This window comes from Haemaphysalis longicornis, unplaced genomic scaffold (assembly GCF_048455015.1).
Source record: "Haemaphysalis longicornis isolate Haplotype H1 unplaced genomic scaffold, Haemaphysalis longicornis Haplotype H1 scaffold_10, whole genome shotgun sequence".
Taxonomy (NCBI): domain Eukaryota; kingdom Metazoa; phylum Arthropoda; class Arachnida; order Ixodida; family Ixodidae; genus Haemaphysalis; species Haemaphysalis longicornis.
In genome coordinates, this window is record NW_027526204.1 from 101,397,858 (window position 1) to 101,469,608 (window position 71,751).

The 71,751-nt window shown below is 45.8% G+C and overlaps 3 protein-coding genes and 1 long non-coding RNA gene across 5 annotated transcripts; 2 read left to right on the top strand and 2 right to left on the bottom strand.

Annotated features, from left to right (window-relative positions):
• Positions 1-795: 795 nt before the first annotated feature.
• LOC144158975 (TNF receptor-associated factor 3-like) lies at positions 796-10,337 on the top strand. Its single transcript, XM_077690193.1, has 2 exons — positions 796-1,180; positions 6,807-10,337. The coding sequence occupies exons 1-2, from the start codon at positions 902-904 to the stop codon at positions 8,010-8,012; spliced, it is 1,485 nt and encodes a 494-aa protein (XP_077546319.1). The 5' UTR covers positions 796-901; the 3' UTR covers positions 8,013-10,337.
• Positions 10,338-19,467: 9,130 nt separating this feature from the next.
• LOC144158976 (uncharacterized) lies at positions 19,468-28,281 on the bottom strand. The gene is made up of 2 exons (XM_077690194.1): positions 27,858-28,281; positions 19,468-20,718 (listed from the first exon to the last, which is right to left on the bottom strand). The coding sequence occupies exons 1-2, from the start codon at positions 28,137-28,139 to the stop codon at positions 19,639-19,641; spliced, it is 1,362 nt and encodes a 453-aa protein (XP_077546320.1). The 5' UTR covers positions 28,140-28,281; the 3' UTR covers positions 19,468-19,638.
• An 8,292-nt stretch (positions 28,282-36,573) lies between these two features.
• LOC144158977 (uncharacterized) lies at positions 36,574-49,453 on the top strand. Of its 2 annotated transcripts, XM_077690195.1 has the most exons (3): positions 36,574-36,731; positions 36,789-36,895; positions 44,728-49,453. In XM_077690195.1, exon 3 carries the CDS (start codon positions 44,728-44,730, stop codon positions 46,882-46,884), a length of 2,157 nt encoding a protein of 718 aa, XP_077546321.1. In that variant the 5' UTR covers positions 36,574-36,731; positions 36,789-36,895; the 3' UTR covers positions 46,885-49,453. The 2 variants fall into 2 exon arrangements, with proteins under 2 accessions (XP_077546321.1, XP_077546322.1); XM_077690196.1 differs by lacking the exon at positions 36,574-36,731 and having other exon boundaries at positions 36,738-36,895.
• A 6,442-nt stretch (positions 49,454-55,895) lies between these two features.
• Positions 55,896-57,980, bottom strand: LOC144157874 (uncharacterized). The gene is made up of 2 exons (XR_013319896.1): positions 57,674-57,980; positions 55,896-56,142 (listed from the first exon to the last, which is right to left on the bottom strand). It is a non-coding gene; the product is annotated as an uncharacterized LOC144157874 (long non-coding RNA).
• Positions 57,981-71,751: the final 13,771 nt, after the last annotated feature.

Below are 71,751 nucleotides of genomic sequence, written 5' to 3' on the forward strand. Positions count from 1 at the left end.
TTAAATGTGCGATCACTAAAACTTCTCAATCCAAGCCAATGATGAAACTAAGGCGAGTGCAATGTATAATGGCGGTCCAAGACGACACAGACGGCCTTGATGTGAGCCGCATAGACGCTAGCGCCAGATTCATCTCTAGTGTATATTGTATTCGATAATAACGTGCGCTGCATATTTGGACGGGGAACTGCGCACCATCGTATGGTCTGTCTTTTTCACTGTCCGTGTTCGCCGTCCAAATATGCAGCGCACGTTATTATCGAATTCAAGACTGTACCAACTTGCCCCTAAACATGCCTTTATTAACTTGTATATTGTAAGAAACTCTATGGCAACCTACGTTTGAGACCGCCCAAGGAGGGGCGCCCCCGCCAGCGTCAGAAAACTCAAGCTCGCGGCGGAGCACGTTTTGCCAAAGTTGCCGCTTTCCACCACGCGTCATCTTGGGATGAACCGGTTACGTGACTAAAGCACTAGGAAGGCTAGAGATCGGGGGACAGTGGCCGGAGTAGAAGGAGAGGGCCTGGTTGGCCGGTCCGGGCTGATGCGTTTGGCAGTGTGAAAATACAGGAGGCGATGGTCAAACAGTCTACGTTCTCTTGTTCATTTTTCAGAGGAGTAATGCAGCGAGCGTACACCGCCTTCTATCTCAAAACGTATCTGGTCTTACGAAGAAAAATACGCACAAAAAAAGGCAGGAAGGAGGCGGCTGCCTTATCCTTATCTCGCGAAGCCAGCGGCATCCCCTCTCCCCAAGCGTAATAGAGCGGGTGTTCCTGCGTGCCCATGCGGGGGGGTTGAGATAATTCTGCTGCTTGCGCAGACGGCAAGGGAGTCACACCACCAGTCGGAATACGCGTGGCCTTTCTTGCTTTTGCGCGCACGACACACTATAGCGGTTATGTCGGACAGCGGTTCATACACGGTGTTCGGTTTCGGCTGCGCTCTCGACTGGAAGCCAACAGTTTTCGTTAATGGAGTCCCGCCAACAAGAGTATGCGCCGCCTGCGGACTTGTGCCATCGTCTACGGCCACGCTTCCCTGCCGACACGCACTGTGCCGAACGTGCTACGACAGAAGCGCGGATAAGCACAAGCGCTGCCCTCTGGACAAGGAGCCTTTCCTGAAAGAAGACGTCGTCTGGTCAAGCTTCACACTCGAGAGTCTCTTGCAACGAAAGGTACACTAAATAGCGCTCAACGTGTGATGCCCCATTGTGGGCTACTTCTGGCTTCGTTCGGTGCGATTTGGTTACGGGTTGGGAACAAAGATCTAAGATTACCGGTGTCTACGAGGACTTGCGTACGTTCACAATTAAGGGAAATCTAAATGATCTCGATGCTCTTCAACACAGCAGCCCTTCAAACCAAAATGTTTTCTTATACTAAGCTTCAATTACACCTTTTGGAAATGAGTTGAGCAATAAAGCAGCATTCTGGAAGTAAATGCATTGACCTTGACATAAAAAGATATCATTCATGACGCTTATCATACCCCACTCAAGGCTTCTCGGATTTCATCCATACAAGATAGCATTTTTCAGTTGTAACAATAGTTGTGAGGCAAAACGCATAGGGGACGATATTCTGCAATTTTATTAACTAAAATCAAGGCAATGTAAATTATATTCCGAGAGTTAATGATTCGCACGCCATGTTCTTTACAATTTATTAACATGTCAAAGTAGGTGTTGTTGTTTAGCGTAATTATATCAGCATTGTTTTGACAGGACCTCCAAAACAACGTTATATCCATCAAATTGGGTGCAGTGGTGCTGAAAATCGTAGTAAGACAGGAAATTTCAAAATGCTTTTTTCGAGTGACAAGTACCGCAGTTTACGATCGTCGTTCAAAAGTTTTCTGCACCTTAACAAGTACAAACAGCGCTGCAGTTATGAAGAGAAAGCTTCAGCTTATTATTTGCGGTGGGCTCGGGAGGGTGTAAAACTCTCAAGTCATATTAGGCCACTGCCACCGACAGATGGGGCATGGGTTTTCACATCACGGCTCGAAATAATATGGCTTATGGTGACATTGTATTAGACTTGACTGTGTTAAGAACCTTATAGGTCATGTGTATAGGCTCTGTTAAGGCTTGTCAGCGCTGTGTTATGCCTACACCGCATGGGATGGCCTATACTTGGCATTTCATTTAGGCAGCCCTATGCACTTTGGATACTTGATTTCAAGGTGGTCAGGCCATTAATATGCATTAAGACTGTGTTTCTTCACTTTCATAACTTCATATTGGATGTCGTCTTCTGGGACAATAACGAAGGCGTCAGCCTCCGCTGTTATCATGCATATTTTGATATCTCCGCTTTTCAAAAGGGGCCACGAGGATTTGTTAATCACAGGCATTTGTAGGGATGGCTAGATACATTCACAACTGCCCCCACGTAGCCAATATATTCCGCATGCGAGATAACGCAACGCAAGTATTTTGTACTGCACAAACACTGCAGAGTTCGTGTAGCATGCCGTCGTATTCTTTTAAAAGAAATCAGGGCTGATTTTCATTTACCAGCAATCAGCCGGAGCACAGTGTGATATGGGATAAAATTATCTTTAAAAGCTAGATTGAGAAGCCCGACTGATAAAACGATTGTAGATACAATATTGCAAGTTTGTTCACTTTTAGCTCCCGCCACGACGCAGTAGAGGTTCCGAACTTTCCGCCGGACGAATGGAGCAACAGACGCAGGGACACATCTTGCTAGAGCGGGGCATGCATTTCATTCTGCGATTTATTTATTTATTTATTTATTTATTTATTTATTTATTTATTTATTTATTTATTTATTTATTTATTTATTGTTTCATTCATTCATTTAGTCATTCATTTTGTGCGTAATGCAGACCACACTCGGTCCACGCAGAAAGGGCATAAGGTAGATTGTTCAAGTAAAACAACTCGAGTGCAGCAACAAAGGCAATAACTCAAAGTAATGCGTGCAAAATAGGATTCACTTAATGCGTTCCACTCAGACACTGTCCGAGTGAAAGAAGAATAAATAAACGTATCAGCTCTGCCAAAAAAGGGAGTAAGTAAATCAGAATGAAAGCGCCGAATTGGTCTGATTGGAAGAAAAGGTAATTACGGGGATGGGTTATCGAGAGCTTGCGGTTCTGCAATAAAAAGAAAATCAGGTCGCAAACCACACCCGCCTGATTCTAGCGTCTCGATGCCTTGTATCAGACATTAGCTGGAATGGGCAGTTGGTGGGCGAATATTTGGAGCATATAAATGGACTTGCCTTCCTTTGTATTCTTTTAAGTTTATTAATGTTTGCTTTTGTGTGCGGGTCCCATACGAAACAGGCGTATTCCAGTGTAGGCTTTAATATGGTAAATAATACACTAGTTTTACATATGAAGGATGACTGCGCAGTTTATGCCTTAGGAAAACAAATTGTCAAGGCCGGCTGAGTACATGTTTTTTATGTGCAGGTTAGAAGACAGGGTATAGCGGAAGAACGACGCAAGGCAGACCTGGACCATGGCTGCCCTTAGCGGGGACGACAGCTTTACTCGCACGGTCTACACGATGATGGTGATTGAGCGGTACATACCCATCGGGACATTCAACACAGGGTATTAGTAGTCGTTACCCCTAAGTAATGCTAGGTAGTTAGCTCTCCCTAAAAAACAGTTTCTGGTTTATATGCTTGTTTTAATGGATGTTCCTTACGGGTAAGCTAAATATAGATGCATTTTTATCGGTGTTTAGAGTCATTTCCCCCTACTACACCATTGAGAAATTCTTGCAAGGTTATTGTCAAGTTCGGTTTGATCACCAGGACTGTTAATTTCCCGAAATAGAACGCAGTCGTCAGCAAACAGCCTAATCTGCACATCACAAATTATAACATTGACGATGTTATTGATGTACACAAGGAACAGTATTGTACTGAAAACACTTCCTTTGGGCCCGCCGGATGTACCATAAAAAGGTCCTGATTGATGATCACTTATGGCAACATATTGTTCCCGGTTACTCAAATAATCTGCGATACAATTTACCGAAAGTGGTGAAAGGCCAATTCGTTGAATTTTTAATATTACTTTATTATGTAGAGCCCTATATTGCTGAAGCCTAAAAGTATTGCATCAATTTGACAGCTGCTCTCAAAGTTTAAGGCGAAAGTGTGAATGACCATAACTAATTGCGCAAGTGTAGAATATTCATTTCTAATGCCCTGTTGTTTATCCGGAAGAATTGAGTATTCACTTAAAAGTTGAACAGTTGGTTCGCTACTACGTGTTCGATTAACTTTCAGCACGATGTTATAGAATGGGACAATAACTAAAAATGATCAGCAGCCCCGTTTTTTAAATACGGGAGGAGCGCGGGCGGCCTTCCAGTTCAGTGGTTGTTTGGAGGACGACAAAGAGGAGCGCAAATCGATCACAAGAACTTTCGCAATATCATCAGCGTATCGTTGGAGAAACACGCCAGGTATGCCATCGAGACCACGATACGCTTTCGTTTTGAGATTTAACAGCATGGACAACACATAAGGATAAGATATAAAAATTGTGTCACGTGGATTCATCTGGTGGCAAGAACCAGCACAGATAAAAGCGGTTGGAATGTACAAATTGAAATTGGGTGCAATAATTGCTCGGTCTATCACAATGGAACTGTCAATAGTGACAGGTTTCCTTTTTTAGGGGAGAACCTTCTAAAATTTGTTTGGGTCAGTTTTTACAAATTCAGGCAGAACGTCTTTAAAATAAGGACCTTGTTACGAACGCCCTGCGCTAGCCTGGCTTTGTCGTCGTTCATACTACCAGAATGTGCATGCTTTTTCCGTAATGCGCATACTTCTTCCGCTGGTTTCATTTTTCGCTTCTGCAAGATCATACACGATTAGGTTTGACCACCTGCTTTGGTTTCCAAGGTGGTCTATCTTTTTTTTCAAAGTCGGCGATTAATTTATTCATGCAGCAAAGGCGGCCTTGGCAGGTGGTCACTCTACCATCAAGGGCGGATAACGCATATGATTTCTTGTCGATGTCTGATAGTCGCTTCTCCTTGATCTTTTTTATATCTGTAGCAATAGCACAAACCTGCTTGCATATTTTCTGCAAGTCAGGACCGGGGCTGGTTTCAGTGTCACTGTCAATAAAAATCAAGTGAATAAGAATCACGAGCTCCGAGAAAACATGGCGAATCAAGGGCACTCTTCTGGTAATCACCTGACCACTTGTTCTGTTCATTATAGCTGGGGATTGAGATAAACGGTATCAATACGAGAACCACACATAAAATGGAGTGAGTTTTTATAAACCGCTTTATGCGTGAAAAGCTGAAATAAGATCGTCAGAATGCATAATTTCATATGGTGTATCTTTGGAGAGAAACGTCCAGCAAATGGCGTTCTTAACAGTTTTAAACTCTGTTACCGGGAAAAGCTTACTTGTGCTTTGTAAGGCGCCATTTAAGACAGCCAGTTGGAATAGTAGAGAATTTCTGGGCATAATTTGTTCAGGCCTATTGTTGAAAGCTCAGAGAATGACTCAGGGAAATTCTTGAGTACATGATTGGAAAGGCCCGTATGTTTGCGCGTGATGCCTGGGGTGTCGTTTGTGCGCTTTTACTGAGTCAGGATGTCTTTATATGTATAATTCGTTTTTGACTGTATGAACGCACAAGTTGGGAATATAAAATCAGGCTATGTGGACACACCAGCTGTACTACCACACTAATAAACGCGTGACAGAGGAAGGTGAACGGTCAGTGAGTAAAACGTCCTCGGCGCACGCGAAAAATCTCAGTTTTATAATATACGTCCGTAAAAGGACAAGACGATAGCGATTAACGCTCACGAGGGAAAAATAAAATTTAACACAGAATGGGACGGAACAGATATTGCAATCAGAATGATGGCGAAGGTGACCATCGCATTCAAAAGAAAGATGTCTATCTGGAGATGAAATACACAGTACTCATGTGTTGGAAACAATGTCTGGGAGTATTCTACGAGTTGGGTTAGCGGGGAGCCAGTGCGGCGAACCGGAGCGGTTTCCAGAACGAGTATGCTTGCCTCAGGAATGCAAGTAAACGTCAGAACCCTGCGTTTAGTACGACACCTTGTGCAGTTGCTCTTGTGGCGTTCCAGATGACCACAATGGAAGAATCAGTGGAACAGATTAGGGTCGAAATACCGGTTTGCGCCTGTTTCAAAGTGCCCCTTTGGGGTTAACCATAATTGGCTCGATGCGAATGTTACAGAATACAGGCAAGCCGGGGCTTGGCTTTTGGCACATATCCAGAATGCACCCGTAAGAATTGTAAGCCAGATGTACATAACCTAAATCACCTTTCTGTCTGAGACATTATGCAGACAATAGCTCAAAGCACGCAGCGAGACGTGAGGCACGAGACTTTGTTTCTCTGACTGCCCATATTAGTATCGAAAAGAAATAAGGGTCATAGCACTCACGTTGTACTTCCAGCGATATTTCCGAGACCGCTTCTTTGGTTTTTTCGCACTGTGTGCTGCATGCGCATCCACTGGATGTCTTCACACACCTACGTATTCCTTGGCACTTCGTCATATTAATCAGCGCCAGAGATAACTTCACACAGGCGACCAATATTTTAGCACCTTTTCAAATAGCTACAATCTCGGAAGTTTACTATCTAGAAAATAAATATAAATTACATCACCGATGCAACGTTTTTCTTAAAAAATGTGGGGGCCTTGATTGTTCGGCATTTCTTGTGCCATTGAGCGTGAAGATTGCTAAATGCTGTGTTGCTTCCTAACTTGGGTTTATGTTTTTATTTTCCTGTTCAGATCCAGTGCTGGAACGCCTCGAAAGGCTGCGATGCAGTTGGACGTGCTTCTGACATTCTAGAGCACTTTGGCAATGAATGCCTGTACCAAGCTGCAACTTGCCTGCGCTGTAAGGCAAGCCTGATTCACAAAGACGTCGTTGATCATCTTGAATCTTCGGCCTGCCGTCCATCCGTTGTCCACAGACACGGGGACCACGGGAACGACTCTGAGCGGCCCAATATCAGGGAAGCACTCAGGCATATTGAGGCAACATTGTCTTCCCTTAAGACCTCTGTTGAATGTGTGAAAAGCGCCACCACTGACAGCGGACATTTCAGAGACATCTCGATGCTGGAAGTTCCTCTAGTAGAGTCGATTCAATCCTTAGACAACACACTTAAGGAAAACACTCAAACATGCGCGGCAGCATCAAATCAAATCACGGAGACACGTGCCTTAGTGCAGTGCAGCGTAGGCGCGATCAAAGCATCCATTGATGATTTGAGAAGAACGATCAGCGAGCTGAAAAAAACGCAAGATAGGTTTGTCGCTGGAGACACTTCATCAACTCACCGTGCAGCGTGTGGTGTGTCGGTTTCTTCTCAGGAAGAACTACGCGGTGTGCGTGACGAGCTGAGGGCACTCAGAGAAGCAACCAGCAATACCACGAAATCAGCGTTACAAGGCTCCAAGGTTGTGCCAAGCCTAAGAAACGATGTCACGGACAAGCTTTGTCTTCTTGTGACGGCCTCGAAGGCTATTTTGCACAACACTCTTGCGATCTCTAAGCCCGTGAAGCTGACCGTCACCGACTGGTCGAAACTCGTGGAAAAAGCGAGCAGCGAAGGCCAAGCGCAAGTATTTGCTAACACGCCCAAGTACTTTCACGGGTACTCCTTACTTCCAGGAATAGATGTGAAAACTCGGGGGCGCGTTCATTTACTTAGCTTGGCTTTCCGCATATGTAAAGGGGAGTACGATCAGCTACTGTGCTGGCCTCTCGAGAAGAATATTGAGCTAACTATTGTTCACCCGACCAACGCGTCCGTGATGGCGTCCGTGAGCTTCGATACTAGGGTTTGCGCAGACGGTGTGTGCGCCATGCCAACTTATGACATGGGGAACATCGTGCGGTCAGAGCAAAACGTCGACGTCAGCTACATCGAGAGTTTTGGATACGTCAAAAATGACAAGTTATCTGTCAGGTTTGAGGTAACGGACTAAAACATTTTGTGTGTGTGCTTTGTGCACGGAATCGCCGGAATTAGTGTCGGCATTACTTTTTTCACTGTGGCCAGTAGTAGCAACAGCGTGCCCACCAAACGATCACGCGCGGGAGACAGAGGTGGTTCTGTAGAACAAATAGCTTGCTTTATCAGCTAGCAGCACAGAAGGAGCGCGCAGAGAACGAAGAACATTTCCCTCTCCATCAGAGTAGCTCCGGCTGCTTGGTGTCCAAATAGGGGGCGGGCAGCCCATCGAATAATAATTACTGCACCTAATATGGTAACGCCAAGGATAGATGGCACAACTCTCCAAATAGCATGTATGCCTTCTTATTGATCAATGTCATCATCTTCCTTCGCAAATAATCACCAGCAGCCACCCCTAGACAAATCTGAGGCTGAGACTGCGACATAGCTGTGCCGACCGACTCCACCGACTTCGCCTGCACTGCCTCGCTATCAATTAACCACCTGCAATTTTGGGTACCACATGTAGTTTGAAGTATTTGAGCCGGTTTTGGAACCTAGGAAGGTTTCGCAGCGTAATTTAGTGTTACTCTTATAAAATTATATTTGTTTGGTCATGCAGCAAATTTTTGGGGGTTATCCGGATTCGTAAGATTCTCGACAACCTACCAAACGCTGCAAATATGGAGGAAGGTATAATCAAAATAACTTATATTAATTATAACATTGTTTTGAATCAAACAATCGTTATTGTTATAGAGCACCTCGCTAATGAAAATTGAATGTTCTGCAATCGTAATTGGCGCGTGAAAACATGCAAACAAAAACAACTGACGGTGCCCGAGCGTTACCAATGCGAAACTCCTAGAGGCAGTGGATAAAAAGTTCAGGCGATGGAGGCACTGTCCAACATACTTTCAGACGCATCTTATTAATTTCTGAAAATAGTTGCGAGCTAGAATATTGAGCGGACATTTACAACGTCTTTTACCTGTTGAAGAACATGAACTGTACCCACAACCGCCTCTGTAGGAATAAAGTACGGCGAATAATAGACTAAAGTTTGCCAGCAATGACGACATAAACGTACAATGAATATCGGCGATATGCTTAACACTCACCCGCCCCCATCTCCCCCCCCCCAGTTACATAGTTCCCAGCCTAGCTTGAATTAACTGAGCGAAAACGTTTATACGGTATCTAATTGGCTATACCAATCAATCTTCCATTAAAAATAGAGTACTAGGGAGAGACATCTCATATATTGTGTAACGTGAACTGCAGCAAATCGACGTGGTGTATACTAGACTATTCCAAATTAAAAACTTTGGTTTTGTTTTTTAACATCAAGGCGCAATGGTGCTCAATAAATGTATATGTAATGTGCGAAATTGGTGTTGGGAATGTGAAAAAAAGGCCTCGTATTCACTTTACTGGGGTTCGCTTCAGGCTTTTTACACGCATGTACAGAAAACTGAAAAGTGTCACTGGACGCTATAAGCCGGTTCCTGAAAATAACTTTTGTCTGGAAAGATGAACACTTTGTCTTTAGTTTACTTCAGGCTTCTTTGGCAGCCTCAGTTCCGTGGAAGTGCGGCTGTATTTTTTGTTTATAGTTCTTGATATTTGGTACAGTAAGGGTTATCTAGAAAATAAAGCGCAGCTCTTCGGCAGCATTGTGAACGTCGTATGCGTAAAGTCTCCTTTTGTTGCGTGCTGTGCAAAGCGCGCAGTTTCTTCGGCAAGTTTTTAATCCCTTTGCTTTTCATTAGGGGTTTCCGCTTCACGAAGACAATATTGACGATATTGAGTAGCATTTTTATGTACTTCGAGAGATAAACAGCGCTGTCCTCTCAGAATCGGCAGGTCCTATTACCAGAAGCAGCAACGCTATTTGCATTTTTATGAAAAAAAAAACTTTGAAGTAAAACAGCTTTCAGTAGCATATTGGTTAGCTTCGCAGTCCGAATGAATTGTGGTGTAAACTGAGGTAGCGGACACCTTCATCCAGTTAGCCCCCAAGGCCAACCCACAAACAGAATAGAGTAAGCAGCTTACAAGCGAAAATTATGGGTGGCTGTGCCATAAAAATCCACTTGAGACCGCCATCCAAAGGTTACAGTTTGCCTAGGCTCGAAAAAGAGTGCCAAAAGAATGCCCCGCGTATCTGCTCCTATCTTTGCAAATTTCCACGAAAGACGATAGTCTTTTTCGACATTTGCCAAGTATATGTCTCCCTTTGCTTTCCCGCTTACATTTCATGCTGTTTTTCTTCCGTCGCGCTCCTCCCAAAGTAAACACACTAAATGTTTGCTCAAGTCAGTTTAAATTGACCGCGTTCCACTGCTCCAGGCCGGGAGGGCGGGGGGGGGGGGGGGGGGGGAGGAGGCGATGCGAGCGGTACCGTACGGCGGAGACACGCGTGAATTAAGTTGCCTTGCTACAACGTTTATAGAACCACGTTGCCCTGCCCCACGTGCGTACCAAGCGGAAGGTAAAACCAATCTAGTGGAACGTTTCATTGCTGTTGCCGTTTGATTTCTTAAATACCGCCACTAGCTATAGAAGCGCTGGAAATAGGAGGCGACGATTTTCTCGAATTGATGTAGTATTTCATTTACTATCGCAAAAAGCAAGCATTCATGAAATTTTAAATAAAGGAACACTGCGAATACCACTTATTTATTAATTTTCCGCCTCATAATTGCGTAATGCCTTCTTCTTCTTCAACAATGTTGACAAGTGTGAACATTGACACCGGTCTTAGACGTATAGATTTGGCTGTGAGTATGCAAGACTATTGAGCAGATTTTGTTTCACTTTTGTCCGGTGGCTAAATCGAGTCACAGACAAAGAGGCAGACCCAAGTTTCTGGGTTTAAGTGGCCCAAGAAAGACTATCGTCTCTAAAATTCACTCGCAGCACAGGAGCCAGCACCGCTTTCTGACGTACCCTGGTACAAAGCGTCTATAGGCGTAACGGGCCCCATTAGGAACATTCCCGCGTTTAAAACAAATTACGTGCAACAAATGTCAAGACTAAATTGCGGAGATGTTAAACTTTTGCATAAATTGAATAATGGATTTGAATACTGTGAATAAAAGCGATTCACAGGTGTTTATTTGCAGCGGTGACGAAAGCTAACCATGGCTGTTCTCTATTTCTGTTTGTTTGTATTAAGTGCAATCGATGGTTTGCTCCTTTTTGCCATCTCACTGGCAAAACTGTTTTTCTGTGTAACAAGCGTTTTTAGTGTTGCAAATGTTGTTTTCTTTATTTTTCAACGGTGCGCTGGTCTAGCGTCAACGCTGCGTTGCCGTGCAAAAAATGTTTTTGCTTGTTTATGTTTAGCTCTATTTTAGAACTGTTCGTGACAACCCTACGTTCCGGTGTAAAACGGAGAAGAGTTTTCTGAATGTGTTTTTTGTAGGTTCTTTCCTTTTTTGCTTTGCTGTTTTACTAGCCCGCTAGTTATTCCAATTTTAAAGAAAACGTTTGTGAATGTCGTGGTCGGTTTTTATTTTCCTTTGCTGTTCTGTTTCTTTTTTTCGAACTTCTGTAAATACAGCGCAATTGATTTTTGTTGCTGCTTTTTTGCACTTGGTGCTGGGCTGTGTGCCTCTTGAATAATTTATGTATTATTCGAGGAGGAGGGAGCACCGTCAAGCTTACCAAATTAGCTTTTTTTCTCTTTCTTGCTACGTCCTTGTGGATGAAAAATAAAGGCAATATTATTATTGTATTAAACCTGAATCGGCGGAGTCTCGATTTGCAATCGTATGGTGGACCAATTCTTCACATGTCTGGGAACTGCGTGTGGCATCTACACCACTTCCCGCTTGATGATAAAATTTCCCCTTACTGTCTTTGCATGATAGGCTTACCCTACATTGGAAGTGTCAGATGACAGCTGACCGCTTAAATTAAGCAAATTAGAGTTCCTCCCAGCAGACAGAGGGATTAGTATTCTTCTGATGCGTTTGCCACCCTCAAGCCGACGGATGAATGGGAAAATACATCACGATTCTGAAATATTCAATACTGCTAGCTCCTAGAAGAAAAGCATCACACAGACCACCGTTACGGACTAGGAGGGTATTTATTGGGCCACACTCCTCCTTGGAACTGGCCTATCCCCGGCTGTGTTGATTCATGGCCGCAACATTGGGGCATCGATCGTTTCCTTCAGTATGCGCATTGCATGTGTTCTTGTAAAGGGGCCATGCAGACAAAATAAAAGTTTGATTATTCGAAATATACTGTGTTTTTTAGTGCCCTCAGCGCTTGTACGACAGCAAACGATGCTTTATTAACTCTGAAATTAAACATTCTAAGCGAAAATTTTTATTCTCCCGCTAAATCGTTCGTTTTGTGACATCGACAATGACGTACCCAGAGCAGGGCTTCAAAACTTACTCCGCTGACCAAGGCTGCTACCATTTCCAAGGAAGAAGTTTGGTTATGTTGTTGATTGCGACTGTCATGGATGGCGCTACAATCCCGCTGAATTGCCAGTGTTCGCACTTTGCCTCTTGCCGGTCCTCTATAGAGCTGCTACGCTACAGCTTCGGCGACATGCAGCACCCCCTCCTGCTCGACGAATCTGGGAAGGGCAAAAGCAGACGACGCGCGCCGCCCTCCATGAGTTTTCAATTACAAGACAGAGGGAAACTTGGTTGTACTACTTAAAGTATTTGCAGAGGCTGAACAAAATAATATCCGTTAGCACGAGCGATTTCTCCGCTTGTTTTGAGCAAGCTGCCGCGATCGTCACGACTTGCGTGAATATCGTCACATCGGGTGGTCTAACATACTGACGATAAGCATCGTTCTTTCTTATTGCGCACGGTGGACAAAGGAGCAGTTCGCAAGTAGCATAGAACACAGAACGTCGCACTCCTATAGCCTGATGTAACTGAAAAAGGCTGCTTCAGCGGGAGCATGCAAACGGACACGAGAAGCGCTTCTAGCTCAGCTGACACCACCGATCCGGCACCGCATTGAAAACAAGTGGAACTTTTGTGTTTTATTTTTTAACAAACTAAATGATTTGTCACGCAGCTTTTTACGCTGCACGATCTGCAAACGGCGAGGTACATGTATACTAGCGAGTAGGTGGGGCAACAGCGTCACATAAACAATTTAGGCGCCATTTAAGGACTCAAAACAAGCACCAAATCGCACGTACGCTTCCTGCTTACATGTGTACTTCTATATTCACAGAACATAAGACTGCCGCATAAATGATGCGCGCCTAAATATTTATATACGATCGTCACTGATCGTGTCCGTTTTCTTCTAGTGCAGGGGCCGGAAACTTACGGCCTGCGTTCGGCATGCAGCCGCGGGGCAGTGCTATGCGGCTTCCAACACGTCGTCAGAACAGCCACCCCACTTCCCTGTTACTAGCAGTGTCAACGCGGACACACCAGCTTTGACCTCAAATGGGGTTACACGGCGAGACAGGAATAGAGAATGATCGCTTCAAGTTGCATTGTCCCTCATCTTCACACTCAGCCAGATTATTGTCAAATATTATCGGCGATTTCCTGATTTTTTTCTTTGCCTTCAAAGAACCCGTCCCTCTCCCACTCGGTTTGCCGTCCAGCCCTCCGCCGTGTCTGCTCCATGCAAGTCGGCCCTCCTTCTCGAAACGTTGCCTACCCCTGTTCTAAACTATTAAGTGCGAAGTGGGAGTAGATGAGGAAAGAGCATTGTTAAATAAAATGAGAGCTAACAAGCAAACAGAACGGCCTCCAAGGTCGCCCTACCGCTTTGTTTTACGGCCGCTACTTTTGAAATCACAGAACAGATTTCGTGCTTCTGACGCTTTCTGCATTTTACCCATAAGCCATGATACAATAAAAATACAAGATAGCGCTGCACCACGTGTTCGTAACGGTGACTTAGACCAGCAGGGGTTAATGAAAGGGCCCGCATAAGTGCGCTGGTGGGCAAAATCTCGCACCGCAGCAGACGAGCCTGCGGTCCGCGCTGACTTTTACGCACGACCGTCGCCGATAACGTTACTCTTTTTTTATGGGCTGCTGTTGAAAAGGTAATGTCACCAAGTGTATAAGTTTAAAGAAGAAACTCTCACTTCATTTTTTTTTTTCACACGGCCATCGATCGGTGAAAATGCGAGCGACCGAGCGCCGTCACCGTCCAAGCACTTTCCTGGAAGCAAAGCTTTTAAATGCATAGCATTTCTTTAACTCACATGTAGCGTCCGCCGTCCGTCTGCAACAGCTCAGCGCGCAGGGGCTCCCTCTCCCCCACTCCTCCTCTTCCGCATCACGCTACCCTCCTCGCTCTCAACAACAGGTCCGCACCCCTCCCCCTACACTATATAAAAAAAATAATAGTTATCGGCGCCTGGTTTCGCTCCCACGACCCTGCGGGCGGAACGCGAGGTACATGGTGCTCTTCCCACTGCGCCACAAAAGCGACACAGAATCAAAGGGTACGAACGCGCCTTATATCCTTGACCCATTCAAACTACGTCAAGAAGCTGCAGATACACGGCAGCAGTTGCATCAATCTCGTCTTCACCAGTTGCTGCAACGCACGACCACTGCTTAAAGACCCCTTAACAGTGCACTTTAGCGACCACGAAGCCGTCGTTCTCAGCGTCCAATACAACGACAACAGCAACAAATAAATATATAACGACTTACAACAACCTACTCCTTGCCTTCACTTCTTGCGTCACAAAAAAAAAAGAAAAACCCATCTCTCCACGAGGGGGGACTCGAGTCGCAAAATCACGAAAGTAATAATTAATATATGAAAGAAATAATAATAATTAATAGTAATAAGCAATGACAGTTAACACATTCACTACCACCCCACCACCACCCCCCAAACACTAACGTTAACGCAATACACCCACCCCCTACGCGACGCATTTACTCCAGTCCCCCCTCGTGAGTAGATGGGCCCAATTTTTTTTCTCTCGTTTGTGCCAAGTTGATCGCCCGAAGAGACCGTACGCACCGGTGACGGGCTGGGCACGATGTCGCCAAACAATCGCTAGTAACGAGCGCATTTTTCTTCTGTTAACACAAGAATCTACGGGACCCCTGCAGCTTTGTACTACCCGGAAGTTCTACCCGGAAGTCGGTTTGGGCTACTGCCGTGCAGCGCCGCCTAGGCAGTGAAGGAGCCCTATAGCTGACATTTTTTATTAGGGTTATACTAATCGTTTCCTTAAAGTTAAGCTGTTACTCGACAAACGTGTTCATATAAGTAAGTAACCGTGCCGATTTTGCCAGTTGGCCAGTGCTGTGTCAGAGAAATCCAACGCGTCCGACGGCTGTGTCGGCCATTGTAAACCGGAAAATTGTCGCACTCACTGCTTCAATATTTACGTGTTTCTTCGTAACTTTCATTGTTCACCTCACCATTCCCACCGCTATAAAAAAATGTACCCCAAATGTAAGCATGAAGAGCTCGTCCTGCAAACTCATAGCCCCTGTTCGATTTGCGTTTTGCCGGCCTCAGGCAATCGCGCAATTGTACATATGACGTCATACGGTTCTAGTGCGAAAACGAGCCAGGCGGTCGCATGGCCATTCTCTGTTTTACTAATTATGCGGCGAATTTGAATGAAAGAAACTTACATTTAGCTTGCATGCCCCTCTTAAGGGTGTTGGATCGACGTACTGCTGTGCCATAACATCAGACGGCCTTCTGAGTCCCGGCCCTCAATTGATGGCGACAGTGCTTGATTGTATATAGTTCATGCTCGCGATTTTAAGGTGTAGGTGTTCAGGCCATGACTCCGCGTTTCCGGACCGACCACATGACAGAAATGAATTGATTGATTGTTGGGTTTAACGCGCCGACGCTACACAGGCGATGAGGCGCGCCGTGGTGGAGGGCTCCGGACTAATTTTTGGCACCTGGGGATCTTTAACGTGTGCCAAAATCTCGAACACGCGGGCGTTTTCGCTTTTCGCCTCTATCAGAAAAGCGACCGCAGCTGTCGGAAATCGAACCCGCGTCCTTGGACTCAGCAGCACAGCGACATTAAGAAAAGCTATATTTTTGTTGCTAAAAAGGGCGTATGTGGGGATAGTGTTGAGCACCGCTAGGCGCCCCTTCGTGAATTCAATTCAAGCTTAATTAACCACTAAATGCTTTGCGCAGTGCCCGCGCATATATGTTTAGATAAGCGGGGGAAGTGCCGTAGATAAAGAAAATCGTTTTTTTTGTTATTTCTGCATTTTGAAGACGCCTTGTAATGCTTATTATGGAAGGCGTCTTAATGTGCCTCAGCGGATTCAGCAACGACTTGGCGTAAAAAACACGATAACGTAGCAAGTCGCCATTCTTGTGAATGCCCAAGTCATCGGCCTGCTTTGCAAGCACTGGTGAAGCCGTCCCACCACAGCATCCAACTTGAGTGCGATTTTAACGTATTGTACACGCTTGTATTATGAGACTGGAAATTAATGTTTTTTTTTTTCAGCGGCTGCCAGGTCATACAGGTATCCAGGAGGACATCATTCCTGATGCAGCTGTGAAAGACGCGTCGACTCTGCGTGTGTTTATTGGAATTCCGTATCACGCTACACTTCACAAGGGCGATCTTATTTGGGGTTGAGAATAACGCGGTCTCCTTGGCAATCCCTACGATGAGACCCTTGACCCTACATAAGGTCGACTCCAAGTGTAATTTTCGGTTTCCGCAAGGCGTACCAAAACTACCTGACCTGCAGTGCCACTGCAGCGTATGCTACACAATGCGAAACTGCAAATAGAACACTTGTGCGACTGCTTAGGCCTGGATCCCTTCCTTAAAACGTGGTGTTATCACGCTTCGCTTGACGTCATGCAGGACGATGACAAACTTTCAATCATATGCTGATTGACGGAACTGAAAATCTTGTCATAACATAGAACTTCGCAAAATCACGCTTCGCTTTACGTGATGCAGGACGATGACAAACTTTCAATGTAGGCTGATTGACACAACTGAAAAGTTTGCCATAATATAGAACTTTGCAGATTGTGCTTACAAAAACCGCAACAAGAAAGAAGTTGAACGTTGCCACATCACCCTATAGTACGGAACAAGAGGTCACTGACTGAAAGAACTCATGGCTGCTGCTGGAACTAAATTCCACCGCATGTGCTGTAGTTCTGACCAGTGCTCACGAAACACCGCATTTGCAGCGAACTTGGGCCATTCTACGTATTATTTTCACCGGCGAATATTTTGGATTATGCTTTGAGTTGAGGACGGATTGTGCGTAGCAGAAGGCTTGACTACAAAACACCTGCAATATGCATGATGTAAGGGGTGTGATTGGTCATACACCGTTTAAATCGATATAGTCAACGTTCCCGTGCACCATTGCACAGGGTAATTTACCGGCCCAGCAAACTGGCATTTGCATGCTGTAGTTGACTCATAAACTTGTCGTTTGTCTATTCCATTTTCGCACTGCCAAAGCTCACGCCTTCAAGTAAAAACCTGCAAGATAGTCGCCGCAATATTTTAAAAGCAAAACATCCGGTTTTGAAGAGCACGAAAGCTGCTGGGACAACGGAGTAAGCCGACAATATTTGAGAAGTCGCAAGAAACTACTACGAGCGACTACGATTTCTGAAGGATACCGTCATGGGGGTGCTGTCAGCTTATGAAATTTAGATTGCGCTAGTACAAATAGTTTATACACTTCAGTGGCAGGCAATTAACTACGCTCAATATAGCGTTGCTTTATAACCGTATTACCCATAAAGAATGACCCCAACAGTAAAATAATGGAAATGTCCGGAAGCCTTTGGACAAAGAATTTATTTTTTGGGTTGTTATGTTGCGTGAAGAAGCATACAAAATATTGTTCTTCTAATAAGTAGGGTTCCCAAAAACACAACACTGAGCAAGTACAGCCTACACATGGACTCAAATGAATAGAACTATTGAAGAGTACGAAATTGAGTTTTTTTAAGAATGTCAGAAAAACTAGAGATTGGGAGGATCACATGTTACACGATTCAGGCAGAATATTGTTCAGAAATGTGTGCTTCACAAAAAATACCGAGAATATTGCTTACATTAGCGGAAACGGGTATTAGCACTAATGTTTAGCTTAATTTTCTATTGAAACACAGTTTAATTTATCTTTGGGCATGTAGGCCTTTTACGTATATTGTGAGCATTGCGTTAATCTTCTCCCTTTTTAATTAGGCGACAATGTTGAAACCTCTGCCAGTGTCAGTGGGAGAGGCGCTTTGGTGCTACTGCCGAAGTTGAATGCCCGTCATGTGACATGTCTGCCGAGCATGCTACCGCATACGGGGAGTAGAACAAAGTTCGCTGTTCACGCGCGGCACCTGCTTGAAATGACGTAACCATTCTTTCGTCTCCGCCGTGGTACCATCGCTCGCATTTGCACACTCCAGTTTCCGTTGCTACGTATTCTAGATTCAGTCGAGCGTTCGCATCTCGCTGCCTCAGTCGTATATTCCCACTGGCGGAGACCACACACTTCCGTGGATGCTTGCTGCCGAGGTCTAGCACACACGCAAAAATCGTAAAATGATGCTAAAGACGCCATTGCGTCAAATAAAACGCTGCGATAAGCACCAGCCGAACGCGTCCGTATATTCATCTCAAGGAACAAAGGGGCTCGTAAAGTGCCACTTAACTGAGTTACGCAGTTCAGAAATTTTAGCAACATAATAGCCATGGCCGCCACTATTCAGCATCACTTGGCAGCCATCTCCTCCTTAGGTAAGTGCAAAACATGTTTTTCTTGCCTTCTTGCATAATAAAGTCATCTTTCTGACGCCGTGCTTAGTTTTTTTCATATTCGTTTTCAGCCGGCATTGATTAATTGCTGCCACTACGTTGTTTATTTCCTCCCTTTCTGGCGCCGTCCCCCTGATGTCGGTCCGCTGTACCAAATTCGCAAAGAAATGTTTGAAATTTTCGTTGTGCATGTTGCGAAAATTTCGTCTGGAATTTGTGCCTCGATTAATGACGTTCGATAGCTGTCGCTGCGCATTGAACGTAAAATTAGTCTATCAAGACTCCCGCGGTTCGCCTTGGCCTTAATTGTTTGGCGAGAAGCTAAGCTTTTCTTCGAGGAACTTGCCCGAGGAAGGTACATTATTGCGTAGCACTCTTGTGACACCGTGGATGACAGCTCGTACGTGCACCAGGAGGTGACTTTCAGAGTTTAGAATCGCGGCTAATTGCATGCCGCAAACGTTTTCAAATGTGCTGTACGTGGGTTTATTGCAGACTTCTTTCTCACCGATCATAAGCATTGTAAGACGAACAGAATGCTAGTTTTCCGCAAACTGAAGTGATGAGTGGGCATTTTGAACACGTATTTATTTTTCTAAAAAGTTTGCCTTCGCAATACGTCACATCTTGTTGACTGTCATTAACATACATTCTGTACTACAGCTCATCCCAACAAAGCCCCGCGCTGTCGTGCGTACAGCACCTTCCTCAAAAACCCCCAGAATAAACATAGCTGCATTTTATTTCACAGAACAATAACCTTCACAACTAAAACATTTTGAGGTCACATTGTCATATGGTACACAAACAACAGTACAGACTGTTTTTTGGCTAGCAAAAATGAACATCCACCAACATACAAGACAGACTTACACAAACATGCAACAAAACGTTATCAATTTACTTGAAACCTAACGAGAACTTTCTCGTCTTTAACGCAGCCATTTTCTTCTATTTCGGCGAGTTCAATTTTTTCATGAGCTATGACATAAAAACGGCGCCACGTTTCAGGCCTCCTGAACGCCTTGAGATCAGACGAACTTGTATCTGCTCGGATATATTTTTCAAAGCAGTCTCCAGTTGCCTTCACTATCTTCAAAGAAAATGATTCCCTCATTGGCCAAGACAACAGGTGGTCATAGGCGCCCTTGTGTAGCCAGAATATCAGACGAAACCACTGAACGCCGTCAATAGTTTCTATTCTCACACCCGGACGGATACAATAACCGTGAAAGTAGGCTTCGTTTTCTGCGACATTATCCGCCGTTCTGTCCAGCCGAGCGTCTTTTTTCAGTAAAGACCAGCATCTAATAGTCCACTCCAGTGGCATTGATTCTCGACGAAAGTCTAGAAAGATTGCCTTAGACACAGTCTCAAGGTTGTTCAGCTTCTCGTTAAAATGTTCCTGAATGTCCACCAGTGCTTGTCCGCTCGTTGTTCCTATAGTTTTACATTCCCCAATCAACGCCTCTATCTTCTGCAGCCTGTTGCCTACGTTGCCAGTTCCTGTGGCAAGCTCGCCTGCGAGGGCATCGATCTTGGCTTCAATGCTGACTAATACCGCGGACATTTCTCTCTTTTCCTGAGAGATCCGGGCCTGTGTTTCCTGCAGTTCAAGTAACTTGGTTTTGATGGCACCCGTATTGGAATCTTCAGCCACTCGCACTTCACTCATGCTTGGTAAGACTTCCCTGTCTATGTCTGAATTCTCCTTTACCGTGGTATCAAAGGAATGTACAGATTCTAGGGCTGCGGTGCTGTCGCTGCCGTGTCGATCTTGAGCTTTTCTGCTCTGCTCAGCCGCGACAAGGCATGAGCTGGAGTCGAGGTGGGAGAGGATGTCCTTGTGGGCGACACCCATGCCGCAGCGAGGACAAGAAACCACGTGGTATTGGCAGTGGCGGTTGAAGTGCTCCAGGATCTTGGATGCTGCTCCCACAGCTTCACAGCCATGGTTCGCGTTCCAGCATTGAATCTGTCACAGGAAATTTTAAAACAAGGTTCAGCTACAAGTGACGAAAAATTAATTGCGTCGGCAGTCGCTATAAATCACTTCTCTATAGCGAAGTGATTGGTAACATATGCACTGGCTACAGCCAACGAAAGGAGTCTCAACAATAATTACAATTTAAAAAATATGACAAAATTACAAGCTAGCACAAAGTAATATTACGCTGGTGACTCAAACATGCTGACAGTGAACTTGTGCACTCTGCATCATGTAGTGCGAAAGCTTTTTCAACCAAGTGTACATAGTATTTTGTAAAGCAAAATAATTATCAAATAATTAGGCTAATAAACAAGATGCCTACGTGAAAACGTGGCAAGTCTTATCTTGATTGATCGTAAGGTTTAACGCGCCGATGCAACGCAGGCGATGAGACGTGCCGTAAGGGAGGGCTCCGGATTAATTTCGGCCATCTGGGGATCTTCAACGTGCGCCGAAATCTCGTACACGCGGCTGTTTATGCTTTTTGCCTTGATCATAAATGCGGCCGCCGCGGCTAGGAATCGAACCCGCGTCCTCGTGCTCAGCAGCACGACGCCTTAGCCACTGAGCAACCGCGGTGGGTGTTCGGCCTGCAACTTTATCTTTATCTCGTTAGTCTTGAAAATTCCTTCAGGAATTTTCAAGACTAAGAAAATAAAGTTTACCAGTCTTATGGTTTTAAACAACTGGTCTAAGGGTTTTCGTTCTCAGATGCAGTGGAAGTCGTCAGGGCCTGCTTGTTCGAACAAACGTGCTTATGTGTAGTCATATTGACAGTCGAGCCTTATTCATGAACAAGAATAAGTCCGCGAATAAGATTCAGACTAGTGCGGTTTCTCGATAGCGCGCAAAAAGGGCTGCCGGGCAGTATAATAGGAAAACATTAGAGACAGCACGTACCTAGACACGCACGGGAGGTGCCTCTAGGGAAAAGCAGGGAATCAGCCACAAAACTCTTGTTGGCGTTTCCGGCGTTGAGGAAGCGGTAATTTCGAACCATGGTCAGTTAAATTCAAGAAATCTTCACCATCAGGTGTCGTATTTGGGCCTTGTCGCGACTCCGTTACAATGACCCGCCATCCTTGGTAGGCCCCATCATGCGGTCGGGCCACCGGGCCTCGGTCGCCTGGCCGCGTAACCGTAGTCATAAAGATCGTCTGCTACGAAGCAAGGGCCCGAGGCACCCACTGTGCTGACCCAAAAAGCACCTACGTTGCCTCACGTTGTTGCGACACATGTTGTGCTTTTCGTCTTGCCGGGAATTAGACAGATCATTCGTGCTCTTACGTGCGAAAGACTCCCCGTTCAAGCAGAATCCACAATCGCAGCAAACATCTGAACAGCGAAGCTCCGGAACCACCACTGTCGAAGGAAGTGAAGGACATCCGCTAAGGCTGCGCAGTTTCTAATCGAAAACGCGAAGTCGTTGGAACTCTCACGAGCAGAGGTATTATTGCAGGCTGTTAACAGTTTGCTGCTATGTAAAATTTTGTTGTCATGCTGCAGCTTTATTATGAACGCCTAATTGTTTCTGACTTGCTGAGCGTGATTTTATGAAAAACATTTGCTCTGTCATTTTCGCCCCGCATTTTTGTACCAACCGCAGCCGACAATGCAGACGATCTTACATTCACACCACGCGCTCGACCACCCGCTGTATGCTCGAGACAAATGTTGGGCCCCAGATAATCATTCCTGTACATCTTTGTTTGGCGTGAGGGAGAAAAAATCCGCGCTTCCCGGCAAAGTTGGCGTATTCATGGGAGGTCTTATCCGTACGCATATTACCGGAACTCACCTCCGGGCAGAAACTTGAAGGCTCAGTAAGATAGCTCAACTTAAATCCAGGACGACTCAGCGAGCCATGGAACGAAAGGTGATAGGTGTAACACTTAGGGACAAGAAGAGAGTGGAGTGGATCAGGGAATCAACGCTAGTTAAGGACATATTAGTATAAATTAAGAAGAAACGGGCGTGGGCAGGGCATGTAATGCAAAGGCATCATAGCCGTTGGTCATTAGGGGAACAGAGTGGATCTCTCGAGAAGGCAAGCCTAGCAGGGGGCGGCAGGAAGTTAGATGGACAGATGAGAGCAAGAAGTTTGCGGGGATTAATTGTTCGCAGTTAGCACAGGACCGGCATAACTTGAGATTAATGGGAGAGGCGTTTGCCCTGCAGTGGTGGTAGATTGGCTGATAATGACTCGGCGAAAACAAGCACGGTAGTTCGCTGCAGTAGTTGGCTGCTGCATCAATGTAGGTAGGGGTTGCGGCTTCCGGTGGCGGTGTTCACCGGCCCTTTCCACCCTCTCTTGCGAAGGTTATTCCAGCGGCGTAGATCTCCGCTGAAGAGGCGCTTGTTCAAAGTCGGGCGTCGTTGGCCACTTCTGCGGGTTCTTCATTAGTCTTTCACTTTATGGCGCTCGACCTTTACAATGACATGACCAACCGCGTCAGCATAAGGCTGTCAATAAGACTGCTCGGAACAGGCTTATTCACAGTCTTGTAAGTTTCCGGAAAGCGTTGAATAGCCTAGGGATGATAACACCCCGAATAAGTCTGCCAAGAAGATGAGACTGCCAATAAGTCTTTCCTATTTTGCTTCGAGCAAGCGGGCCGACGACTTACAGTGGCGGGCAGATGCGGATTCGGGAAAAACTTTTACATACTGTTATATGAGGACACCAGCACCGGTCTCGTCTTCAATGTTTGCGAGTTATGGGTGCAGTGTTGCACATATGAAAACATTTTCTTATGCCGTAGGGCAATCTTTCGCACACACAAAAAAAACATAGCATGAAGGGAAGGACTGAGCAAGGCATTTACTGGGTAAGTGGAAGAAGAGGGATCTGCCAATCGAAGATCGTGACTGACGCTAGTTTGCGCGTTATTAAACACGATGATAAGCACACCCATGCATGCCCCAGACCCAACCGAGATTAGCTGTCTGAGAATCGGTTAAGAAATTAAAACGAGCACTAATTGGAATGAATAAATATTCGTTTGCCTGTTTTATCACGATTTTGTGGTGTATTAGAAGGGCATCGCCTACCGACTATATAGTTGGAGGGCGGAAGGCAATGGTGCAGATGTTTCTCGACGTGGCGACAAAGATTACGGACAGCATTGCGTCACAGCTGCCTTTACGTCGACGCGTGGACGAACGATTCGAAGGCCAAGGCAACGCGTAATATTGTGACTTTGCGACAAATTACCGCGTATCACGCCTTTTGATTTCGTAAGTTTTGTTAACAGCCCCTCGTTGTGGCTGATTTCTTTAGCCCTTATCTCGCAACAAGAGCCCTACTGATTAATGCGTGCAGCGGATGTGCCGTGGCATTCGATTCGCCGACAATCGCCTGTGGACGTCACTCTGTGGACTTCTTCGAAGCTTGTGCATTATTCGAGTTCTTTGTGGAGCGCAAGTTCGCTCCAATAATTTTTGTTCCTTGAATAACCCTCCGTCGACCCTTGCTACCAGGCAGTATACCCTTGCTATAAGGCAGCACGACAGCTCTTATTCATTTTGGCTAACAGGAATAAGAGTGCCTCATGTGTACCTCCCAAAGGTTTATTAATATCATGGGAGCGACGACCGATCGGCGTGTCAGCGCCCTATCCAAGTGTCCAGCAAAGAAAGTGTCCAGGAAAGTGTCCAGCAAGTGTCCAGCAAAGGCAAGAGTAAGCGCACGCGCATAAAGCCCCAGCCTGTGTAAGCATCGTCTGCTACGCTGTTTTTTAGAAAGCAATTAATCTTTAGAAGGCAATGGTATCTGCATTACTTCGTTTACGAGGAACCGGGCTTATCGGAAGTCCATGCGGATCTCCAATGCGTGTTTGATGTTTCTGTCGTGTACATTTTCCGGCACGTTCACCAGGAACGTTCGCGCCACTTGGCTTATTTTGGCAGAAGGGGGGGGGGGGGGGGGCGAGGTTGCTCTAAAGAGAACAGCGTAGCAGACGACGCTCATACAGCAGATAGTTCCATGCGCGTGTGCGTACTCTAGCCTTTTTTGCCGCTGGACACCGTCATAAGGCGCTACCATGGCTATCGGTCGCCGCTCCCGTGATATTATTAAACCTTTAGGAGGCTGCCCATGTATCCAGGCATGATGAATGTCGTTTCCGTCACTTTTACGTTCATTAAAAGGTACGTCACGTTGATTCTGGGTATGCGCGAGGTGTTTCGCTCTTATTGTAGATTGCTTGCTTTCTCAATAACATGGTGTTACTCTGCACTCTGCCCGTGTTGTGTCTTTGCCTCAATGTGTTTTTTAGTGCAGTAGTTGAATGAACTACTTTCGATTAGTAAACTTCAGGTTTTGGAACAGATTCGTCGAAGCGGCGCATGGTTATTTCGAGAAATTTTACAAATTTTATTACAAATTTTTCAATGCGACAATTTGCCCTAATCCGAGTCGCCCTGCTACGAATTGCCTGTCGGCGATTAGTCGTATTACCGTTCGCATGCCATCCGTTGTGGCCTTTCGTTTCCATGGTTGAAACAGCAGGAGGAAATTTCCGATGTGGTTACTGCTGTAATTTTTCTCGTTCTCTCTCTTTTTTTTTTTTTGAGAACCGATCTAAATTACTTTACTTGCTATCTGGTTACTCAATTCCAAGCCTAACTTTATGTAAAAGAACTCGGCTACTGTAATATATGCGCGTAAGTTCTGCCTAAAATACGACATACCCCGCCGGTGTAGCTCGGTGGCTGAGGCCTCCAATACGGGGCGCCTCATCGCCTGCGTTGCGTCGGCGCGTCAAACCTCATAATCACCAAATATGCGTTATATTTTCCCTTTGCTGAGCAATGTTGAAATTCACGGTGCAGGCCACCATTATTAATCGTGTATAGAGGTCTCGATAGATGCAGTTTTGTTCGAGAATATTAAGGTTTTGGCCGCGCCAAAAACGTAATAATTGAGGTACGGGGAGAAATATTTCGCGCCCAAATAGCACAATAAAGAAAGCGACCGCGCCTCGGATGTGACGGGAAACAAGTGGATGTGCTATGTACACCCGTCCAATTTTTTACCAATATCACGGGAGCGTCGACCGTTCCGCCGATCAGCGCCGTATGACGCGGTGATACGACAAACTCGGCGAGAGTAACCGCATGCGCACTAAGCGAAGGCCGCTGCTGCCGTCGTCTGCTGGGCTGTTTCAAGAGCCGACAGCCACACCATACTGCTCTTAACACTCGCTTTCACTTGCCCTGTTCGCCCCGTTAACGGCGGGTTGTGGGGCAGTGTGATAAGCGAATAAAATAATCGGGGGTGGTTGTCTGCTCTTGGAACAGCCCAGCACAATACGATAGCAGCGGCCTTTGCTTAATGCGCATGCGGTTACTCTCGCCGAGTTTGTCGTATCGCTCCATCATACGGCGCTGATCGACGGAGCGGTCGACGCTCCCGTGATACTGGTAAAAAATTGGGCGGGTGTACACCTGCCCAATTCTTTGTCAATATCACGGCAGCGTAGACAGTTTGGTTGATCAGTGCCGTATGACGGAGTGATACGGCAAACGCGACGACAATTAGCGCATGCGCACTAAGCACTGCCTGTGGCAGTCCTTATCTGCTAGGCTCTTCCAGGAGCTGAGCGCCGCCCCGGATTCTTTCCCTCGCTTATCGCACTGCTTTGCATACTCTGAGCCTGATTGATTGATTTGATTTGATTGTGGGGTTTAACGCGCCGACGCAAAGCAGGCGATGAGGCGCGCCGTAGTGGAGGGCTCCGGATTAATTTTGACCACCTGGGGATCTTTATCGTGCGCCGAAATCTCGTGCACATGGGCGTTTTTGGTTTTCGCCTCCATCAGAAAAGCGGCCGCCGCGGCCGGGAATCGAACCCGCGACCTCGTGCTCAGCAGCGCAACGCCTTAGCCACTGAGCCACCGCGGCGGGTTACTCTGAGCCTGTATTCACAAGAAGTCACCTTGCGCCAACGCTTAATATAGGTCGCTAAAAAGCTTACATTACGACATTTCCAAGAGTAATGCTTAGGCTGCTGTTATCCGTCACTTTCCCTTTCCCTATTTGCGCCGTTAGCGCTGTTCAGCAGGCAGTGGGATAGGCTAAGGAAACAAAATTCAAGCCGTTCCACTCAATGTGAAAGCTGTCGGAAGTGCAGAGCAATGATTCACCCTAATGGGCTGTAGCGCCGTTATCCGCTACTGCTACCACCCAATGCAATTCAAATCTCCCGCCGTCGCAGTGCTCGTGCGCCCCCCGCCTGAAACTGCGCCAGCGGGAGTTCTGTTCTTATTGTGCTTGCTTTTCCGCCCGCACGTGCCGGGCTTGCACTGCTTTTTTTTTCGCTTACTATCGTAAAAACCAACAAAACGAGCGTTCCGAACTAAATGAACACGAGCGCTGCTGGTTAATTACGTATATTTTGCCTCAAATGTACCTGTAGTTTTCTTTGCACTATATAACGGGGAGACGTTTGACCAGCGACAGTGGTTCACGAGTTTCGAACGCTCATGACTATATAAACCGCTTGGCTTTCGAAGCCTCTGGGTTACGCCGCGACGGAGCGCCGTGTGGCTATACCTTGGTCCAGCCAGCGAGCTACGACGACAAGGCGAGCCCCTAAAGTTCTCTGCACTTAAAAAACTGGCGGCGGAGCTCTGCTCCGGGGACATCCTAGCAGACGACGACCGCCGCAGCCAGTTCTTAGTTCCCATGCGGCAACTCTCGGCAAGTTTGTCGTGTTGATTCGTCATAGGACGCTGATCAACCATACGGTCAACGCTACAATTATATTGATAAAAAATTGGACGGGTGCACCCTTGCCGTCCCCTCAGTAGTGCTGACGCTTTCCTTCAAAAGGTTTGTGCCAAACACTCCAAGTGTAAACTCCACGGACAGCCCAAGAAGCACTACCGCACCAGCGGCTGCCGGCGCGGCGTTAATACCATTACTTTTGATAACTTGTGGAGAAGCGTTTTTAATCGCCCATGGAAATTAAATAGTGGAGGTGCCAACAAGACATTCTTACATGAACGGCATACTAACGACTATTACGCGTAGAGCGCATGGGGCTTATGCAAACGGACAGTAACGGCAGGATGCGTTAAGCTCACGTGTAAAGTAACAAAAAGGCCAAACCGTTGCCTACCTTGCGGTTTAGAATACTGTCTTCTCCGAATGGTGACCACGCGACGTCTTCGCTTTGGAATGTTTGCTTGTCGACTGGACACTGGCCACACTCGCCGTCGGTAGAGCGCCCCAAGCACGGTGGGCAGAGCGCATGGCGGCATGGCAACAGGGCTGCCGATGAAGGTACCAGTCCACACGCACTACAGACTCGAATCGCGGGGAAGGCATTTACGAACGCTGTGGGCCTCCAGTCCAGGCTGCTGCCGAAACCGAACACTGTGCAGGTGTAGCGGGGTGCCATTGGAAATTCTGCGGCTACGAGCACTCCGACAGTGTGCGTTGGCCTGCTACTGCGGCGGTCCTGTGTTGTAGCAATGGCGGTGAACACCAGATAAAAAAAAAAACGTATAACCGTTATCGTTGGTCGCCCAAGCCACAGTGAGGAAAAACGCCCCCAATGACTTACAATACATTAAAAAATGGTACTCCCCCTCCTTTTTCTTGCAGAAGTTACACGAATATAGTTCCGACATGCGCAATCAGGGGCCGGCTCAGTCTTCGATTTTTCGGATGTGGTTCTTCTCCGTCTTGATGCGAGAAAAAGAAAGCCAAGTTCTTTCCCTTGAGACGCTATTTTAGATTTCCTGAATTATCTGTGATGTCGCCATGTCTTTTGCGTAAGCAAAACGGTAGCAATCAATTTTGTGTGCATGTACAGCATTGACGACTTGCAGTGTAATTTAACACTTAGCTTAGAAAGATCACTACCAAGGTATAAGGTGTCGCGCAAGGAAACTGCAAAGAAAACTTGGCACTTATTTAAAAAATTAGTAGGAGATGTAGCTCGATGAGAAAGCAGATGAAAGGTGTGTGTTAAAGGGACCCTGCAACACTCTTTGAGCAGTACAAGTAAACCTGCGCGACGTTTAGATTACACTGATGAAAGGTGTGTGTTAAAGGGACCCTGCAACACTCTTTGAGCAGTACAAGTAAACCTGCGCGACGTTTAGATTACACTGCCAGGAATACCTGAGCCAAATATTACACGTGCACGTGAAGCGGTGAGCGCGCAAATCGATGTGAAAAACGCGGAAAAACAAACCGCTCTCTCTTCAGTTGTCCTCATTATGCATGGCCTAAGGGACGTCACATAGGCCATGGCTGCCCGATCGGCTGTCACTGGTCAAATTCGCGGCTAGATTCTCCCATTTCCGTCGTCGTCATCACTGTGTACGAACCTCTTCTATGCCTGAACCTGTAGGCACAGTTTTGCCGTTTATTTTATGTTTTGAGTGCGCGCGGAGTTTGAGTGATGAGCTCAATACTTCCCTTTCAACGGGAACACTCGACTACAAACATTTATTTCTTCAAAAACGCCCTACCAGCCCGAGCGCGCTCTTGCGAGCAGGCACCAATGCCTGCTTTTTTGTGGCACCAGACCGGAAATAGGCCCCTCCGCGTTGCGGAGAAAAGGAGAAAACTACCCGGCATGTGATATATCGAAGGCCGCCGAAGAGAACGCTGCGAGCCGCCCCGTCTCCTGGAGAGAGCGCGCAGCTTTCGTCGCCTTGTGCGCGCTCGAGTTGAGAGGGAACGATTATGCGCGATTTCTCATCGCGCGTAGTTTCGTTAATTGTGAACGGATTTTCATAATTCTTGCGGGAGGAGATTTCTGGGACAATACACTTTATCCCAAAATACAGTACTAGTAGTCGATGGCAAGTGTTGCAGGGTCCCTTTAAGATAAAGAACATCAAATATTCTTATTTTGCGACATGTTTTTATTCCCTTCCATCGCTTTTCTTCGCATAGTTGAGCTCTCTGTTTCATGGTTAACTTGAAAACAAAGATGGCAAAATTACTTCTAAAAAGTAATTAAATTAAATTACTCCTTACTTTCCTAGAATTTTCAAAAATGTAATCAAATTACATTAGAAATTACAGGTGGCCGAAAATAATATACATTACTATTACTTTTCAAAAGTAATGAAATTTGAAATAACTGACTGTCGCAACGGCATTCCCGGAACGCATGGAATTCTCGGTCAACTTCTTATGCAGTAAGAGAAGCGGACAGGATACATCGTAGTCCAAAGTAATCGGGAAAATAATGGGCAATTTCTATGAAATTACTGATGATGATGATGGTTTGAGTTTATTGGCGCAAGACCAACAGCAAAAAGCTCCAGATATTAAATTACTTGCCTGAAGGTATTTATTACATTACTGAATTACCAACACTGAAAAGAAATTCATTGCGGTACTCATTAAACAAAAAGTAATTTAATTACTGTAATTTAATTATTGTAATTTTGTACTGCCAAATCTGCTTAAAAAGTCTAGTGTGAAAACGAAGCGCGAAAAAAACAAGCACGCCCGGGAGGAAGAAATACAAGAGGACAGAACCCTACTATCAACCGAAGTTTTTTTTTAAAGCCACAGAATTTTATACTGAAGAAAAGAGATAATGCACAAAATACAATACGGTATGAATTAAGCCATCGTTTAAGTAATGTCCAAATCATCAACTTTGAGGTCAGACACAGATACAGAGATCATACGTACACACTTGTCATTTTGCCTGCCTCCACGATTCCGCTGGAAAGCTGTTTGTTGTTTGTTATGTCTTGACCTCTTTGTTGCGTAATCACCTTTTAAGTGCGAATGCACTTTATAAGCGACCCCGAACCTTCCGCCGTCCGCATAGCAACAGCTGCGGGTGCGCGCGCTTTTCGTCTTCCTTAGCAACGGGGGGAGATGGGCGCGCGCTGCCTGGCCGCTGACATGGCACATACCCACGTGGGAGACTGGCCAGGAATAAGTGCGAATGCACATCTTAAGCGAGCCTGAATCGTCGCGCTCGCATAGCGCCTCCTCTCCCCCCTCGCCTACTCTCCTAAAGCCCCTTTACTACTCTCCAGCTCGCAACACCCTCTCTCGGCGCGCCAGCCAGGCCACTACACTATATAAAAAAAAAACAGCATCCGGCGCCAGGTTTCGATCTGCGGACTTTGCGGCCGCAGCGCGACGCTCTACCGACTAAGCCACGGACGCTTTTTTCTTTCTTTATTGCCGGTCTTCGACAGTGCGACGTTGATATCAGTGTTAGTAACGCGCCATATATCTTTAACGCATTCAAACTACGTCGTCAGCGGCGTGCGTTGCGACTCAGCGGCGTTATAGCGGCTTGATAACTGCGTGGTGTACACGTGATACTACAAACCCGCTAGTTCTGCATTCTCTCACGTGACTGCGCCTCCTCTCCCTTCACTCCGGTCGGCGCTTCGCAGCTGCGGTGCGCTGCGGTGCGGTGCGCTCCTCCTCTCGAACATACACGTTAATTCACCAAGATTTCCGCAGAGGGACAAACGAGGCGTGTTAAGCCGAACGTGATCACGAGGGGGTGTTAATGTAACTAACGGGCAAAATGCCAACAAACTTCAACAAACTCCCCCTCATAGCATCACCCCGTGCTTCGCACTTCCTCATACTCCCCTTCGGGGAAATGCGGGGGAATTTTTTGCTGTGATATCACCTTACCGGCCATCCCCGCCGCCATGCCATCGCCTACTTCTGTACAAGTTTATGACGTGACAACGCAAAAAGACGGCCGTGACCATCGTTTGGAAGACGCGGCAAGGACAGTGATACGCTACGCCTTATAATGGCAGAGTGCACTGATGCCACCGATTCACTCATTCGTCAAGCTCGCAGTAAATCAGCGCAGTAATGAACAAAACAGTGAGTTTTGTTCATTACTTATTTTTTCATTTTTCATTGAATGAATTGTCCTGGCACAACAAAACCTGAATGCATCAATTACATCTCCAATCATAATTTCGGATTCTTTTTCTGTGTGTTCAGCCCTTCCTTCCCCTAAAGACACTCCCCTTCTGCAGACGCTTCGGTCACTCCTGCCATCTCATCTCACTGACATTTACCTGTTTTGATTTCCTGGACACGGGGGGCTCACATTCAACGAGACGGCAGACTTTTTAGCAAGTTGTAGACATGGTTTAACCGGCATTTTTAATAACTGCTGCTAGGTACCATATAGGTCGTTGAAACTTGCAGGACAGCAAGAATCAGTTTTGTTGTCTTTAGTAGATTTTATTCATCTAAAATTCTCATGAAAATCTACCAGTGCCGGCTCTACAATCATTCAGGGCTTCCGAAACGTGGTTCTGCCACTGGGATGTATTCCTATTTATTCACATATATACATTAAAGGGACCCTGCAACACTCTTTGAGCAGTGCAAGTAAACCTGCGCGACGTTTAGATTACACTGTCAGGAACACCTGAGTGAAATATTACACGTGCACGTGAAGTGGTCAGCGCGCAAATCGATGTGAAAGACGCGGAAAAACCAACCGCTCTCTCTACAGTTGTCCTCATTATGCAACCCCTGGCATGGCCTAAGGGACGTCACATAGGCCATGGCTGCCCGATCGGCTGTCACTGGTCAACTCCGGAGCTAGATTCTCCCATTTCCGTGGTCGTCATCGCTGTGTACGAACCTCTTCTATGCCTGAACCTGTAGCCACAGTTTTGCCGTTTCTTTTGTGTTTTGAGTGCGGGCGGAGTTTGAGTGATGAGCCCAGTACTTCCCTTTCAACGGGACCACGCGACTACAAACGTTTATTGCTTCAAAAACGCCCCCGAAGAGAACGCCGCGAGCCGCCCCCCTCTCCGGGAGAGAGCGCGCAGCTTTCGTCGCGTTGTCCGGTGTCGAGTTGAGAGGGAACGATTATGCGCGATTTCTCATTTCGCGTAGTTTCGTTAATTGTGAACGGATTTTCATATTTCTTGCGGGAGCAGATTTCTTGGACAATAGACTTTATCCCAAAATACATTACTAGTAGTCGATGGCAAGTGTTCCAGGGTCCCTTTAAGGGCCTCGAGGGCATTACATAAGGGGTTTTCATACATTAATCAATGATAACAGCAATTTTTTTAACAAGAAAAGAAGAAGACACGAAAACATTCGCAGGATACACAGTCGGTCAACCAAAATAAGCAAGAAAGAACACAGCAAGGTTTTCACAAGTCAGCACATTGAAAAAGCTGCATATTACGTTAAACAGCAGCAAAAAAATGGCAATGGCTAAGATTGTCTATCACATTTAAGGAACGAAAATAATGCAGACTGGAAAGATGAATGCTGTGTGCGCATTACAATGCTAGCAGGCAGAGCATTTCACTCGCTTATCGACAAAACAAAGGGTGAGTATCGGTGTTTCTTTGTGCGAGAAAATATAGGTTTAGTTTATGATCATGGTCGACGCGTGTGGAAGTGTACGAAGCAGGGGGAATGAAGTTATGGCGGAACGGCAAATCACTGTGATATAATTTGTGGGAGAAAGATAAGCGGAAATGTTTTCTGCTCATGGCAAGGGGTGAGAGATTTAACGTTTCCTAATGAATGACACACTTTCATAGCGGGAAAAAGATAACAAAATACATCGCGCGACTTTGTTTTGAACAGATTCGAGCGTATCAGTAAGGATTGCTGTGTGAGGGTGCCGTACTATGGAAGCATATTCTCTGCCCTGGAAGCATGCTCTGCTCTCTTGCGCTTCATTGAAAATTCTAATAGATTATCTTTCTGATTGCGATTGGTTTGCTATCGCCTTCACTGATCAGTTTATTTTTCTGTCGTTAATAGATTCACAACCATTTCCAACCGGTCTAAATTATCTTTTCTAAGCGCCTCCTAATTAAATAAGAATTCTATTCATTTTCGCTGTCTTCTGTTGATTGGTCGATCCCCTGATTGGGTATGCGACATTCCTAAAGGCGCAACAACAACAACAACAACAGCAACAGTGTTCTCGAACAGCGCAAGACAACAGTGGTTGGAGATCATTTGGGAGATGCCTTCGTCGGGCAGTGGACTTGAGTAGGCGGATGATGATGATGATAGTGGTGGTGGTGGTGGTGGTGAATGAAAGCAGGAAAACTAATAAAGTAAAAGGACAGCAAGCAAACAAAAGAATGATTGACAACAAAATAATAATAAAACAAGGAGGGAGCAAAAGGATTTTTCTCGCGCTTCATTGAGCCATGACAGGGAGGGGGAATTTTAATTCCGGGTTTTGTCGAAATGTAAAACTTTCAGAAGGCCTAGCGCTGAAACTACAGGTTTTAGAGGCATTCTACCGGCGTTTATACAAGCAGAAAAGCAAAAGGGTGCGAATGTGCTGGAAATGATTTTGACATTGGGCGATACATTTTAATGCTGCGTGTAGAAACAGACGCACCTCGAAGGTGCATTTTTCTGCTCATACTTGTACCAAAATTCTTGATAAATAATCAGTCGGCAGCATTACCCCTGTTTTCGTGAGCGGTAAAAGTCGCAAGAAACCGCATCAGGCTAGGCAAACTACTCGCCACGCTATGTCCCTGTGTTCTCTACGGAAGGCGGGTAGAGCCGAGCCCACTTAATGACTCCTTGAATTAAGTCGAGGGAGCCCAAGCGGTGTGCGTGGACATGATTCGAAAGTCTGTGTGCTGTCTTCTCACGTCGTCTAGCACACTTGAGGGTCTTTGTAGCTCCGTGGTACGGATATATTTCTTGGAGCCGGTTCGGAAACTGGTAATGCGTTCTCAAACCGGGGCAAAAACCGGTTTTAGTACGTTAATAAGCCGAACAGGTAGTGACCTCGAACGAAATAAAGCCACTCCAATGCAAACACGAATGGGTACTTGTATGGGTTGGGCAGCCTCCTTTTTCGAAAATTTTGTTCCCTAATTTCCCCAGTCCAGAGTTTTTGTGTATAGTTTATGAAAGGTGGTCCTTCATACTACCATGCATTGGTATCAAAACTTAATCAAAAGGGAACCGAAAGCGGGAAAATGACATTTTTTGATATATAATTATGTGTTATAATAGTTAAAAAATATTTATTAGGGGGAAAATGCCAGTTTCGATTTCCCGCTATTGCCAACTAGTCGGGACCTGCGTTACGTTCAAATTTTATTTCTAAGATATCGAGGGGCACATGTGAGCTCACCCTGTCTGGATATATAAACCCTGGAATAATAAAACACAAGCGCCAGCACACACAAGTGCCGCAGTAAGTTTGTGGAAGAAAGCATGTGTATCTGTTGCTTGAGGAAGAGGAGGAAACCCGTTTTATTAATTAGCATTCCCTACTGTCTAGTGGGCTTGTGGAGTGACTGCTTCTTCACTGAAGCACATATGCAGTCCGCGCCGCCTGCGCTCTGTCCACCAGCTGAAACTGCGTAGGCAGACAAAGGCTAGATAGCAAGTTTACCCGTTGATTTAGTTGGGTAGGAATGCGACCCTACACATCCATCTAGCCAGTACATCCAATGTGTCATTACATCCAACGCTGGATGTGTTAGCTCGCTGGGTGTAATGCCCTGCAAATTGGCGAAGGTTTGCCCTATGATGACGCGAAGGAAGCGACAATCGTGCTCCAAGAAGCATGGCGAATTATACCAGAATGCACCATGGGTGTTGTCTACGAGATCCCATGAGTTGTAACAAGTGTTACCATGACCAAACAGGCCGATGTTTCAACGACACAGCGCGCGAGCACTGTTGGGCAGTAAAGAACAACGCTGGCGGCCACATGGCTGAGCACTGCAGAAGGTGCACTCTACGGGGTACAAACTGCACTCCTCTCTTCAAACAGGCCACGTTTTTAAAATGGGTCAGAAATAGGCAAGACAGAGAGAATGTGGAGGCGTACTTCGTACACAAGGCGGGAAACAAGTGCATCAGTACACCGTCGGTCGCATTGCCACCCAAAGAACTCGAGTTCTTAGATTGACACGTGTAGGTTCGCACACGTTATTGGTGTGACGTTTTCATGACGTCAGAACAGTGTATTTAACCTAGACTTTTTCACTAATAAAGTTTAGTTGGAAGTTGCGCCTTGTCTGTGTCTACGTGTTTCTTCTGGTCTCCGTTGTTTAACGCCTCAAATTATTCAGTAATGCCCAAGCGGATGCGTTGTCGGCGGGAAGAGGGAGGGCGTTCAGAGCTTAAGTGAACACCACGATTATGTCGAGCAGTGTACCTATGTCTGAGCAAAATTTTGGTCCAGCGTCGTTGCGTTTCGGGTGCATTACTTGAAGAGGGGTCGGGCGTGGGAAGAAGCCGGATTGTGTAAGCTTGTGAACTAGTATCTTATTCCCCGGATACGCCAGGGTGGGGAAGGGCAGGGTGTATCTCCGAATGCGGTGATGTTACGTTATGTCCTTGAATGCAACAAGCGGGTGACTTTCCTCGTGCAGCACCATAGTCTGGCGGGTTTGAAAAAGCGGAGTCTATTCGTTGGGCGTATTCGTTGCGCTCCATGGAATCGTGAGCGGGCGATTCGATGACCTGGAAGGAACTGCATGGCAGAGTGTTTTTGAACATTTTAGCGATACGTGAAGCTCGGGGCACCAACCGCGACTTGCAATTCCCGTAGGCTTGTTGTGAATCGGTGACTACCTTCCTACACATGGCAGCGTGGCAGCCAACTCTGACAATTGCACGCATACAACTTCAAGTTTGCGCGGATCAGAAAAAAAAAAGAACTGCACAGCGAGCATGCGGCAAAAATACGGCAAAACATTGAGAGAGCCAGCCACCTTTCCGCATGGAGCGACCGACGTTGAGATAAATCAACCGGAAACAGCGTCTCCAAACAGACGCGCGCGCGACGAGACAAAAATAAACAAAATAAAGAGCAGCAGTCGTCAGAACCGCCCATGCCCCCGCCTCCAATGGCAGGCGAGCGTTCGCACAGCCGGCGGCGCGCTTGGGTGCCGGTGCTGCTGCCGTTGCTGTTGTCGGGTGGCTGTCATCGGCGGTTAGTTTGGCTTGTTTTACGTGTGGCTGAGCATGATGTCGACCATCTAGCTACGGTTACGAGGTAAGCCTCGTAGTGTGTGTAAGACGACTGTTGCACAACATGAACTTTGTTGAACAGGCGTAGCCGACGTGGTGTACTGAGCCGCCGCGCCCTCGTATCCTGACGCGCCAAGGTCTCCCGCTCTCTACTCAAGCCGACGAGCAACACATAAAGGCGGCGGCGAGGTGAGTCCTGCAGTGTTGTGTAAAAGAGCTTTTAGAGAAACAATTATGGCCGAGGGCTTCAATCAAGTTGCACCTGATGATGCAATTATTTGCAGGTGCATGTATGTGCTGTGAATGGAGCCAAGTCACGTTATATTTGTGGACAGTGGTGTTCAAAACGGTGTCCGCATTTTTGCTCTGAACAGGAAACGAAAACGCTGAATTTTTGTTGTGATCTGTGCTTTTATTCTTGAATGAGTTTTGGTTGGATTGCTTAATCTAAAGCTCCGTTTTATTTGAGCCGTTCTATTTACTTCGGCGTGTTTGTGTTGCTATACGTTCAACCGGTTATATTCAACGCGAACACACTATCTTGTTTTTGCGGTGAATATGACTATGTTTTGACGACCCATTTCTCGTAATGTAAGCTCCTAGATATCTCATGAAAATGCAGGCATGGTCCTTGCGCCTAGTACCCGGGTTGCTTATCTATGGTCCCTATGATGTTCATGTGATCGCTACTGTGTTCACGTGCCCGGATGACGAAAATAAACGCCGGTTTTTGCGATGCAGCGGAGCTCACTGCGCTGCAACATGCATATCAATGGGGTTGAGACAAACTGATCGAAATTTAATCTGTGCTTCTAATGTGTTTTCATGATGGTGAATGCTTCTCAGTCTATCTGGGTTGCCACAGATGTTAAAACCATAGTGTTGTTTTGTTTATGTGTTTATTTGTTTTTATTTATTGATTTATTTTATTTCCACACCTTCAATGCACGGAAGGTGTTAGAAAATAGAAAAATTAGGTTGTAACTGTGCATCAGAAGAATAATTGAGTTATAAAAATGCAGGTTACACAAAACAAAAATAATGTTTTCAGAATTTATGCAGGGCATCTCAATGTTCATACTCAAACAACATGAGACGAGCAAACAATTGCAATAAACGCGCCCACCAAAAAGAGGTCAGCCTAATTAAACGACAAAAAATTCAGTGTTCACGTTACTCACCTTGGCTTAAAAATGGTTCGGAGATCTCAGCGGCTGCAGTTAACGCCTTCGGGTGTTTGCGAATGCGAAATTTATTGTCCTGCCTTTGAATGCCCTTGTATCCGCTTCATTATTCAGCAGTAGTAATATTGACTAAAAGAAATACGGCTCTTAACAGTGAGCTCTTGGTCAAATAACTGAAGCTCAAAATAATGATTAGCATTTCATGTTGGGTGCCATACTATTCATGACCTGTGGTGCAAAATATGAAATGGAGAATCCATGCGGGAAAGAACTTTTTAAATTTTTATTACATGTAAAAGCAAAGCATAATTCAAACTTTCGGATTTGTACGATGCTTTTTTTAAATAAGAAAATTCGGTGTAGAGTTCTATGAATGTATGCCACAAGAAAGTGTGAAATATTAAAAGCGATTTCAAGTGGATGTCGCTTGTCGAAATGGGCTGGCTGTTGCTGGCATGAAGGCACTGCTCTATTAGTTATTTCAGCAGATGTACTACATATTAACACTGTCTTCTTGTGTGCCGATATAGTAACGTCTGAATTGAACAACACTTATAAGCTTTGGTTGCAAAGAGAAAATTTGCTTCTGTTTTGATGTAAAAACTCTGACTCATTTTAGTGCGTGTTTTCGTGCTATTACTTCTACATGCTGGGTCTATCGAAATACCATAGCCGGCTTAATCGAAATAACTACATCACCATCGTCATCATCAACAGCCTATTTAGATCCAGCACAAGGTAAAGACCTCTTCCATTTACTTTCACCCGCTCCTGTTGCGCGCTGCCCGGACCCCATTCTTTGTCTCCGAATTTTCTTATTTCGTTTCTCCATCTGTTTAATTATCTTCACTTTAATAGACCCTCTCAAAATATCCATTCGCTTACCCTGATGGTCCAACGGTTGCCAGTTCGTGTAACGACATGGGAAGCCCAAGTTCATTTCTTTTTCTTATTTCGAACTATGATACCTTCTACTTGAGTTTTTTTTTTCTGGGACGTTCGTTTACTGCCCCTAAGCTTTACTCCTATCATTCTTCGTTCCATGGCCCGTAGACGCTACTCAAGTTTGCTTTCCAGTTGTTTAATAAGGCACCAAGTTCCCGCTCCTTATGTCATCACCGGCAAAACGTATTGGTTGTGTACTATTCTTTTTGGTGACCGACGTAGCTTCCCTTTCATTATTTGGGTGTGCCGGCCGACTGCCCCCGAGGCCATATAAATTCTAAGAATAATGTCATTCTCGGCGTTTGGAACAAAACTTGCTACCTGCCCGAGGTAGTTATATTCTTCTAATTGCTCTAGGGTTTCGTTGCCCATGCTTAATGTGGCGCTTTTAAGACGTTTATAATTACTTGAACTTTATTCATATTTATATTTACTCCCACCGTGAAGCTTTGCTATTGTAGTTTAGCACATGTTGTGCACACTCACCGAGATAGACTGTGTCGTCTGAAAGCCTCAAAGGTATCGAGTATTCACCTTGTATATGCAATCTTCTCTTTTCAAAGTTCAGATTTCTGAATTCCCCCTCCACACATGCTGCGAACAACTCAGGCGAGATGGTATCTCCCTGTCGTAGTCCCTTCCGGATTTCGACCTTCTTGCTTTGCTTATGACGGTTAGTCCTGCCCGTCCATCCCATATATGTCGTCTAGGAGTCTTATGTGCGTCTGCTCTACTTCCTGGATTTTTTAAATGCTTGCAGCCCTGCTACCGTGTCCATTGAGTCAAAGGCTTTTTCATAGCCTAAGGATGCCATGTGAAGGGGTGTAGTATACTCTGCAGATTTGTGTACTATTCCATTGATGCCAAGCATGCGATATCTTGTAGAGTATTTTTTGTAACCCATCCTGTTCATTATGTTGTTAGTAATCTAGGCTACCGGTTATGCGTTTAGCTATTACCTTGGTAAATAGCTTGCATCAACCGAGGGTAGGTTTATGGGTCTGTAATTCTAGGATCTCTGCTATCTCCCTTCATGTGAATGGGAATTACGGTGGTGTTTTCTAAGCTTTAGACACGTTTAAAGTCCTTAAGCATTCTGAGAATAATTTACCAATCTTTTTTAGTGCAGTTGTTCCTGTAGCTTGTCCTATTTTCATTCGTGTGAGTGCCCCTTCTTCGTCTTTAGGTATTTGCCTGACAGCACAACCGGCGTTGTAGGCTTAGTAGTTTTCCTAGGTCTAACGTCGCTGGCGCTAGCTGGTCTATAGTCGTTCTGCTACTTTCATTATCTCGTCCATGTTTCCGCAATATTAACCTGTTCGTCTCCCAGTGCGTACGTTTTGCTGCTAGCCAATTGCTAGCTGCTTCTTGGTCGATTTACTTTAATATTCCTCCTTTTTCCGGAGTTTCGGCGATCACTGCCGTGTTGTACGCACAAATTCGGTTGGTTTTACTTCTAGTAAAATATTTCGACAGTTCCGCCAATTTAAGTTGGTTCCCCGACTGGACGGTTTGGTGTTCTAAAGTTTTTGGATAAGTTCCTTCGTTTTCTGAGTTAGTTTTCCGGTTTGCGTTCAACATGCTGTCTGTCCCACAGCTGCAGCCGACTCTGTGAATGCCGTTGTTAGGTTGTCATCTATCGTGTGCACAGTGTCTAGTTCTCCCCGGTTAAAAAGTGAAGTTATCCCAAAGGGTTATCTTGAACTCCTGCGTCCAGACTCTAAATGGGTCTATGCTGGGTTTCCTACTTTTTACTATTTTCACTACTACTCTTTTGAGATTCAGCTTTACTTTGCACCTAACCATCCTACAATGGCGGCTGTGAATCTTGCTTATCACCTCCACTTCCAGCACATACGTGTGTGGTCACTTCATAAAATGAAGGCAATCTCATTTTTGTTATACCATTCTGACTTCTGTGTGACGTGCCTGCTGTGTGCGGGGTTCAGATTGACAACGGGGTGGAGGCATAGGCAAAAGTCATAACTGGCCCCCTTTCAGTCTTGGCTGGCGTTATCCCAATCTGCAGTAGGCAGAACCGCTATCGAAACACAGAACGAAAGGGAGGATCTTTGCGCCGGTCATTGCTGTCCAGCATGCGTAATCACGGGAACTGCAATTAAATTTCTCAGTTTGATATCTCGGAGTGCGGATGCGCGATAAAAATTCTGCCAAATAAAACTGCGTAGAAACACGATTGCGTCTAACTTTTCAATACAAACACGCCTGCTTACTGGTGTCACTAACATGTTAATTAGTCAATTTTAGTAAATTAAGCCAGCAACGTCAATTAGTACCACCTAATTCTGTGTCCCCCTAGGCGCATGACGTCAGAGTAGAGGTGATCTTGACGTATATCTAAGCGCCTAATTTAAAAAAAACATATCGACTTTATTTTGATCACTCTGTATAGTGATGGGTATCTGACTGCTACTTGTATATATTTTTACATGGTTCGAGGGAAGTGACACAAACCATGGTAGCGCATGAGATGCATTTAATGGGTGTCAGCCATACTGCCAGGAGCGCGGCTATGCCAGGGTATGTGCCTTAGCTTCTTCGAAGATTGATGAATATAGGGTGATGTGTAATAATCCGGTTATTCTTATTCCTCTCGTGAGAATATATTTACTAATCTATTCCATTTCTTCGCCTACACGTTGTACATCCGCTCGTGTCTCTGATGCTTTGAGAATATATAAACAAGCGAACAAATAAATAAATGGAAAGCCACTTGTCGTGGCATTCGTGCATTTTGTCAACGTTATTCTCGTTGAAAGAAATCTTTTTTTTTTGCCATGGAATCTTACACTAAGAATCAGAAGAAAAGCTCCAACCTTCTTCAACTGCCTTCATCTTTTTTTTTACATCTGCTGTCGCAAGTAATGACGTCCTCTGCGCAATATTGTTTGATGTGTTACCCTTTCCTTGCAATCTTGATTATGCATTTATTTATTTTTTGCTGAACCTTTTCTTTCAGTGCTGTTCAGAAGTCTCATAAAGGTTCGTTATTGTGCAATCTACATGAGTGGCTGCCGCAGCAAAGCTGATTCTACAAATAATAGCGCGAAAATAGAGTATGAAGATAAAGTTTCATCTTTGTCGTCGCCTCTTGCCTCTGCACTCTACTACTCAAATTAGCATGAATAAATGGCTCGTGTAAACCTTCATATACTTTTAAAGTATGACACCAAGTGCTGGAAAAATAATAATGATAAACGAGGAATATTTTTCGTCTGCATCATAAAGCAGACATTTTTAGACCTATGAGAGCCTTATAAACTATGTCCTTTTTTGTTTAAATTTTTATTTGAAATTGTATTAAATCTGGGCCTCACGCCAACACTCATAACTCCAATTCAACTCCATGAAAAGACAAAATTTTTGGTAGCTGTTTAGGGGAGGCTTTGGCCTCCGCAATGAACTAAAAGTAGTGAGATCGGAGGATTAGTCGAAGCATGGCGATGAAATAACCAACTGAACGTTTCGTTGGCTGGGCCTTGGTGTAAAAGGGGGCCGTATCAAAACTTGTAGCTTGATTTTATTTCTTGATATTCACTGCACGCCCAATAATGTGAGGAAGCACTGTGCCAAGTGTCAGTCAAAAATATTTTTTTTTTCGAAATAAAGTTATCAATTTTCGCGGATGGGAGAAATTGCCAAAAAATAGGTTCAGAAAAAATCACGAAAAAGGGTTTCAAGCAAGAGCAGCCCTTACGTAAGATGATCAGAATAGCTAAAATACCCACATTTGTAGCTACTTTCTTCTTGCGTCTTGCTCGTGTCTGATTTTGCTCGTGTGGCACCTCGCCTTTTTTTTCTAGCTTGCTTTGCAGTATCAGTGCTCTGACGGGATGTCTTTGCGATGCGTAGCTCATCATTCGTTTTTGGTGTTTGGTTTTTGTTTTGTGAGTCTTTGCACTCTAAACTTCCCCATACTTTGGCTGCCAGTAAGAACAAGTAAGCGACAGAGAGTCAGCCCAACCCCCAAACAATCCGAAACTTTTTTCATGTGCACTTCAAGGCTCCAGAACGTAAACAAGACGTGCGAAACATCGCGCAGCTCCCCGGTGAGAAGTTTGATTTTAATCGATAAATCAACTGTTTTAAACAGGATTAGGGCATTATTACATTTCTTTATGTGATACGATTGTTAAATAACAAGTTAAGAACTCCAAAACAGGGCATTTTTTTGTTGCACACAAAACTGGCAGTTTCAGTTTCGCAAATGCCTAGTGGATTTACATTCATTTATGTATCTTTTGAAAGAAACTGTGTAGAAAGAAACTTTTTGCAGCGAAATGGTGCCCAACACATTCAACATCTAAGGAAGTGGAAAACAAAAAAATTGACATTTTGAAAAAAAAATTTCCATTTGTCTTGGCCTCACACCTTAACGCACGTTTCTAAGTCACAGGTAGTGACCCTTTTGCGAAGCCACATTAATCCTTGCTTCTTAGCGTCTTTCTTTTGCTCCTTACCATGACTCGGCACGCAATTTCGTTTTTAACGCTAACAAAAGAGGATCCTAGGCGGGAGCGTTATTAGCCACTCTTTTAGCATGCGCAAAGTACTCAAGTGCCGTCGGTACCTGCCCGAACACACGTTTGTCACTAGAAGGTCACAACGTATTCACTAGGTACACCTTGATTCATTTACATCCTCCTAGCTGTGGCGGTCTTGGCAATGCACGACAGTCATGCTTGGCGGACGTTCCTGTTTCTAATTCTGCGGGGTCCCCAATATACGTGTTAGCTTGTTTCAGGACTTTTCGCAATTTGTTGGGGACTTTTCGAAATTAGTTTGAGTTGAGGAGCGTGAAACCGGGGCGTACACCGGCATCCGGCGGAGAGGATGACCGTGAAGCACACGCAGAAAACCATAATTTACTGCCATGGCCACGTCGAGACGCACCTAGCAACCGCGAAAGCGCGAGGCGCCTCAAGACGCCAGCATTTATTCCCGAGAGCACGCGCCTGCGGACACCAGTGTTTATGTTTGGTTTTCAGACTGTCATGGTTTTGCGTAAACCTTGCGAAATGGAATCGCCCTACGCCTGCGCTCCGCGTTGGACGTTTTTCGCAGTGCTCTTCAATCCTGAACTTTACAATCCGTGTAATTCGAAGAATCTTTGTTATTAAATTTTCTAAAATTCCAGAAACCAAGTCGATCCAATCTGAGCTTCAAGATGAGCCACGACGAAGCAAACAACGTTCTTTTCTTCCCCGATGTTTTTTTATTCATTGAGCAGTCGGAAATTTTGTGCGCGGTGTGTGCGCCATAGACGTGTTTTCGGTATAATTAGTAACCTAATTCTAATTTTAATGCTACCGCATAAAAATTCGGCGACTCACCATAGAGCAAACGTTTGTGCTGTAAACGAGTGGTCTGTATTTCTGTCTATACAGCAACGCCAGATTTGCGGTCGCTAATAAAAGCTGCGATATTTTATACCGTAGACCTATTGTAGCACTATCACAGCATGTAATCATTTTTTATAGCTAAGAGGCTTGCGTTAACATTTTTTCGTTCTTTTTTCTTTGCTTAATTATGTTCTTCTGCAGTTCGCAACGGGGTAGGCGGACTATTATTGTTTACACTTGATTTAAAATCTGCTAAAAATCATTTTCAGCACGCACTTTGAATAACTGTAGCCAATATTTCCAGTGAGTGTGCGTTCCATTATCGCGCTACTTCTTACGGCTTCACCCAATTCTTCGTGTAAAGAGCGAAAACAATATATATCAAACGTATAAATTTATAGGCTCATCATCAACAGCGTACTCAGGTCCGTTGCAGGACTTGAGGAGACTTATTTTAGGCTACTTTGACGGAATTCCAGCCTTTTCTTGCCTTATTATGGATGGTCTTTCCATGTTTTACCTGTTACAGATGGACGATTCAGGAGAAGCAGCGAATGCGGGAGATGCTGGAGAGCTGTTTCCAGAAGCCATGAATGAAAACATGAATCCTGTCGCTGCGGAGCTGCAACACTGCCGTGGCTATTTTACTGGAGCGTCGGTGACAGATCCCTGGCTCTGTACTCTCACGGAAAGCGAACCCTGCCATATCGTTCGAGAGCTTTCCGTCTGGAACGAATTCTTCAGCCTGGTTCGATTGGAGCTGAAGGAGGAGTCCCCCGGGAAGTTTGCTCTCTTTCCTCTGGACAACCGAGGCATTGAGCCCGACAACGAACACCAAACACACGTGGCATTTACTCTAGTCCATTGTCTACTTAAAGACCACCGCTGTATCAGCACCGCCCAGTTCCCACCATGGGACCTTAGCCCGAAATACGAAAAGTTGATTGCATCGGGCCTTCGTGCATGCCAACTCCTCAAGGCCCTCAGACTAGGGAGATACAAACCGTTGATAGCCGATATAACTCCAGCCATTCCGTTCTTAACGGGCCTTGAGGAATTTGAGTGTGGACTGACGGAAAGTTTGCCTGGTTTCATCGAAGCCGTCTGTTCCCTCATAACAAAGCCTTCGTGCCTAGGAACTTTGTCGCTGATGAACTGGAAAACGAGTGACACGGAGGCACGCCTTCTCTGGGGGGCACTGTCGGAGAACAACACATTGACGTCGCTTGCTATAAACTCTCGCTGCCTGAGGCCGGGCACAACAGAGTACAGCAGAGAGTTGGCTGATTACCTGGAAAATAACGGCACCTTGAACACATTAAGAATATCCGCTTGCATGGATGGTAGGTTGGACGAGCTGGTTTTGGTCGTTAATGCTTTGAGACGAAACAAAACACTCGTCAACGTTTCCTTACAATCCTTCTTCGTGGACAACGACGCGGCCACCGCGATAAAATTGTACCTGACAGAAAATTCCACTGTGCAGAAGTTCAACCTAGAACACTGCTTGTGGTACGAGGAAGCTTCTGGGCTTCTGTACCCTAAGTATGAAATAGAGGGTTTGGATACAGAGCCAGACCGTATCCATCCTTGGATTTCTTTGCTCAGGAAGAACCGCTCGTTGAGGGAACTCCGGTTAAAACTGGTTGGTTTTTCTCAAGTCCAATGTATGGCCTTCTTTGCAGAGCTGGCACAAAATTGCACGTTAGACAATGTGATAATTGAGGATTTGCACAGATATTGCTTGTTCCGAAGTCGTAGTGCGCCTAGTCTCCCTGTTGATGAAGTCCTCAGTCGCTGCGAACAACTGCACGGCATTCATGTATCAGTTCCAGAACAACGCGACGTGGTTTGGTTCAATGCAGCGTTAGGAGCTCTAGGGTCCTTCACTCATCTGATGATGCTCAAATTGGAGTTTAGGTTCTTGTACAATGAGGACACTGCATCTGCTCTCCGCGAATACATCACCCAGACCAGCGTACTCAGGGATTTAGTGCTGGATTTCCGCAAAGCTGTCGTGGCGATAAACGTCGAGGCGTCGAAGTGGCAAATGAGCGTTTTCCAGGCGTTGCAACAAAACACGAGCGTCCGAAAGCTGGTTGTAAAGACTGGGTCCTTGACCGACGAAGAAGCCGATGTCCTCTCAGATCTATTGCGGTCAAGCAAGGCCATACATGACTTCCACATTGATGCCCCTGCAGATACCGTCGAGCTTTTAGGAAACCGCCTTTCTCCCAATTTCTCGGATAACTTTACCCTAGCCTCTCTCGGTTTCCGCGTGCGGAAGATGTACCTAACCCAGGAGTGGTTTGCTGTCAAAGACGTCGTCCGGCGAAATTCCGGACTTGTGACTCGCGCCGCATACTTCGTGTCAGGCAAGGACCACAGCAGGCAGTGCGTAGAAGCGTTGGAGCACGTCGCTTTGAATCCCGCGCTGAGGGAAAGGGTGTGCGCATTGGCGTCCGTGAGCGAGCAGGAGGCTGGACAAATGGTGCGGGAGAGCCTGAAAAGCCTGCAGAGCCTGGATGATTTTTTTCGGGCAGCAGAAGTCGTGAAGGATGGAGTCGTCTGCTACCCAAGTGAAGATGGTACTATGCAGTTGACGGACCTCCCTGAGTACGCCTGGCTGTGTTTGCGAGAGTACCTGAAAGTTTCGGACGTTGTGCACACTTCCGTTACTCGCTGACATTCCAAAGCTGGAGGGGATTGTGAGGCAACCAAAACAGGTTTTGCAGGTGGGTCAGTTGGTAGAAAGGTTTAGGTGGTAACGGCCCAGTAGTCACATTGAAAGGAAAGGGGCGCACCCACACACACACACGCCTGTGCAGGAGTTCGCGCGAAAGAAATGAGCGCTGCCAGCAGGGCTTCGTATTTGGAAGGGAGCAGCGTACGTTAGGAAGGACGCGTGTCAGCTCACTGCCATTCACAGAATATTTTATCCGTGGCAGAAAGAAAAATAAATAAGAAAACAAAAGTGGAACACCCATAGGAAACCTGCGTATGCGACAGGCTTTGCTGTGGGGCCTTCTTCGCATAGGTGGCCACACAGTTTATCAATACAGTGTAACGAAACTGTATTCATTCAAAATTTTCCTGCCCTTGCTTTGTAAGCTCTGCTCCACAGCGAGTGCCAAGCAAACCACTGCGGCCGCATGGCTGCTTTCATGTTGACAGGACACTTAGCCTGGTACAAGCTAGCCGATTCCAACATGGATTTTACAGTCTGTTTTAGGTACGGAGTAGTCATGGACAATTCAAATACGAACAGCGGAGCGCACGGCCGGAGATACCGGTGCCGTCACCTGGCAGCAGCCGTGGAAAAAGCACGGACATGCGCAGTTGAGATGACGGCAGCGAGGCTGCGTGTCCCACTGCGATATGTTGCCCTCTGCTCGCTCGCATGCTCGCCTTGTTGCCATGCCGCAAGAGCACTGAAAAAAATTGTTGGCCCTGCGGCGCGAGATAGTATCTGCGGCCACTGTGTGCTCGGCTCACAGGAGCGCCTGCTCTCCGTGTGGGCCGGCACTACTCTTCTGACATAGCTTTGCGAATGGGTTGCAGTGACTTGAGAGAAAAAAAAAACGATGGACAACTGGGTCCTGCCCAAACCATGCTCAGCGCTGCCCGCTCCGCAGATTTCTACAAGCACAGGTGCCTGCAAAAAAAAAAAAGAAATCGGGCCGCCCAAATTTTTGTACATTGACAACTGGCCTTAGAATGCTTGGACCTGCCTATCTTCTTAATTTTTGTTAATGTTAGAACTCAGCTGACCGTAATTTTTCCAGCCCGCACAATGGTTGCAGTTAATGTATATTATTGGAGGCGAATTATGGTGGTATATCTATTGTTCGCTACAAGCACCAAACCCGCGAAATGACTCAGCCATGACTCCGTTAAACAAAGGCGCATTCTTGGCGGCCAACTCATTGTTCAATTCCCGAGCCACTGTACCACGAACGAAAAACATTCCAGTGCCACCGACAGTTAAGCGGCATTAATTTATTTTTGCACCCATTTCTGTGCGCTGCTTTTCTTCAAGTAAGCATGATGTGCTCAACAGTATGCCTTACAAGAGCGTGCACGCGTTTCCTACGCAAGCACTGGCCACAGCTGCAGGCAATTACGCGCCGCATTGCTCTCAAACCGACCAAAACCTCCAGCAGCAGCGGCGGTAGTACTTTCAGTGCTTGCAGCGCTTTTGCGGGCTGGCGACAAGGCAAGCATGCGAGCGAGGAGTGGGCGACATATCTCAGTGGGGCACGCACTCTCGCTCCCGGAATCTCAACATCGCATGTACGTGCGTTTTCCACGGCTGCTGCCAGGTGGCGGCACGGGTATCTTCGGCCGTGCGCTCCACGGTTCCTATTTGAATTGTCCATGACTGTTCCTTCAGGACCGCACAATGTCCGTCCGCGTCCGTGCGCATAGCATTTACTATCGAAAAAAATCACACACGTACCGGTAGGATTCGAGCCTGTGTCTGGTACACCAGACAAAGTTAGTGTCAGTCGTTTTACCCTTTGGGCTATGACCGCGAGTTAGCACCCGATAGTCAAACGGCTTACTCCCTTGCCTGTAACGGTGCGGAGTACCTTAGGACCCCCCAATGTCCTTTCGCGGCCATCCGTGCGCACACCACCATCAAGTGAAAGTCGATTTGAGCCGTGAGTTGTAGTTTCATTTGGGCATAATCAAGGTGAAACTCACGGCTCAAACCGAGTGGTGGTCGTGGCGCAAATAGGATGTCACTCGGGGCGCAACTTGGATGTCATTTCGAGTCCCCGTACTCCGCACCCTCGCCATCATCCACGGAGTGGAGATGCTGCCATTTTGTTTATTCTACTTACTTTTTTTCTGTAATGACATGGTTCTTTTCAAACGCTCTAAAAATTGATATTTTGAGCAATATGTTCTGCCGAGGTGGCACCCGCACTTTTGCCACTGTCCTTGTGTTTCTGCGCCAAACGCGCCACCTTGCTCTTGCTTGTATGTGTTCGTTAGTGCATACTATACCCAACAGCCTCTGATGTCCTGCTGTTCACGAACTGTTTTCCCCTTCTTTGATCACTCGTGATTTCTGCACATCTACACGTTTATTTTTTGCCATCTTTGGTTCATTTTCGTTCGCAAATGTTGTGTTTTGTATGCCTTGTGTTGATGTACCCAGTGCATCACCCTAGATGGCCCTGCGTTGTTGGTGAGCTCTTGAAATAAATAAATGAGTAAATACATAAATAAACAGATACTTGACACCAGTTTCAGCGTCATGTACAAAATGTGCCTATCGATTTCTGTGTGCTGCATTACGTCAATTGAAGTCTCCCCAAAGAGTGCCTTGCGGCAGCGTTTTATTGTTCTTTGTTCTGCAAAAGTATGCACTTTAGAAAAATACAATACTTGTTCAGTCTATTGGTGAACAAGTCGCAGTGTACATTTGCCATTACGGCTCCGAGTTTTTGGATAAATCCGAAAAACTGAACACACGCTAACACTGTGCAGTGGTCTCTTACCTCTCGCAGAGGCTTCATGCTCGTCCTGTTTCTTGTGCAAACGCTGAAAGGGGTTTTTCAATGCATGGAGTGATGGATAAAAACCATTGGTTGTATAAGTGAGAGATACGTACCAAAATGTGCTTGCACGTGTTGAAAAAGCTTCTATGAATGTATTACAAGGAAATGTGGAAGCTTTGCATCCAACCTTGTGATCGATAAAAAACAGTGGATGCATAAGTTACAGATACTTACCAAAGGGTACTTGCACATGTTGCGAAAAACTCTATGAATGTACTACAAACAAAAGTACAAGTTTTGTGTCCAACTTGTGCTTGCCCTCGTGGGTATATGTGCTCTTTTGTAATGAAGCCTTCCAGACAATGGTGTTTCGTGTGCTCGCATATTGTTTGAAATAAGAGGAGTACTGAAAGAAATCAAACTCCGATTTTCGCAAAAAAATTTGCACTTCCCAAAAGTCAACTAATCTATACAGTAAATTTTGGGTACAAAATGAAGTCACTAGTAAAGTGGAAATTTGATTAAAAATAGGTGACGAAAACACGCAGCCTAAGTCACAATTCCGGGAAAATCGGCGAAAAACAGGACACCCATACAAATAATGCTTCGCTTTTCGACAGCGTGTCATCGTCGAGAACAAGAGTGAAACCAACATGGTGCAATGAAGCCGCTGCAGTTGTGCAGTTGCAGTGGAGGCAGATTGGCCGAGTTTAACCCATCCTAAAGGGGTCGTGAACAGAAAATGCGTTTGCCTTGGCTAATTCTGTATGGTAAAATGACCTTTTGAGAACATAAATCCCAAATATTCTCTGTATAAATTGCTTCTAGAATGTAAGAGACGCCTTTGAAATTCTTCGTTTGAGGCACCTCGCAAGCGACCGTGCGCACATCGTCGGGCGGCAGGGCAAGCAGAAATAATGCCACAGTAAGAGAATTCAAGAGTTCAACCAGTTAAACGCTCTTTGTGTATATTTTTCTGTAAAGCTGAAACCTGTATTTTAAAAATAATGCATCCATTATTTGTTGCCATAAACAGTTTTTAGACGACGCGACTGGTGTTGCGACCGCTTCAGTTGACTGGCAACCATTGCAGCAGAACTCAGACTTGCAGACTTACAGGCTGTTTGTACGGTTTGTAGCCAGTTTCCGTGATGAATCAGGTTGTTTTTCAGAATTCTCTTCGGAATCTTACCGTTTTTGTATCAAATGGAACAACACCGCTCAAGCAAACAGAAAAGTGCCACGTGGGCTATTTGAACTTGTGGCCGCCTGGTCAGCCCGATGTTACGGCCACTTTGCATAGAAGTCAGGCACTTTACCCGCTGCACTATCCACGAAGAAAGCGCTCGCGGCAGTAAACTGCGGCGTAAAACGTGCTTTGCATGTGTAACCCAGCGCTCCGCTGTTTTTTCATAAATTCTAATCAACCCAAACCTTCAACTGCCAACCTACTGTTGAACGCTTCTGCAGTAAGCCAAAGCAGAGCATACGCAATCAACTAAACAACGTTAAAAACATTGTCTATTGGAGGAAACAGGAAAGCAATCGAACTTGGGATGGTGGAATTTGGCGACTCGGCGCTGTATAAGTGCTTCGCGCTAGTTATTTTTGTTCTTGTTAAGTAAGTAACAGGTTGATTTTAAGTTCCGACTACGCGAAGTTCCTTCGATTAACGTGTTTATGTAGTAAATTCTTATATTAAGCTTTTGGTAACTTATCTCGTGATGTCAGAAGTTTCACGTTCGCGCAACTCACATTACAGGCTACGTGAGACATACGTCGGCAAGCTTGTTCAAGAATGGCGGCAAGGAGAACGACAGTTTAGACTCGGGCGAAACAGCGTAAACAGTTTATAAATACCCAGTTTACTTTAAACGTGGTTACTTCTGCCTGCGCCACTCGGCCGCATTGTTGACTGAAAGTTCTGCCATGTTGCTCAGTCGTATCAGAGATTAGACATCTCTCTTTCAGTTGCAGGGTGCGCTTCATCGTGGCGCTTATGTTGTAGCTTTATTTGACCCTTTGCGAGTCCGCTCTATGCCGGCAAGTTGTGCAGACGACGGAGAACTCTGATTGGCTTCTTACCAAGACGTCATTTCACGAGTTAAAGAAAGCCTCGGTGAAACCGGAACGGAATTTTTTTCTATTTGCGGATATACGGGAACAAAACGAGGATGCATTGTTTATCAAGGTTCCACAGTTATAAGAAGCAACTCAACACAGTTTGTTTCTAAATCTCTTCACGACCCCTTTAACATGCATTTGGGACGACGTAATGTGCCTCCGGTGATGTTCGGAAGTACTACTACTTAGCAACGAACGCGAGATTTCATTGCGTAAAAGTTATTTGGCGAATACCCCAGTGATAACGTGACGCCTGATATCTACGAAACACCTGCCTAACTGTCAACAGAAGTTTAGGGCTAATTGGTACAAATTGCAGTGACTGAGGACCTCAGAAGCAGAAACAGGAATTGGTACCTAGATAGTCGATAACGCAGAAGACAAAATGAAATGAAATCGATTCCACACTGTTGTTAGGGATACATTAGAACACGCCTTAGCGCAATGTCTTTAATCTCTGAAATAAATGCAAAAGTAATCAACTGAATGCTTATAATATTTACTTCAATACAAAAGCAGGTAATTTTCTGTTTAGAAGTGATAAGAAGGCTTAAAAAAGACCTGAAGGCTTGCGTGGCATTCCTTTTTCTTGTGTAACCGACGATGAAGCATATCGACCAAAAAGAAGGCTTGCGCATTGGTAGGCAAATCGGGTGAAATAGCAGTATAAGCGAAGATGGCGCATGGCTACATGTAAAAAGGCTTCACAACCAAACGCTATGTTCACTAAGTAAATTTTACTCTTCCTCTTTCCCACCCTCTGCTTACGTTCTTCGAATGCAAAAGAAGTGCGCTTTCGTGGCGATACCTTACTTATACATGGGAGGTTGGCATGCCGATTCCACAGACCTACCATAATGGTGTTAGTACATTCTCAAAACTGAGTTCCCGTTTACGGAATTGGATCCCACACCCACCCAAGATGATCGCCTAATTGCAATGACTGAGGCCTTCAGCAGCAGAAACAGAAGCTGAACTAAGAAGAACGCGGTTATTCGCAAGTTACTTAACCAATGATCTACGATAAAGCGACACGTAACACAGCGTTGCAGGTACACTTAAACATATCAACACGATGTGTTTACGAAAATATTCGCGTCCCCCTAATGATACTTTGCTGCTCCATCGCACGTCTATCATACAGGTGTTAATAATAGTGTAGTAGTACACAGTGGTAGTCCCCAGTACACTATTCCTGATGGTTCTCGCACTGCCGGCATGTGTACTCTACCGGATTGTTCAGGGACGATGACGGCTGCGCTGAGAAATTCATGGACAATGTGCTAATTGCTACCTGGCAGCTACAATGTGCTCACTCCATACATATATTCTTAATAACCGAACGCAATTGCAACGAATTCCTGTAAGATGTACCCAATAACAATTAGATTTACATTATAACATATAAATCTAAAATTTCCCTATAATTATAATTTTTGGACGTTACTTTTTGTACAACATTTTTTGATAACAGCACATAAATACGCCTATACCTTGTTATCAACAGCGATGCAGCCAATAAATCGAGGGGGAAAATGGTACCAGCATATATTTACCTCAAATTGTTGTCAAAATGTATTTTAGTCCATCTTAGCGATGTACGCTTCACTGTCAAGTTTTTAAGCCAGCTTCGCTTCTGCGCGAAGTAACAAAAAAAGAAAGGGTAGAAAATATATCCCACCATCATATCTCCTAGCGGTGGCTTCATGTAGTCCCTATACAACATGAGGTCTCTGCAGGAGAGTAGCTGGTAAGTGGTTACTACTTACTCTGGTTTCCTAATATCACGCCCAGGTGCTTAAATTTTACTTTGAAATTCCAGCATTGTTATTGGGAAACAGCAGCATTTTGAATTGTTGGTATTTTATTGTTGAAATAAGCAGGCGTGCTCGGGGAGCACAAGCGGGGCAGGTGCCCCGCCCGAGCCGAAGAGCTAACCCGCCAATGCGGTCATAACCAATGTCTGCTGTGCACCTGCTCTGCCAGTAAACCTGTCAACGCCAACCCCAAAGAGGCAGAGATCCCTACAGCCCCTAGCGATGTGCACATAATGTGCTCTGTACGCACCGACTCAAACAGGGTGGCCTAGGAAACGGCCACATTCTTGGCTATGTCCCACATCACATCCGCCCGGCTCACCGATGCTTACGACGACGAAACCAGGAGAATAAAACACACTCCCTAACTGCATGTCGTACACATTGTTCAAGGCACCTCTATGTCCAAGCAAGCAACGTCCTTCGTTACTACGAGTCGTCCACGCTTTCTTTGATTCATATTATCTGGATCTCTGGCCATGCCTGCCTTCCTGGTAATAAGTGCGCACCCGTCCTCTCCTGGGAAGTTGAAAAGTGACCCACAAGGCTCTAGAAGAAGCAAAAGGACAGATCCAGGGTGACTACCAGACATCAGCTTCCAGCATCCCATCTCACAAACCTATCAACTATACACTCACACTCGCTTACTACCGCACACAAAGAAACGAACCACCTCCGCCCCATCACTCCTTATCCTTAGACGACACCAAGTCACACCCACTGCTCCAACACACACGTTTCCAAATTTACACCACCGAAACCTCTTCTTTCCCACCCAATATCACAAGAACTACCCGGCTTCCCATAGCCCTCCTTCCTCCCCCAACGGTCTGTATGGGAGTGCTCGCGACCACCACACAAGCTAACTCGTATACACATCCTCCGCCTCTTCTCTTAGGAGGCTGCTCTGTCCAGAACTGACCCTCAAAATCAGCAACGGCTGATCTAACGGGTCCACCGGATAGCTTCCGCCACTGGAGTCCGGGACAGAGGACTCACCCCACTTTGGGAGGCTGTTTTTCCACCATATAAGGAGTGCTATAAATGCTTTACCGCCACCACCACCGCCCACTTATAAACACAGCTTGACGGGCACACGCACCATCTATCATCATTATCATCAGCCTGGTTGTGTCCACTGCAGGACGAACGCCTCTCCCAAAGATCTCCAACCCCGCCTACCGAGTGCGAGCTGAGTCCATGCTTTCCCCCAGAATTTTCGCAACTCATCTCGCCAGCTTGTCCTCGGCCGACCCCTATTGCATTTGCGGTTTTAAGCCAATTTGTTCAACGGATGGTCCACATCTTGACAGTAATACGCATTATGGGACCCGCTTATGCCACTTTCCCTCGCTTAATTTGAACTAGCATGTCTCCACCCTAGACAGTTCCCTAATCCACGCGGTTGGTTTCCTGTCTCTTAGCATGACCCGTAGAATTCTCCTTTCCATAGCACGTTCGGCCGATCTAAGTTTCCTTTAAAGTCGTTTAGCGAGACCCCAAGTTTCTGCCCCGTACGTCATTACTGGAAAAACGCGCTGATTAAGCACCAGCTTTTTGAGGGACAGCGTAGGCTTGCTAGATAGCCTGATATCTGAATTCCTGCGCAAAGCCGCCCGTGCCATGGTAATTCTGCAGGTAATCCCGGTTTCATGGTTTGGATCAGCAGATATGATTTGTCAAAGATGCACGTACTGGCGTATTGTTTCCAAGATTTTGTCACCTACCTTAAAGTCTCGTGTTGTTGCTTGCTGATTCAACATTACCTTCAATTGGTGTCTGCGTCTTCTTTTACTGTCCTCTTTAAAGCGCTGATTCACGGTCGGGGCACAAATCGGATGCCACTCTGGGCGCAACTTAGATGTCAATGTGAGACTCCGTACCCTCGCCATCATCCACGGAGTGAAGATACTGCCATATGTGATGGGACATGCACGATTATCTTCACGAAAACTTGAACGCAGTACTGCGCCAGACACACGCAAGTATTACCTCAAGAGTGCAGGATGTTGTATAGGCGAACCCTGTTGGAGACGAACCATTGATATTTTTTCAGCAAAGCCGAGCTTAGAAACGATGTCGTACGCGCATTGGACTACATTAATTGCCATGTTTTGGCTACTGAACTCATTTGTTGGCGCAAAATGCGCGTTTTTAACTTTGCCGGGGATGCACTTCGCTGTTTCTTGCTGTTGTCGATAGGAGGATCCAATAACCAAGCGAAAAAGAAAGTGCCGTACAAAATGTTTTTACGCGGGAATTCAAACTTTTTATTTACCGCGTTTTAGCAACACTGCCTTTGGCCACTTGTTGGCATGTCGTACTAGACGGACGCACAGTAAAGGTGGCTGCAGTGGTCCCTGCAACAGATCTTGCCTTGGCTCTCGCAGCCCACCTGCGGGCACGTGCGGGTGTCCACGTACAGGGCGCACGCCATCTGCTTGTCAACGGTAATCACTGGGCAGTTTGGAGATGTCCCAGTGTTCCCTGCATCTGGTTGCAAGAAAAGAAATCAATGACAGCGCAAAAGGCAACTAGCACACATTTCACTCCACAACGAAATAAGACAGTATTAACGACAAAACACGTGGAGTCCTTAACAAACTACAGCCAATCACTTTACTGAGAAATCCAAACATTATAAAAAAACACGAAGTAAGCCTAGAATCCGCGCGTGCAGTTCGGCGAGCGCTGGTTTAATTTATTCTTTGCCAATCCCTCCCGCCGTTATTTCTACGTTAATGAGCAGAGAAGTCTTCGTTTTTTTAACCGCAACACTTGGGAGAGTATTGTCCTCTTTGCAGAAGCTAGCGACATTTAAGCCAAAGACGCGAATCCACATACTCACCGAAGACCCAGTAATCCTCGGCCAATGCTACGTCATGTCTGAACACTCATCTGCATATTGCCAGCTGTAGTACCTCCATGTTATTACGGCATAAGAACTCGTTACAACGGTAGCCGTGCGGGCCCTTTCCCCATGTTAACCGTAAAAGCAACCCACCCCGGGATACACTGGCAGGGTTTTGAAGGTGGTTAGCCGGCAACAGTTGATGTAGTAGAAGAGTGTGAGGCACCGCGGAGGTCAAAATTGCAAACAGTGGGGGTTGGGGGATGTAATTGCCGTGTCAGGGATGAGGACATCTTTAGGGCCTCGTGTCTTTCGGGCACAGGGAAGGTGAAGGCCACATCCGACGAACAATGACTGCCGCGTCAAAAGTGACATGCCGGCTAACAGGGCGACCTGATTGCGTTCGTGCGGTACATTTTCTGTTCTTCCCAATTAGGCAATGTATACTGTCAAATAAAATAATGTGAGTGTCCTAATTCCATCCGAAATACTATTAAAGGTTGGTCAAGTTGCTGAACCAAGAAAGTTTCTAAGGTGCTGCGGAACTGCCAAGATATTTTCTTGAATTTTCCTACTGTTATTTGCGACCCATGCGAGAACCGTCAAGACTGAAGATTGCTCGAAACGCTTTGATCTCCTTACGCGCACACAAATCAAAAGCCTGGGTTTCTTTTGTGGAGGGTACTATTCCTATGTGTCCAACGTTTCACAAAGCAGCCAGGCAACGTTACCTTTCAAAATACATCTCAATCCACCTTTATCCGTCCTAATTTTTTTGAATACGACCCGTTATTTCTTAATATGTGTTTTTGCTCTCTCACATTGCATTATCTTTTCCTCATCGTAATCTATTTTAACTACCACCACAAAGAGTTTGGGTAGCAGCCTTGATCTCTAAAAATCGCCCTAATCTCACTTAACTGATCATTCTTCTTAAGCACTAATCCGTCATTACTTATTCCATTACAACTTATTCTATGATGATCCACTCCAGTCGAACAAAATACACGCTATTACAACCTTTAAAATTATTACTACAATCAAATACTCGTTAACCGACTGTAACAAGGAACCTGCTGTTTTATCTGCCTTCACCTCATCGCGTACACATTTCTTTGTTTGTTGTGCAACGTGTTTCAATAATGTGAAGACGGTATTCGCACCTACACCTACCTCGCTTTGATCTTCCATCTGAAGGATGTTGAAGAGATGCCTTAACTCCGATGGTCAATATCAGGACAAAAGCCAAAATACTCATTGTGGGGAACGGCGTATACAACAGCCTGCGGGTATGAAGAGTACTGAACGTGCGTGGCACTGTACGGCGGAAGCAATTATAATACGCCACTGTTGCGAACAGCTGGCTTTTTTTTCAATCCATCCACCGCGTTGACGTCTATAACGCAGAACTTTCTGATTGGTCCTGGGAAATTACTCGCACCAGGGGACGTGAACCGGCCCACGTGGGCCTACTTCAGGTCATGCTGAAATCACAGGAAAGAGACGAGTTTTTACTCGAATATTGTGGGTTTGTTTCGTATTTTTTTAGTTTGCTTTTTGCAATTCAGACAGCTGCGCAAAAGAAAGCCGGCAATCAGCTGAAACTTTTTATAAGATCTAAACTTTCGCCAAATAAAATAATTGTTTAATGTGACCGGATTTTTAGGCAGTTTTTACTCCCAGTGTGGTACCAACAACTACATATCAGTAATTTTGAATTTCGTCCAACGAACACATGTTTATGGTTCGCAGTGTTAACGTATCACCTGGCTACAATGAACTAAACGACGGTCAAACACCTCTCGGACTCGTAAGCCTACCGAAATATCTCGCGGCAAAACAGGGAGAGACGAAACCGAAGAAAGGGACGCAAAATACTTGCAGAAGTACACAAAATTACCAACACTTCTTAAAGAAAGTGAATGGAAGTGCGAAACCTAAAATTTCCTCCAACCTTCACTGAAAGTGCGTCCGATCGATCGTAAAATCTTCAAAGACCCAAATCTCAAACCATGAACGAATCCATGCGACGATTTCTTCCGCAATAAGTAAACGGATCTACGTAAAATCTAACTGTATACTGATACGTGATTTATAACATAAAGGTATGCTATTATACTCCTCCTTCATGATCGACGCGTGCATTGTCTTGTTTGGAAGTGTTCCTATTTGGCGATTTTTAAGTAGCCGTTTTGACACAATGGAACCCGGTTTCCCGCACGCACTGTGTCCAAAAATCTTATCAAAGCTTTTCAGACGAACAACTGCTCTATGGGGAATAGCATTAGTATTTTTGGCAGAACACTACCAGTCCCACAACAAAATCTTTCGCTTCAAAAGTCCTTGATAAATATCACGGTGGTTTATCGTGCAAAGCACCTTAGTAGGGCGACGTTCCTCCATCGCGATGCTCATTTGTATGCACAGGATCATTTGTATGCGCAGGAAACCTGCGGTAGAGCACACGTGGGCTATTTCCTGGCCACTGAACCTAATTATACAACATAGCTTTAAAAGAGTCTGGACGTTTTATGCTTTTTTAGGTTGCTTGTGCACGTGCCTGCTGCCCCCTGACAAAACGCCTGCAGTAAATAGAGATGTTCTACAATTGGCAATTTCGCAAATTAAAATATTATTAATCAGAATGGCGGGGAGCTCATCATTATAAAGGGTTGCTCAGGCCAATTTTGTACAAAAAGTCGCTTTTTTATGGGAATCTTGAATGGCATCGAAAACCCGTTAGTGTACCGTTTTCACGGTAACAATAGCAGCTCTTTAAATCACAAGATTAACTTACCAATTTGTCAGGAGGACTGTTACCTTGCACGCGATAATTACTAGACTGTGACGGTGCGCGGTATGTACTTGCTTCTTCTAAGAAGTTTTGTAGTCAGTTACGTTCGTCCGTTCGTACTTGTGCCCAGAGTTGGAATGGGAACGTGTATTTGGTGGTTATCTAAGAGTTCATATTGTTATAAGTACAATTCACCCTAGTACTTTATCTTCACTAAGGCAATATGCTTTCCATTTCAGGAATACCTGTGAACACCGTTGTCAAGCCAATCAATTTTCATAGCTGGATCATCGTGAAGACTTGTGCCTCTCTTGTGCTACTTTGACAAAAAAAATTTTGCCAGTCTCTCCGTTGATTTGGCCTCCAGGCCGAAAGGTAAAAATGCGCTTACAACACAGAAGGAGACATTCATGTGTATGATAAACGTAAAGTAACGAGACGTTTATACGGGTAAAGCTCCTTAATTCGAACTTTAAGGGGTCGCCACCCAAGTTCGAACTAATGAAAGTTCTAACTAACCAAAGTGAAGCAAAAACGCGCTAAAGTGTGATTGTGCAGCATAAGAGCACGACAGTAATTGAACGCTTGAAAAAGCCCGAGAATGATACTTGCCTTTTATGCTCGAAAGCGAAAGCTAGAACTTTTTTCTCTAACCAGCGACTGGAGCAGAACGCTTCGCTTTGGCGCACTCCAAAACAGGAGAAGACGCGGGTAGCATTTAATAGTCATTAGACGCATTGCTTCCGAGTGATAGCCGCACTGGTGCTCCATCTTCCACCTCCTGGTGGTCACTGGCGGTGACGGCTTCCACGCCTCTGACCTCAGAAATGATGCCGTCAGTCAGCACGCATTATGCACACCCTGATCCCGTGACCATAGCTACGTAGTCCTAAAAGAAGCCCGTTCCAAAATGTCCGATATGGAGGTTTAAGATTTTGTTTACTCGATCTAACTTCTCTGTTCTCTCCTTTCTGGAGGCGACGCAGCCTCGGGTGTACATAGCTGGGTCGTTTTACTGGCCGTGCGCCAGGCCACAAGCTGCCGGCGTGTTATCGGGTTCTTCGAATTATCCGGTGCGGGAGCCCCTCGCGTCTGAATTAACGGGCTTTTTAATGCATAGCCTATTTTGGAGAGTTTACCGGTCAAAATCGTACGGTTCGAATTACCCAGAGCTTCTAATTATTAAAGTTCGAATTAAAGATATTTGACTGTATGCGCGAAATATTTTTAAAGTACATATTCTTGTACATATTTCAAAGTACTAATTCTGAAGGGAAGAAGTATTATTAGCTGGCATTAGGTCTGAAGGTGAGCCCGTCCGCAAAAACTTAGAATAGACAACCCCAATGAACTTCCGTTGAATCCTCTCAAGTTTGTTAATGTTTTGTTTAGTATGGGGGTCCCACACAATACTTGCATACTCCAGATTCTGCCTAAGTAAACAAAAATAACTGAAGAGGTTAACGTTTGAAGGAAAATTTTGTAGCTTGTATCATAAGAAGCATAATTTCCAGAAAGCAGAAGAGCAAATATTATCTATGTGCAAGTTTTATGATAAGTTGTTTGTGAGTGTAAAGCCTATGTACTTATAGCTGTGAACCTGTCTGAGTGAAGACGATGCCAGTTTATGCACGTGTTCACTAGGGTTTTACTTTCCTGTCACACAAAAATAAACACTTATTTCTAAATTTAATTCCATTCCCTATTCTACACACCACTTACGCTCATTATCAATGTTTTTGTTGAGTTCGATCTGATGATTAGCACCTGTGCCTTCTCGAAACAATACACAGTCGTCAGGGGACCATCGAATTTCAACATTAGCGTCAACAACAAGGAAGAGATCGCTAATATACAATAGAAAAAGCAATGGCCCCAAAACACTAAACTGGGGCACCACTGAGTTGACAGGAAGACACCGAGATTGTTCGCAGTTAATTTTTACAAGCTGTTGGCGGTTGGATAGCTATTCTGCGATCCAGGAAACAAAAATATCTATAATGTGAATGTGAAGTTTGTTTATTAATTTGTCTTGTGGTACCTTGCGAAAACCTTTTTAAATAAAAAAAGATGGCATAAATTTGGCCCTTGTTGTGAAGACGCACTTCAAAACAGTGAATTATTGTCAGCAATTTGGTTACTGCATTATAAAACTTCTGCGACCATGTCTACAATTAGTCAGTATTGCATTTTTTGTTAGAAATTGTAGAAAATGCTTATAAATATTAAGTTCGATAATCTTGCAGCATTAATGCGTTAAACATGTCGAACGATATTTTTGAATGCTAAACAAGTTACCTTTAAAAAAAAACACGAACAATGAGAACCATCCTCTAGTCCCTCCGAAGTTTCCCAGTTGACAAAACAGTGAGAGATATAAAAACCAAAATTTAGCAAGTAGTTCCGGGTATCTGCGTAAAGAGGCGTTCAAAAAAATGCCACCACCAAGAGAAGACATGGTTTTCAAATGTAACGTCTCTAGACACCTCAACCCCCAAGTCCGGACAACTACTAAGTTTCCCGAGCAGCGCTGAGAGACTGCAGCTGAGGAAGCGTCTCCTGGGGTTCGGAGACGAATGGAAGTTACAGGTTTTTCCCGCTGAACCCCTCTTGCCGTACCGTTGAGCTGATAGCGGATTGTGGAAGAACATGAACGCATTAGACTTTTTTTCCCGAGGGCCTTCTATAATATCGCTTAAGGTCGTCAATGGAGGCCGGATTTTTAAGCATTAAAAACGTTCGTTATAGGCGCCAAAAATAGGCACGCAAAACAACCTATTAGGCCTCGAGGGGCAAAAATGTAGACACCATAAATTTTTGCATAATTGCAAATATTTTCGAGCGAAGACCTGAGTGACCTTAATCTACGACAAAAAAAATGGTCGTTATTGTTTATGGTGTTACAAAAGCCCCCATAGTTGAACACAACCAACCAATTGCCTTATAGATCTACTGGACAAATGTTGATCATCTGGCCTAGTTCAACACTACTACGCAAGTTTATTTTAAATGCAACTGTCGCCTGCTCGAGCGTCACGTAAAATGAAGTAGGCATGGAAATTCTTGAGAGCTTGCAATATTGACTTGGAAAAGCGCTACCTTTTGTCAGCCCGCGCGTATTAACTACAACACAACAAAAACAAACAACTAGTAATGGCGAGACTACAATTTTTTGAGAAACAATTTATCAGAAGCCGCGGCGGACATAAATACACGGGTTTGAAGTGCTATTTACCGAACTAATTAGGTATAACTTGTTGATTACTGTTTTCATTATTCCAGTTAGATGTTTGATTGAAGTGAGGTAATTGTAGAGGATGATGAAGCAAACCGACAAGCATTATTAAATTTTCGGAAGTGCAATTGTGTGCATAGGCTACAGCGCTAAGGACCTCAGCTCTCCATATGAGCGCAACAGGCTCCTTGCGGCAGCTGAGCGCCGCAAAGCCACGCCCGGGCTCCGAGTGACATGAACGCGTAGGCTTGGCTTTGCGGCACTCTGCTGCCCTTTGGTTGGACAGGTGAGCCTCGATCAGCTCCTCCACTAAGCCAAACGGAGCACGGCGGGGTCGTCCTACGGAAAATAGGATGGCAGATAGAACCACTGCCAACCAAGGCGGCCCTTCCCGAGCAATGGAAAGAGGCCATTCAAACCAAGCCACTCCCCAGGAACATGCAACCGGGGAAGGACGAAGGAAGGCGGACCGCGCGAGCCAAGGCCCTGGCCCGACAGCTGGAAAAGAACCCTAGGATACTCTACGCGGATACCTCGCTCAGAAAACACGACGACCGAGCAACTTCGGTAGATAAGTTCATCGACAAGATGATCGTCAGCGCGTCGCTGAGAACGACAGACGTCATCGACGGAAGAAGCACCGTCGCGGAAGAAAAAGCCGTGGCCCTCGCACTCGTGCAACCGAGTGTGGACACCGTGGTCAGAGTTTCGAAGTTAGCCTACGGAAGCTTCCGAAGGGGAGTGATCTCTCTCCCGTGGCGCGAGCCATTCTCGGCAAGCACAAGCCTACGGGACGAGCCTTCGAGCTCGTGTGGGTACCGGCTCACTCGAAGATGGAAGGCAACGCCCTCGCGAACCACCACGTCCGAGAACTATCCATCCGGGCCGAGGACGAGCCGACTGAGCTGCCGTATCCCGTGACGAGCTTTAAAGACATTACTAGGATGTACAGAAACGTGAGGTGCAAATTTCCCGAACCGCACCCACAGTTAACCAGGCAACAGCAAACAATCCTGAGGCGCACCCAGGCGGGATCGCTAGCGTATCCCGTTCTGTTACACCGACTATACCCGGCGGAGCACGACACAATCTGCCCTTTCTGCAAAACGGAAAAAGGCACTCTGGCACACATCATAGTCGAGTGCAAAGACCTCAAGAACCCCCCCCCCTGGTTTTCCCCCCCACACCCCCAATCCCCAAAACCCCGAACGATGGGAGACCTTGCTGTGCATCCCCGTCCTGCCAACTCAGCCCGCACTGACGGCCAGGGGCCAGGAGTTGCTGGAGACATATGGGTCCCGTGAATAGGGAACCACCCCGTCTGGTGCCTGCGCGCACAATCGAATTTTCGGGCTCAATAAAGTCGATTCTGTCTCTGTCTCAGCTTCCGCAAGGAACCCGTTGACAGGAGGTACCATCCCGCCAAAGATATTCATATCCTGTCGTAAGGGGGTTTAGGAACCCTTGTTTTAAAATGGCGGAATACAGATAAACAGCGAAAACTTCAGCTCTTTGATGTTTTCAGACTACATATTACTGATAAGCGAGTCGGCAGAACACCTGAAAAAATTCTCGAGAAACTGAATTCAGAAAGGAAGGCCGTGGGATAATAGATGATTATGTATGGTATAGTACAGAGATTCGGCAGAAGCCAATAGGAAAATGGCAGGGTTGAAAGCCACGACTCAATACAACAAGATAATCGGAGCCACAGACAATCACAATGATGTCGGACAACCTCTCTGCAATGGGCAGGATAGCACACACCGTCTCTCAATTCCAATTTATTATGGCAAACTGCCGACTAAGAAAGTCGTTGTGAAAACTCATAGTAGCGGGAACAATGTTGTGAACAAAAGCGGAACTCATTCTCTCAAGAGGCACCAGCGTGGAAGCCAGTGACAAGTCTTAAAACACGGTGACAGAGGCACAACACCACTGAACCAGGCTGGCGGTCGTGGTACCCCGCTGGTAGAGAAGGAAGCGCTGCAATGCCGGGCCCCCGGAGAGCATGGTAACGATGACTTATCGGGCGCTGACAACACTGTAACAAGGCGACGCAGAGGCGTTACGGAGGGTTGCTAAAATATGTTTACCTTTCGTTGCAAATGTAAAAAGACGGTAGTCTTTGTAGACATTTGCCAAGGAAATGCCCCCCTTTGCTTTCCTACTGTTCCTGTTCCGTCGCGCTCATCCCAAGGTAAACACACAAAAAGCTGGCTCAAGACGATTTGAATTTACCGCGTTCCACTGCTACAGGCCGGGTTTCTCGATGCCAGCAGTGCAATACGGCGGAGACACGCGTGAATCGAGGCGGCCGACTTGAACGTTTATAGAACCGCGTTCCCGTGCTCCACGTGCGTTCCAATCAGAACATGAACCCTAACTTGTGGAACCTTTGGTTGCTGTTTCCGCGTGATTTCTCATATTCCGCCAGGTGGTGGCGTGGGCAACAGCAGGGGGCGGTTTTCTGCAGTAGATGTATAATATTATTATATAATATATAATACCATGTATAATATCATTATCACAATATCATGCTAGGGTTGTGCATATGTGAGGTAGAGAGACCACAACTTTTAGTTGGTTTTTTTTTTCAGCGTTCTAAATAATCGTGAGGGCGGAAACGAAGGACCGAGACTGCCAGCGCCGACTCGGGAATAACCGTTTATTTTACCAGGCAAAGCAAAAAGTCACGCCTGTGCCACTGGACACAAAAGCGAATGGGGAACATAAACAGCTTATCATGGGAGGAACCATAATGGTCCAGGAAGAGTATCATACACCATGAATAACTTTTAATTGTATCGTATTCATCAGAATATCTTTTGCCCCACCAACCTTCATCAAGTTTTACCCTCACATCGTAAAATGGCACTCATTAGCGTTCGAATCATTTACGCCAGAAAACAACCCTTACACACTCAACATCATCACCATACGAGGTCATCACGTGTGCAGAGAGCCAGACCTTTTCCATAGGGAGAACTAGGCATGTGCTAACACACAATTATTCGCGTACTTCTAGCCCTATCCCCTACTTCAAAAACGTCACGCGCGGTGTGCGTAATATCGCTTGAAAACGCGAAAAAAAAAACAGTTTTCTTATCAGGCGGAACACTTTCCGGATAACCACTTCATCAACAAATGAAAGAAAAAGACCATGAACACGTTTGGACCACTGCAAACGACGTTCAAAAGTAGCAAGATTTGTGTCTTCACAAAACAGTACAACTCCTCCCTTTCGCTTGGGTTGATACACCTCATGCCTGTGCGTTCCACTCTGTTTCGCTATATCGCTTCTCCTTTGTCCCTTTACCCCTCCGTTTACTACCAGGAACTCACCCCTACCGTTCCCGCCATCCTTTCTTCTGTCCCCGTACAACTTTTCCCCAACAACTCTCCTCCTTTACAAGTACTAGTTCTCTTTCCTCCCGCTCATCATTTCCCGTCCTATTTTCCAATACCTCTGATTCCGTCCTTTCCTTTCCGCTGGTCCTCTCCCCCTTTATCTTTTAAACCCCTCAAGTGTTTCTGCTACCTTCGGTTCTACCTCGTGCTCCCTTCCCTTTACTTATTATGCGCTTCCATTTCCCTAAGCTACTTAGATTTTTCTATGCCCTCCGCTACTACCTCTTCTGGAATTGTCGCTCTTACTTCCTCCTTCTATATCTCTTCCGCTGTTCATATCCTCTACCTCCTTCTCTTCCGCTAACCACCGCATCATCCTTTTCTCTTTTGATCCTTCACCGCATACTTTCATCCCGCTCTTACCCATCTACCACCTCCATTTTACCATTGCCCTTTCCAGTGCCCTCTTCGTCACTATAAATTTGTACTAGCAGTCTCTCCCTCTCTCTACCTCCTTCCGTGTCTGTTCGCCGCTTTCTTCTTTCGCGAACCAGTCTTTTCCCTCTGTTGTCTCTTTACAAATATCAATCCCCAATAACGTTCCCCTTCCTGTATCATAAACCCCGCTAAGAGTTCGACAGCCACAAACGTACATATTTAGCCTGCCGGGTGAACCGTCTCCACTTCCCGTTAATATCGAAGCTTTTCTTCAGCCACAACCACACCTCTCTGCCTCATCAAGTCCAGTCTAGAGCCGTGCATAATCAGACTGTTCCTAAGAAGTACCCTTGGATACGCATTCACTACCCCTGCTTGCGTTGCCGCTAGTCACCATCCTTGCATCCTCTCTTAGGTACTGTCCTCTCAAGGCAAAGCATGCGCTAGAGCGATATCTACAGTTTTCCTCCTCCAACAACTCTAACGGAATTTCACAATCCCTCTTCACCACAGTTCACAAGCTCCTGTGGCTTCGAGACCGGTGTGGCATTACCTAGAATACTGAGGCAGTATCAGTTGGTACCCGCTTCCTTAGTTTTTACGGGTCCTTTGTTGCACAGTCTTTCCCACGATCCGGTTGTACCACAGTGGACAGCTGAGGCAACGCAAATAAAGACCAGTGCTCAAAAGCCGCTCACTCAATAAGTCTAAAAAAGACGTCTGCTCCGGCTCCTGTCGTTATCCTCATTACTTTCACATCCTCAAATTACTTTACTTCAATTACACTCATCCTTCTGACTTTCCTACTCCCTTTTCAGTTTTTTCAGCTCCGTCCTTCTGCCTCTGCACATGTTTTTATTGCCTTTTTCTCTCTTTTCCTCCTCAAATGCTGTCAATCTCCTAATCACAATTCCCGTCAATGATTTCTCCTTTGCACTTTTCTTTACCCAAACCAATCCCTTTCCCACCAAGTCTCAGTCGGTCGATAAACCAATCATGCTCAAGCTCACCTCCAACTACTCTGGCTGATTCGAGTAACCGACAGGCAGGCGTAAAATAGTTGTGGGCTAAGATTTCCTAACAAAGAATATCCCCTGCGAAAACGGATGGAAATGTATTGGACCAAAAGTATGTATTGCTTCAATCACGGTTAGAAGCAGTGTGATATAACTTTTTTTGCACAAGGGTAGATTTCAAACTCACTATGAAGGCCGTTCTAATGTCATCATCATTATCAGCAGCCTATCTACGCCCGCTGCAGGGCACAGGCCTCTTCCATTACTCTCCAATTATCCCAATCCTGTGCTAACTGCGACCAATTTATCCCCGCAAACTTCTCGATGTACAATGCCCCCAAAGATTCTGGCATACTCAGCTTGCAGATGTAAAAATTATATAGTAATGGCCAAACCTTCCCTTTAGTGTCCAGATTCAGTGCAGTTTGTTGCTATAGTCGTTTGTTGCTATAGTCGCCATGCGGTTCCTTCGCTTTCCCAAAAAACCCACCAGGGATACCACAGACTGCACTCACTAATCCTACCCGACCCAGTGGTTCTCGCGCCTGCCATGCGGAAATGCGTCCGAGTCGCCCCTCTCCTCTAGGGTGTGCCCGTGGATCATTAGTATCATCAGGCGAAGAACTAGCCCGCCAATACGGCCATAACCAACGGGTCTGCGCACCTGCTCTACAAGTAAACCTGTCAACGCCAGCGCCAAAGTGGTGGTGGTGCATACAGCCTCTGGCAATGTGTACATAACGTGCTCTGTACGCACTGACTAAAACAGGGTGGCCTAGGAAACGGCCACATCCTCGGCTGTGGGGCACATCACATCCGCCCGGATCACCGATGCTGCCGACGACGAAACCAGGTGAATTAAAACACACTCCCGAACCGCATGTCGCACGTATTTTTCAAGGCACCTCTCAGTCCAAGCAAGCAACGTCCTTCGATTCCACGAGTCATCCACGCTTCTCTTGATTCATATTATATGAATCTCTGGCCATTTCTGCCTTCCTGGCAATAAGGGCGCACCCGCCCTCTTCTCAGAAGTTGAGAAGTGACCCACCGGGCTCTAGAATAAGTAGAAAGACAGATCCAGGGTGACTACCAGACACCAGCTTCCAGCATCCCACCTCACGAACCTATCAACTATACACTCACACTCGGTTGCTACCGCAGACAAAAAAACCAACCACGTCCACCCCATCACTCCTTATCCCTTGACGACACCAAGTCATGGCCACAGCTCCAGACACACACGTCTCCAAATTTATACCACAGACACGTCTTCTTTCCCATCAATATTCCAGGAACTACCCGGCTTGCCATAGCCCCACTTCCACCCTCAAGTATCTGTATGGGAGTGTCCGCGACCACCACCCAAGCTAATTCGTATACACACCCTCTCCCTCTCCTCTTGTGAAGCTGTTATGTCCTGCAAGGGCTGGTCTAACGGGTCCGCAGGATAGCTTCCCCCATTTGAGCCCCGGACGGAGGACCCCACTTATGGAGGGTGCTCTTCTACCGCGTAAGGAGTGCTATAAATGTTTTAACGCCACCACCATCATTCCACCCGCATATAAACGCCGCTTGACGTGCACATGCACCATCTATCATCATTATCATCAGCCAGGTTGTGTCTGCTGCAGGACGAAAGCCTCTCCCTCAGATCTGTGGCCCCGGCAATCGAGTGTGATTTGAGTTCGTGCTTTCCCCCAGAATTTTTGCAACTCATCCCGCCATCTTCTTCTCGGCACCAATATTGCATTTGCGGTTTTTTTGGAAGCCAGTCTGTTAAACGGATGGTCCACCTGTTGCCAGTCATACGCATTATGTGACCCGCACATGCCCACTTCCTTCGCTTAATTTGTACTAGAATGTCCTCCACCCCAGACTGTTACCTAATCCACGCGGATGGTTTCCTGTCTCTTAGCATGACACGTAGAATTCTCCTTTCCATAGCACGTAGGGCCGATCTAAGTTTCCTTTAAAGTCGTTTAGTAAGACCCCAAGTTTCTGCCCGTACGTCCTTACTGGAAAAACGCACTTATTAAACACAGGCTTTTTGAGGGACTCCGGAATCTTCCCAGATGGGATATCTGAATTCTTACGCAAAGTAGCCCATCCCATGGTAATTCTGCAGGTAATTTCGGTTTCATGGTTTGGATCGGCAGATATGATTTGCCCAATATTCTTCAGATAGGCTGTGAATAATTGGGGGAATATTGTGTCCCCTTGCCGGACACCCTTTGTATAGGAAACTTACAAATTCTTTGATGGAGCTGTAAAGTTCCCGAGCACCCGTTGAATGTATCTTTGAAGAGCGTAATGCACGGCTCGCCTACTCCGTGTTCACGTAACGCCGTTAGTACTGCTGTTGTGGGCATTAAGTCAAATGCTTTTTCCTTATCTATGAATGCCCTATACAGGGGAGCAATATACTCAGGACACTTTTCGATTAGCTGATTTTTAGCATGAGCGTGGTCTAATGTTGAGAAACCTTTCCTGAAACCGGCCTGTTCTCATGGCTTTTGAAAGTTGGTACGATCGAGAATGAGCTTTGTATATAATTTGTATGTAACGGAGAGCAGGCGGATGGATCTGTAATGTTAAGCTCTTTGGAGTCGCCTTTCCTCTGTAGCTAAGTTCGCTTTTTTCTATGCATTTGGCACCATGTGAGATCTCAACCACTGCGAGAATAGGGCTGCAAGTTTTGATAGCACAACGCGCCCTCCAAAGCATAATATATCAGCCGTAAGTACATTGTCTCCTGCAGCTGTCCCCTTCTTCATTGCTTCGAGTGCCGCTGCGACCTCATCTGTGGTAGTCGGCGAAACCTGACCGACGCAAGTTGCGGGAAAACTTGGCGCAGAGTCAAGGGCAGAGGCGAGCAGCTTTTTGTAGAACTCCTCCACTATTTTGAGTATATCATCAGTACTTTTTGTAATGTGCCATTGGCGTCCTGGAGAGCGTACATTCTATTTTTGAGCTTTCTTTTTACTGATTTTACACTTCCCTCGTGTTAACTTTTAGGTGAAAAGAAACCTCAACTAGCTATTCACTGGTAATGGAGTAATCGTGATGGTGATGCAGTAATGGTAATAGAAATGGTAGGTGTGAGATACGTCCGATGGGGTTCTCTGGGCTCTAGAGCCCCAAGAAGATTGGGCCCTAGAGCCACAGCGCTTCCACCGTAGTTTGATCCTATGATATTGTTGGGATATGGCGAGGCCGCTACCCCGAAGGGAGAAACCTTCAAAGAGGGCCTCTTCCGGACGAGAAGCCTGGCTTCTCCAGCCAGCTTACAATACATACATGCACATTTGCGCATGCATGTATAATTAGGAGCAATATGAAAGGGAACACAGGAACGCATCGAAAAAAACCCCCAGACCCAGCTACGGGTAATACGCAGCGGCCGCCGACAGAAACAAAGCTGAAAGGAGGACGCTGCTCTAACAACTGTTGCCATTCCCGCCGTGCGTCTTATCGGCTGTCGGAGGATACCATATGATCGGCGAATGACGTAAGCTGCTGCTTTGTAGAAATTCCAGCGTGGTGGGAGTGCCAACAGTTAGTGGAACAGCGCCCTTCTTCCCCCTTTGATTTTCACAGCGCCATCCGCGTATCGCTCTGAGTCTGTTTCGAGGCTGTTTGCCACGCGTTCCTGTGTTCCCTTTCATATTGCTCATTATAGTACAGAGAATAGGAGAGTGTTGGGGAAAATATGACGAAGAAAATGAAAAAGAAAAGAGAAAGAGGGGCAGTGCCTCTGATTTATATAATATCCCTTAAATCTCACTAAGCGGCGCTTTGTAGCTGTCACAGCTTACGCGCACCGATGGGGCGTGTCACCAATTCTGAGAATACCGATGCTCACCAACCACCCTCCATTACATCACCAGGTCCGGAATGCTGCCTGGTCTGGCCAAACATCGCCGGATACCACGGTTGGCGTTCTAGAGAGGTACAACCATACTAGGTGTGTACCTGGGACAAAAACAGCATTTTATTACATGGCAAGGTTTACGCAACCCTGATTGAGTACAGGTGCCTAAAACATTTTAATGATTTCGCAACCACAGTATCGGCCTTCAGTCTCCAGCAGCTGCATTCCCCTACACAAGGCGGCGGGAAGGCAAGCAATAAGTAGAAGGTGCTAAGAATGTCTGTGTCTCGGTAGGCCATCAATGGGAATTGTTTACCGTTACGTTTATTGCTGCTCGAACACATACGAGTGAAGCCAGTTCATCGGTTATTTTACATGAAATATCTGATATTAGGTGCGGAGTACCTTAGGACCACACAATCTGCGCCCGAGTCCATGCGCATAACATTTACAATCGCAAAAAAATCACACACGCACTCGCAGGATTCGAGCCTGTGTCTGGTAAACCAGACAGGGTTAGTGTCAGTCGTCTTACCCATTGGA

What these genes read in the sequence shown, in the direction of transcription:
- LOC144158975 (XM_077690193.1), top strand. Translation starts at nt 902, where the DNA reads ATGTCGGACAGCGGTTCATACACGGTGTTCGGTTTCGGCTGCGCTCTC. An exon ending in AGAGTCTCTTGCAACGAAAG is followed by an intron (nt 1,181 to 6,806) that starts GTACACTAAATA and finishes TTTCCTGTTCAG; the next exon opens with ATCCAGTGCTGGAACGCCTC.
- LOC144158976 (XM_077690194.1), bottom strand. Translation starts at nt 28,139, where the DNA reads ATGGCACCCCGCTACACCTGCACAGTGTTCGGTTTCGGCAGCAGCCTG. An exon ending in ACAGTATTCTAAACCGCAAG is followed by an intron (nt 20,719 to 27,857) that starts GTAGGCAACGGT and finishes TTCCTGTGACAG; the next exon opens with ATTCAATGCTGGAACGCGAA.
- LOC144158977 (XM_077690195.1), top strand. Translation starts at nt 44,728, where the DNA reads ATGGACGATTCAGGAGAAGCAGCGAATGCGGGAGATGCTGGAGAGCTG.